This window comes from Daphnia pulicaria, chromosome 1, assembly GCF_021234035.1.
Source record: "Daphnia pulicaria isolate SC F1-1A chromosome 1, SC_F0-13Bv2, whole genome shotgun sequence".
Taxonomy (NCBI): Eukaryota; Metazoa; Arthropoda; class Branchiopoda; order Diplostraca; family Daphniidae; genus Daphnia; species Daphnia pulicaria.
The window spans coordinates 29512596-29583778 of record NC_060913.1 but is presented as its reverse complement, the minus strand read 5'-3'; the positions used below and the strand labels follow the sequence as shown (position 1 = coordinate 29583778).

The 71183-nt window shown below is 44.4% G+C and overlaps 1 protein-coding gene, 1 long non-coding RNA gene and 1 pseudogene across 6 annotated transcripts; 2 read left to right on the top strand and 1 right to left on the bottom strand.

Moving 5' to 3' along the window:
- The first annotated feature begins 19381 nt into the window (after window positions 1-19381).
- LOC124321783 lies at window positions 19382-19500 on the top strand (annotated as a pseudogene).
- Window positions 19501-34471: 14971 nt separating this feature from the next.
- On the bottom strand, window positions 34472-35359 carry LOC124329201. Its single transcript, XR_006916591.1, has 3 exons — window positions 35248-35359; window positions 34944-35179; window positions 34472-34833 (listed from the first exon to the last, which is right to left on the bottom strand). It is a non-coding gene; the product is annotated as an uncharacterized LOC124329201 (long non-coding RNA).
- Window positions 35360-41068: 5709 nt separating this feature from the next.
- LOC124320861 (trafficking protein particle complex subunit 9-like) lies at window positions 41069-47168 on the top strand. 5 transcript variants are annotated; one of them, XM_046783768.1, is made up of 19 exons: window positions 41069-41215; window positions 41386-41565; window positions 41623-41826; window positions 41883-42036; window positions 42132-42430; window positions 42496-42613; window positions 42671-42821; window positions 42882-43013; window positions 43235-43451; window positions 43508-43582; window positions 43651-43852; window positions 43912-44364; window positions 44428-44616; window positions 44687-44861; window positions 44940-45122; window positions 45214-45374; window positions 45439-45813; window positions 46220-46800; window positions 46874-47168. In XM_046783768.1, exons 2-19 carry the CDS (start codon window positions 41491-41493, stop codon window positions 47066-47068), a joined length of 3939 nt encoding a protein of 1312 aa, XP_046639724.1. In that variant the 5' UTR covers window positions 41069-41215; window positions 41386-41490; the 3' UTR covers window positions 47069-47168. The 5 variants fall into 5 exon arrangements, with proteins under 5 accessions (XP_046639724.1, XP_046639723.1, XP_046639722.1 ...); XM_046783767.1 differs by having other exon boundaries at window positions 41069-41301; XM_046783766.1 differs by having other exon boundaries at window positions 41069-41325.
- The last annotated feature ends 24015 nt before the right edge of the window (window positions 47169-71183 follow it).

Genomic DNA, 71183 nt, shown 5'->3' with positions numbered 1-71183 from the left:
TGGAACTTCGATGGATGCGCTTGAAGCTTGTTGGTTGACCAGACAACAGCGCCACAGTGGTCTCAATTGTTGTCTACTGCAAATTTCAATTGATTAATACAATTATCACCAGATATTCAAAAAATCCCCAAAAATTACCAGAAATCCGACAAAAAATTCGAAAATCCTGCAAAATCTTGCGTGCCAATGTCATGCAAGCACTTCGAAAATCCTGCAAAAACGGACAAATCCGACATAGTAGCAGCACTGACAGCAGAACATATATTGGGAACATGGAGCCCTAACAACAATGTTGCGCGATTTAAAAAATCGAATATTCATTCGTGCAAGCAGAGCAGAGCCATAGATGCCTGGTCGGTTCACGGCTGTGTTGGCTTCCCTATCCCGGTTTCAGGGTAAACGTAAGCCGATTTGGAAACTGGAATGAGCGCCTCTAGTGAGTGTGTCAGCTACTACGTGAAGCCAGCCAATCAGGAAGGTTCTATGAAAAACTCATTGGCCAATCACAGCTTACTTTTCTACAAGAAGTGAACAATAATAAAAAGGTAGAAGTATCCAACTGTCAAACCTCTAAGTCTTATCTAAGTGTCCTATCTTTCTAAGTGTCCTCACATTCTTACATTTTATTGTTTGGTTGTGTAAAAAAAATTATGTAATGACATGGTACGTTTTATTCTTAGTTACTTTGAATTTTATTCTCTTTCGTATTACTAGTGTAGTTACAAATGGGTATGTATTTACACGAATCATTTCCTTGCATACAATGTTTCATAAATACAGAGGTACCTATGCAAGTTTTGCCAATTTTTTTTTTTTTTTTTTTTTTTTTTTACATTTGCTGAATCGATCGTTGAAATCCTTTATCAATTGCGTTATATCTTCAATCGTTGTGAAATGGTTTGACAAAGCAGTAGTGCTTGATGGAATGTTCTTTCCGTTGACATAATACATTACTTCTTGTTTGTTTTGAAACCGTACACTTTTTACATTAAAATTTCCATTTGGTAGTTGATCCATCGAAATGCAAAAAATCATTTGTTTGATTTGATCAAAAGACCACATCCAATTCTTTAGTACTTTTGATAAATATACTAGTGACTGAAAAGTCAAAAAATTAGACTCGAAATTAGTAGAACTTGCTTCCATAGAAGGTGATGTAACTGTCGTATCTTCAATGACAACAGCAAGATTTTCGGTCAGGTCTATTGCACCGTCGGGCTGACGGTGCTCGAATGAGGTTTTGCGCTATTGCACCGTCAGGCTGACGGAGCTTGAATGAGGTTTTGCACTATTGCACCGTCAGGCCGCTAGGGGCGCTCTGACGGCTGACGGCTGGGGTACCCTCCCTCTTTCTGACGGCTGGAGCGAAGCTACCCCCTTCCTGACGGCTGGAGCAACCCTCCCCCTTTCTGACGGCTGGGTGTACCTCCTTTCCAGGCCGCTAGGGGCGCTGTGACGACTGACGGTTGGGCCTCTCTACACAGTCTACAGTTGACGCTTACCCTCCCCCTTTCTGACGGCTGGGTGTACGTGTACCAACCGTCAGGCCGCTAGGGGCGCTGTGACGGCTGACTGTAACCACCATGCACCATTCATAATGTGTAATTTTAAATATTTTCATATTCCTTGTTTTGCATGCTGTATATAAATATTTTTTGGCTTGCTTTAATGTTCAAATACAAAGTGTTTTGTAATTTATTACTTCATTCAATTAATAATAAAAATACTGAGTCAGTTATTCATACTGTTACGCCGCTAGGGGCGCTTGATATTAAAAGTTACCGCGAAATTATGAAAACGAGCTAATGAATTCATCCCGCGGCTATCTCGTGAATTACTCAATGAAAATAGGCTTACTGTTTAGACTTAATTAATTTTTCGCGCCAGATTGACATGACACTGCACTGCTGACTGACCACCAAATTTCACCTCCAAGTTTGAATTTGAATTTTCTTTGAATTTTACTTTTCATCGTTTGACTTTTCCTTTACTTTAAGTTTGTGTATTACCAGTTTAAGTTGGATTACCAGTTTTACTTTTAGTTTTTGTTTAAGTTGTAAGTTTTTGTAGTTATTGTTCTTTCTTTTGTTTGTTTCTTACTTTGTTTGTTTTTTACTTTGTATTAAGTTTGTGTTAGCTCTAAGTTTCTCTTCTTGTTCTTGTTTTACTACTTATAATTAGTCTTAGTTTGTTAAGTTCCTGTTTTGACAATGTCTTTGTTAGACAGTTTAGTTGTTGGTAAGAATTTTGACAGTTACGATGATGTATTGGAATTTGCTGACGCTCTTGCAAAAGAGAATAATTTCCCTTTAAAAATTAATGACACTGTAAGTATTGAAGCTTACAACGCTAAAGTTAAGAATCAGTTAGACCCTAAGTGGAAATTTAAGTTTGTGTTTATCACGTGTTCCCACTATGGGCAACACAAAACAAGAGCAACTGGTTTGGGGCCAAATCAATGTGTGTACGCCGCCAATTGCAAGTTTGGATTTCGCGCTGTATGCATCCCTGTTCTTGGCAAATTTCAAATTGCACCGGAGAAGTTTTGTAAGGCACACGCCAACCATGCCATATCCGAGAACCACATCAAGCTTTATCGCCGAAAAGAGTGATTTCAATTATTACCGATAATACCAATAAAGACTAATCTATTACTCTTTATTTCAGAAATCTTTGAAAAACCCAGAGCTCCATAAGTTTGTTATGTCCGCTTTGTCGGTGGGGGGAAATCCCACTTTGACAAGGAAGGAAATTCATAATAAATGGGGACACTTCATGAAGAGCAAAGACATCCAGAACATGTAGCAAGCAATGTCAGGCTTGTGTCATAAAACTAAAATTGACGATTGGAGGGGGGGGGGGGGTCTAAAAAACATGAATAACTTACAGAAAAATCGGTCCCGCCTTCAAAAAACAAATATAAACTTGAAGTAGAAGAAACAATGAATTAAAGGATTCTAAGATTGTATTTTTAGGTCGTTTATGTTACATATGGGAGAGATTTTAAAACTTTTCGTTTCCCCATAAGCTTCATGTTAAAACGCACAAAGAAATTTTCGACGGCTCACCGATTTTTCAATAGATTTTAATTTTTTTAAAATACTACATTACATTGAAATTAAACAAAAATTGGAACTTAAGTTAATCTTGCAATTTTCTTTAACCCCGTATTTTTAAAATAATTTTTTTTAAATAAAGACACCATTTAGCAAAAAGTTAATTTTTAAACACATTTTAAAGTATGATCCATTAATTTTTTCTTTCTCGGGTTTTACACAGAGTAAGAAAATACTGAGTTTCCCCGTGTGGTGTGACGAAGCCTTATGGAAAATTCCAACGGGGTAGTTTCACCATAGTCTCTATCACTCTGCTTATAGGAGTGATGCAATCAAACATACTATGAATGATATTGTAATTAATTACAGGTTATAATAAGTTAAAACAAACTTTATAATGTAGGAAATTAGTTTTTTTTAACAAAGCTCATTTATTGGTTTTCATAAAAAACTAGAAATATTTCCACAATAAATCAAATGAAAATTTGATTTTTCATCCTATCGTTTTTTATAAATTTAAATATCTTCCTTACCAAATTTCTCGGGAGCTTTGAACTGCAGATTCTCCTAAAATGATCTTTTTTATATGAGAAAATCGAAATTAACACGTAGTTTCAAATTTGATGCTTTTTTTGTCAGATTGACTGTACTAGTATGGAGAGGTGGTTACCAATGCAACTTGATCTCGGTCGTCTGGGTGAACCCTACCGACTTTCATGGGTACGACGGTTAGGCGGTAGTGTCACGGATCAGGTCCGTGGGAATAAAAAGCGGTGTATTGATGACGGGAGCGGCTCCTTTTATTATAATTCACTCTCGTTTACAGTTCAGAGAAGGGCAAAATCAAAAACTTGTCTAGCGTTCGGTGTCTTCTTCTTGCCTATCACGCTCTCTCTCCCCTCTTTTTCTACTCCCTTCTCCTCAGCGTTGCCAGCGCCACTAAAAATCAATCCATATGGCGCTGGTGCGCCGCAGTCCGGCGGCCGGTGACGATGTAATTCTGCTGGCCAGCTGCAATAGAACAGAGTTTAACAACAGGACGGGTTACTATAGAGCGAGGGGTTTTGACAGTGACTCTCCGAACTACTCCATCACTACTGGGATGAACGATAGTGACCGTCCCTGTAAGCCATTCCCCACGCTTAGCATTCTCGTCCATAATGAGAACTTGGTCACCAATTTGAAGAGGACGGGCAGACTGATCCCATTTTTCTCTCCCTATTAGACTCGGGACATATTCCTGCATCCAGCGACGCCAACATTGATTGAGAATGAACTGAGATTGCTTCCATCTTCTTCTTCTCAGACCGTCGAACGCGGTACGCGGTGGGGATGGGCGCCACCGAGTATAAAGTGGTTTGGCGTCAAAGGCTCAGGCTTTGCTGGGTCGGTGTGTACATGAGTGAGAGGCTGACTGTTTAACATTGATGCAACTTCCGCAAATACCATACGAAGCACCTCGTCAGGGACAGATCTAGAGTGGAGAATAGCGCGCATTGCGGCCTTCCTTGACCCGATAATTCGTTTCTACACACTACCAAAGTGGTATCCAGAAGATGATGACTTGCGCCAGTCGATGCCTCGGTTGATGACCTCTTCCGTGACTCGTGCAGAATTTAAATTCGCAATTCCTTGCGCGAGCTCCTTCTTTCCGGCCATCAGATTAGTCCCATTATCGGAGTAGATCACCTTCGGGATTAAACGGCGGAGGGCCATAATAAACGAGTCGGCATCCATAGTGTCGATAACTTCTAGGTGAATGGCGCGGGAGGAAAGACACGTGATCAGGAGGCCGTACCTCTCACTCGATCGCCTACCAATCACGACACTCAATGGGCCAAAGCAGTCTAAGCCAACATTAGTAAAAACACGAATAAACGCCTCGAGATGCTCTTTTGGGAGGTTCGCCATACTATGGCGAACCTCTCAAAAGAGCGGTCCCAAAAGGTTTCGGCAAAGAACGTTGAATTTTGAAAGGCTCGCACCTTGCGAAGGTGCGTTGGATCGCCCTGTGTCCCTTGGGGAGATAGAGTTGTTCACGAACGACACTAAGAGTGTGCTCAACACCCGCCTGATGAATTTTTAGATGACGATCATTGATGATGAGCTTGGTCAGCGGGTGATCAGTGGCAATAATTATTGGGTGTCGAGTGCGTGCCGGAAGCTCAGCATGTTCCTATCGTCCATCAACTTTGAGTAAACCGTTGTTCTCGCAAATGTATGGCCCGACACGCCGTAAAGTCGAGTCGCGGGGAATCACTGTGCCTTTAAGGAGTGCCTTGCGCTCTCGCAGAAACGATTCTTCTTGGGAAACAATCACACACATGCGGAAGGCCTGATCAAGGTGGTCGGCAGTCAGATTTGGGTGTGTTGGTGAGCCGGGCCAGATCAACTGGGCGACATCACGTTTCAACTCGTTCAGCTGCGTTGCACGAGAGATGAGGTTGGAGAAAGTGGGCGCCAACGGATGGGAATAAAATGTTGTCAGGTGTAGCTGTTCAATGTTGATGATTGGTTCTATTTGGTCGTTTTCTGGCGTCGTAGTATGGGATATGAATGGTGCTGGAACGTATTCAGGATCCATTAGAAAAGACGGTTCACCTACAGTTTGGTCCAAAATTTTTTGGTGGAGAAGCGCGAGTGCAATCGTCGGCCGGGTTATCTTCACTACGTACGAAGTACCAGTGATTTAATGCAGAATGGGAAAGAATTTCGTCACGCCTTTTACACACGAACGACGGACGATTGGGCTGGTCAGAACGCAGCTGATGCAATACAATCTGTGAATCGGTGTAATAGTCAACAGCGTAGATAAGAATCCGGAGCTCCTGTCTTATCAGAAGTGACAAGCGGACCGCTAGCACCGCCGCTTCCAACTCGAAACGCAGCACGTCATTGGTTTAAGAGATGCGATCCGGCCCTTAGCCATCACGAAACTGAGATTAACTGATCCATTACACTCGGCCCGCAAATATGCCACCGCTCCAAACGCTACCGAAGACGCGTCCGCAAATATGACAAGACGAAAGATTGACGCTTTCAACGGAAAATTCGACTGGGCGAAAACAGCGGTTTACATAGGGAAAGGACGTATTTTCCAAGCTAGCGACCCAAGTCTTCCACTTTGCCAGTATATCAACGAGCAAAGGTTTATTTCAGCACCGCGACGAAGGTTGGTCGAACACTTGCGATTGTTGAAATAACAATTTTGTGGCTGTAATGACTGGGAGACTAATACCTAATTGGTCGAAAATGAGCGATATGGCCGATAAAAGTTCTCTCTTGGTTGCAACATTCGGCATTGAACGGACTCGGATGCCATAGGTGTCAGTTGCCAAGTCCCATTTCATGCCAAGCTGGTATTCGACAGGAAGAGCACTAAGATAAATGTCTAGTACTTGGGGTGACCTGTCTTGCAGGGGCATCGTTTCTAGTACTCGGTGGGATAATGAGGCAAGTGCTGTCAGCCGAAATCCCCCTGCTTCGAGGGTCTTAGTGACTGCTTTGGCGAAATCGACCGTTTCGCTTTCTGTTTCGAATGAATTAACCAAATTATCAGAGTAGAAGTTATCCTGAATTTTTGCGTCCACTTGTGGAAAGGCATTATTGTTCTTGGCGGCATTATGAATGGTTTGGACTACGACAGAAGACGAACAAACAGCGCCAAAAATCAGCGTCGTGAATTGAAAAGTCCGTACGGGTTCGCTGCTACCAAAGGGTCGAAAGACGAAGCGCTGCAAAGATAGATCCTGCTTCTCAACTCCTATACGGTGGTAGAATGCTTCAATGTCTGCGGAGACCGCGAAACGATACTGCAGGGCACGAAGGAGGACACCTTCTAGGCTAGGAATAGAAGGTTGGCCTCGCAATAGAAGGTCGTTGTAACATAGACCATGGAAGCGGGCAGCGACGTCAAATACCACTCTAATCTTGTCCGGCTTGTTGTGATTCACGACGAAGGCGGTAAGTACCAAACCTTGCCGGCAGGTTCGCTGATCTCTGAACTTTTCACGTGAACGGCTGTTCCTGACGCGATCAACTTCTCTCTAGGCGCTCCGGTATTTTATTGCAATGTCGCACATATCAGGTTGCATGACGTTGTGTTCGATAATGTAAAACCGAGATAGGGCCTGATTATTCGGAATCATCGTGAAATTAAGACGAAGGGAGAGCGCAATCTGAAAGCCGCAACCAACGAAGGTTATCGAACGGTGAAGGATGCCTACCATCTGAAGGTCTTCGTCGTCTTGAGCTTTGGTTGAATTAGGTTTGAGCACTATGCCGAACGTTTCAAGAGAGCGGAATTGGTCAACCACACTAGAAAGCGATGGTAAAAGGCACGCGGACTGAAGGTTGACGCTTTTCTTGTTGCTGGGTCCCACAACGAGTCTTTGAGGGATATTTCCGGCCACGGCCCAGCCGAAACGCGTTCGATGCGCTGCAGGCCCATCTTCGCCCTCCATGGGCCCAATTATATGGGTCGCTTGATGGGTTGTCGATAAATCCATGCCGATTAATAATTCGACTTGATCGGAATCGATTGGGGGTAGCTCTTAACCGGCCAAGTGGGACCAGCGATGCTTAATTTCGGGCCAGTTAATTTTTTGATAGGACAAATTAATTTCCGGACTACTAATGCGTTCGTAGTTTCTGTCGTGTGCGTGCCGTCGATCGATTTGAACTTAAAACACCTTTTTGGATTCGATCAGCACTGAGCTACTGAAGGAACCGAATTGAACTGACATGGAAGGCCCTTGAAGGTGAAGTAGATTAGCTAACGAGCGCGTGATAAGGGTGGCCTCACTACCTGAGTCGAGGACTGCGGATGTTATGCAAGACAAACCATTGGCTTCTTTCACGACTCGAACTATCGCCAGGAGAAAAGGGCGAATACTTTGTTGTGGTGCAGGCACCATAAGAATGATGGTCTGGTTACCTTGGTTATCTTGAGAAGGTGGAAATCGGCGCTCGGCCCCATGGAGCAGGGTATGATGTGGTCCGTTGCATTCGGTGCAGTTGGCGCTCTGTCTCCGACATTTGCTGCTATAGTGTCCTCGGATAAGACATTTGAAACAGTGGTTGTTCACTGCGCATAGGGTCGCAAGAGCGTTGACGAGCATTCGGATGAATACATTACAAAGCTCTAGTCTATGCTTCGCTTTTTCTTTGCAAGCTGGACATTCAATGTCGGTAGATGTTAGGAGTGACTGGTTAAGAATTGAAGGATTGCGACCACCATAATTGCTGCTGCCTGGTGACTGGTTATTCGATTGGCGATTGGCGTTGTATTGAGTCGCCGGAGTCTTAAAACCGCTGTTATTGGTGTTTGAAGCTGACAGCTTGATTCCACGTAATTCCTCTGCACCCACGACTGTGTTGATCCATTGGTCGAAATATTGAAGGGTTGGCAATCTATTCAGTCCATACGCCAGTTTGCCCCAATCCGACAGTAAATGGATGGGCAACTTGACACACAACGACGTCACGACTGATGTAAACATAACGATGTGCTCCTGGTTGACGCTTAATACAGCATCACGAACTGCAACAGTCATGTTGAAAAGTCCATTGAAGTCGTTGTGCTTGAAAAGAGGCAACTGTTGAAGGTGCTGGTTGTGCGCTTGAATGATGAGACCAGGGCTACCATATTTACTCTCGAGGACAGCCCATGCTGATTGAAATGATTTAATACTGGTGGAGATGTGGGCGACACGCTTCTGAATTTCGTCTTTCAGGTTATCTTGTAGGGCCAACAATTTCAAAGAATCGGGCATATTCGTGTCTTGAAGAGTTGCGTTAATGCCGTGAGCGAATTTGGTCCAACCACGAGGGTCGCCGTCAAACTTAGCAACAACAAGTTTCGGCCAATTGCGAGACGAAGCAAGTTGAGGCTGCCCAGTGTAAACCACCGGCTCTTGAGGTTGAGGCAGTGTAGTGTTCACCTGGCAGACGGGAGTCGAAGCGATCTGCGGGACTTGGTAGAGCATAGGACTATCGTTCAGCTGTGATTTCTGGTGGATATGCCGGATATCGAGTAGCATATCTTCTTGCTCATGTGCGTATTTAAGTTCCAAGTCCTTCATTTCACGTTCCTTCTGCAACTGCTTCTGACGAAGTTTAAATTCCAGATCAAATTTTAGCTTTTTTGCTGCAGCTGGGTCGGACTCAGGTTTGTTTGATGTTGGGCTGCCTCGATCATTGGTTTGACCATTGCTAGAATTCGCGTCGACATTTTGATTATCGTGATTTTCAACGAGGGGCGTTGGCAACAACTTTGGATTGTGCTGGTGATTTTCTTGCCAGTTAATCTGATTCGGGACGGTGTTCTTGAGCGGCGCGTTTGGTACGTCTCTCGGCACATTTGGTGGAATTGGTTCGGTTCGATTTCTTGACGCATTGTCGTGGTTCGATACATTTAATGATCGACGACGTTCGGACCTATTCGCCATAACGACGGCGATCGTTCGTAAGCAGGTCCGCTGCTTATTGTTAATAGCTTGGAGGTAAAGTTTGGCTGTATGTTGTTCAGCCTCGCTGAGATCGGTGAGCTGGGCGTATCGTTGATGAATGCTAACTAGCCGAGAATGGACCTGGTTCAGTTTAGATGTAAAGGCTGCGAACTCTTGCTGGAAGGCATTTTTGTTCAACATAGCCCTGGCTCAGTTGAGCAACGTGGTGTGAGTACGTTTCGCTGTAATTCAAAGTACAAAGAGGTTACGAGGGTCGTCTTCGTTCATATAGTCGTCCTCCATTGTTCTTTAAGGAGATCGACGGCGTTGATCCTCCAGTTGCTGTTCGAGTGCTCAACGGAATTTATGGTGCCAGGTAATAGTTGACGGGTAAGGGATGATGAACTATCGCAGGGGTTCGATATGTGACTTGTCGAACATATAGACAAACCAAGAAATGGATGCCTAGAAGAAAAACGATTATAATCGAGGTATTTTTTTAAAATTTAAACTGGGCGCAACTCTTGACAGAGTAATGCCCGAATGTATTGATAGGTGTTCACGGGGAAATACATTATATACAAAGTAGACGTAGAGCAACAGCTCCGAGTAAAATTAACACGATATATGTACACGATAGTAAAAATGTTTCTTCGTTCCCGTGGCGCCACTCGCGGATGTTGTTGGAACCAGAGGTATATGGGAGGTATTAGAGGCAAGGATAAGGGCAAATAACGGGGAACATTGTGCTTGGCGAAAATAATACACGAATAGAACAACACGAATAAGACAACACGAAAAGGGAAACTGGGCCTATTTACCCCACACTGGGCGGGCGCCACCTCCGCGAGCTCCGGATGGTTTTGATTGAGTCTGCCCGGCTTGGTAAAACCTTCAAGGCCGTCAGCCGACGGCCGCCGGTATAGCCTCAGACCATCGCGGAGAGCGGAGAGCGCAGTTGCAGTGGGCATAGCGCTCCGACCCGAAGCGTTGGCACCCAGTGTCACTGGCACTGGTCAACGGCACTGGCAACCACCCAACCCGTACTTTTTCTATGGGTGTGGTTCGAAAATGAAATCGTCTTGGCAGGTTTGACTCGGGTCGACCCGTACCCATTCCCTTACACTGTAAACAAAAAAAAACAAAGACGCGGGAGGGAATTTTTTTTTCGTTGTGTAATTCCAATAGTTGAAAACTTTGTCATGCATCAAATCCAGACTGAAGCCAGGATTTAAGACACATAAGAGCAGTTAATTTTTCTGATGAGAGAGAGCCTCGGAGGTGACTGCAAATTAATCGACCTCCCGAAAAAGCTCTTTCTGATGGGGTACTAGTTGCGCATACACTTAAGTGTTTCATGGCCATGACATACAGACAAGGGAAGGCTTCCTTTTTTTCTTTCCAATACAAAAGGGGATCTGATGTTTTACAGATTGTTGGTTCAGAGAAATAAAGTTTTACTTCTTCGTGTACGTTTGATAATTTTGATTTTTTGAACAGTCGGTCAATCCACGTCAAGTTATTTTCTTGGGGTGGTTCAGCAGTACTTTTTTCACTATGCTTTGCATAGGATTCAGCATCTTGATAAAACCGCCTTTTAACTGAAGCACAATCTTGCCTGCCTCTGAAATATTCGGCTTTAAATCTAGGATCAAGAATAGTAGCCGTAGCATAAACTTTTTTCCTTAAAGCCGCCTGGTAGTATTCGTCCAGTTTTTTCTCAATGGCCATTTGGGCACTTGTAAACGAGCTGTTATCAATGGCGATTGATTGAATTTGCTCGATACAACCTGAGTAGCATGGGATAACAGCACTTAAAGATGGATATTTAGATGACGACAGAAAGTTGGTGACGTCATCGAGTGGTTTGAGGACGGAAAGAATATGATCTAAAAATTTCCATTCCTCACTCAACAGGCTACAATTTTTTAAGGTGGAATCTGACGCAATGAACATATCGATGGGTACCCTTAGTTTTTGAGACCTTGATAGCATGTGATAAGTTGAATTCCAACGCGTAGCAACGTCTTGAATTACAGTCAGATTGGGTGGTTCTATCTTGGCCGCTGACACCATAGCCAAAAAATCTTGTTCTTTTTGAGGTGAACTCCTGATAGTAGTGACTACTTTGTGAATACGAGAAACGATTGTACCGGGTACAATTGATGATAGGTCATTTTCGTTTCCATTTTCATCTAATATTTCCACTATCCAGTCATCCGGTGTTTCCTACATGTCGAAATTTTAAAATCAATGATCATAGAGAAGGGGAAATATTTATAAAAGATTCTAACCTCAAATGCAGATTCAAATTCATTAAGTTTTTCTAATTCGAGAACTTTTAAAGCGGCCTTAGCTGCCAGGTTTATGAGATGACCAATGCATCCAAGAAGATTTTGGTCTGCTTGAAATTGAGCCAAACTTATTTCTAAACATTTAGCCATAGTGTAGTTGTTGGAAGCATTGTCAGCTGTTACGCAGAATAACTTTTCTTCTATTCCAAATGAGCGTAACACATTGAGAACATAGTTAGCCAAATTTTCTCCGGTGTGTTTGCCGTAGATCTCTTTAACACCCAACGTAATATCCTAAAAACAAGTGTGTGAAAAGATGTTTGATAAAATCAAAGGGTTAAACTTAATTACTTTGAGTTCAGCGTCTTTTCCACTAGACCAATGAACAGTAAGAGCTAATATTGGTTCATTATTTGGTGATGTCCATACGTCACATGTGCAATTTAAAGACACTGAATCATCAGCCAAACATGTCTTGACCTCATCTCTAATTTTAAAATACATTTTCATGACGTGGTCAGTAATAGAGTCTGCCATAACCATCATGTTCAATGCGGCGGGATTCAAAAGCTTCACCAAATTGAGAAGCGCTTCAGACTCAACAAGCGTGAATGGCAAATTATTTGAAATGATTAGTTTTGCCATAGCATTCTTCAGTGAATCGACAGAAAGAGTCTAATAAAAAATCCAGTTAGATAATTTCTTAATATCTTAAAAATATATTGCATACCCCAGTTACACCACAAACGTTTTTCTTTTCACCCTCGTTTATCGAATGCTTATTTCTGAGATGGCGGAGTAAATTACTGGTACCGTGGTTTGATTCGTTCACATACGCTGCGAGACAAGGTGTCTCATTTTGAGAAGCTTTCATCAACTTACAAACGTAATACATTCTACGTTTTTTTCTCCCGTATCGGGTTGCACAAAGTCTCGCTCTTCTATAGAAAAATAACGCGATTTCCAAGATTCACTAGACGAATCAATTGAATTTACTTCTTCAGTCATTGAAAAATAGTTGAAAAACTTTGCAAACTGTAACTGAAGTTGATCTAAACGTGAGCACTAGACAAGTAGCAGACTAGCATGCGATTTGTATATAATCTGTCGCTCAAAAATGCTGCACGTATTATAATCCAAAAGCGCATTCATGTTGGATTTATGGATTTATACAATCAATCAATCAAACACGGTAAAGACAAAAAACAAAAAAATAGAGAAAACAAAACCGCGCGTTTCACTTCCTCTAGACACAGAAGAGCGAAGACCCGTAGACCCGGGGGTTTAACCCATGGGTTGGGCAAAAAAAAAAGACAAAAACGATTCGCGCTCCAACCCAAGACTTTGGGTAAGTGTCAGTTCCAGTTTCATTTTAGATCCTTTTCGACCCAGTGCCAGTCGGTCGGAGCGCTAAGTGGGCAAACTTAGACTTACTGAGGAGGGGAGATCAGAATACATACAATTTTGTAGAAATGGAGATACAGATTCTCATGCTCTGCTGCCCACGAGTGAGCAGAAGGAGAGAAAACATTATCCCAAGCTGCTCTGGGAGCTACTCGTTCCATTCTGGGATCCTAAGAAGGTCTTAGGGTCCAGAAAGACAGCCGAGGAAACCAGCGAAAATATTTGATGTGCAGAAACAGGCCTATCAAAACAAGAGGAGAGAAGATCTCAATTTGTGCAGTGCGTGGGGCAACTCTAGGAGGAGCACCAGCGGAGACGTCTCGTTGATGATGAAAAGGCACATGGCTTCCCTTACGGCGCGACTTGCCGGGATCGACGAGAGAGTAGGCGGCCAACTGATACTGCAGCTACTGCAGGCAGCACGGAAAAGAGAACGGGGGAGCGACTTCAGCCAGTTCCCATCCTAATCGGAACAAATCCAGGCTTTAGTTGCCATCTTGAAAATGGGTAAAAAATATTTAAAATCTCCTTTCCCTTTTCAATATCTGACTCATCAAAATGACGTGAGAAAACATGAGACGATTTGTTCAAAAAGGGGATTGCATCTTTCTATTTCTCTACATTATTTTTGGGTACAACAAACAATGTAATTCCATTTTCTTTATCACTTGACTTTTCATGTTTAACACGGCACTGACAAACAATACACTTATTTCTGGACATTTCAAAAATTTAGAGCATTTTTAAAAAGTTAAAAAACGTGAGCGAAATTATGAATCGGAAACCAGTTTAACGTGTAGATAAAAAAATGGCGTCCGGAATACGAAAAATGAAAATTAACACAATTTTAGTAGATGGCCGCTGTTGGCGCTGAAAATTAGGTCCAATATATCAATACTTAAGCACATTTTCCCACTTTCGATTCGCGATATTGATGGCTGCAAATTCAGGAAAAGTTCTCCATGCCCATGGTATGGAGAGGTGGTTCCCAATGACCCAAATGACAGTGTTGAATTTCCCGTAAGGGTTCGTCCGCTCATTTTACTAAAATAGTACAGTCAATCTGACCAAAAATCTGAAACTACGTGTTAATTTCGATTTTCGTGGTGGAAAAAGAAGAGAGAGTAGGCAGAGAGAAAGAAAGAGACTAAACAGCAACTTGATGAATAGAAAAGAGAGGCCGACTATTCGGGACTTGCGCCATCTTTCAATCGTTCCTCTCACTGAGAAGTAATGTATGCTCCAACACAACCTTGCACAGACACAAGTAACACTACCAATATGATTTACGAACTTGATTCTATAACGACTATATATTACCATTCCAGATTCCAACTCGATCAGTGGCCTTAACTGAAACACGAACAATCTGATATCGAACTCCATACAAAGAAATTATTTCCACAACAAGTATATACCCTCATTACGCAACGAACAATACCTCGATTATTTTTAAAATCTTCTTATCAACGCGAGGTTCGGCGTGCAAAGCAGTCAAGCTGGAAGAAATTATGTGATTCTCACCCTAACAGTAGCGACCTTTTCTCTGCCTTGAAAACTGCATCTGGCAAGTCGTCCAGCATTAGCCTACCGTCCACTTTCACTTTCGACGGCTCCGCAACATCCGATGCATCTGTCATTCTTAATAAATGCGCAGAACACTTCTTCCCGTCTCCTATCCCATCAAATGCGTCACATGCTCCCGCCAAAAAGCTCTCAGCTTCCTATTCATCTCCTTCCCCACATCTTGAGCCTTTGCCCCCCCCCCCACTGATCACAATCACCGAGCTGACTGACGCTGTCTCATCACTAAATTCCAAGTCGGCCCCAGGGGTTGATGGCCTCTCTACTGCCCTTATCAACGCTTGTTTTAGTAAAATTTCCGTTGTCTTCTTACTGATCATGATTGCTTGTTTTTCGCTCTCGTACTTTCCTAATTGTTGGAAAGTCGCCAAAGTGACAATTATTGGTAAACCAAACAAGTCGTCGTACGACACTCTAAACAGCTTCCGTCCAATCAGTTTGGTCAATACCTTCTCTAAAATTCTTGAAAAACTTATTTTGAAAAGAATCTTGTGGTCTGCATCCATCTCTAATTGGTTAAGTCCCAATCAACACGGATTCTCTCAAGGCAAATCAACCGAGACGGCTGCCCACTCCTTTGTATCTTTTTGTGAAACTGCTAAGGCAAACAATTGTGTGACGGCATGCGCGTTTCTCGACATTACGAGTGCCTTTGATGCTGCCTGGCATCCAGCAATTATTTCGGCTCTAGACAGTCGGAAATGTCCGCGCTATCTGACTCAACTTATCCTTGGGTTTCTTTCCAACCGCACTGCAATTCTCTTTCTTGACATTACTGTATCCTCCGTATGCGTTTATCTCGGCTGTCTTCAAGGCGGCGTGCTCTCGCCAATTCTGTGGTCTGTCGTGATTGACGACGTTCTACGTCTTAAATTTCCATTTCCCTTGCTGTCGGTTGGCTTCGCCGATGATCTCACTATGGCCACCTACCACAAAGACCCACTAATTGCTACTAAAAACCTGCAGATTATGTGCAATAGTGTCAGCGACTGGTGTTTGATCAACAAAATGACCCTGAACGCTTTAAAAAAGGTCTTCATGATTGTTTGTAAAAAAACTTTTTGACTGGTCTCAACTCGCTGATAAATGGGGTGGTAATTACTCCTTCCACTGATACCACTTTTCTCGGTTTCATTGTTGACTGTCACTTGAAGTGGGACTTGCACGTTACCAACAAAATTGCCGCTGCTAAACGCGCGTTTTTTTTCGGTTAGGTCAAGCCTAAAATCTACTTCGGGTTACGACAAGAAGACTTAAATTTCTCTTTCATTCTGCGGTTGAACCAATTTTATTGTATGGGTGCTCTGTTTGGGCCCCTTTTCTAGCCACCAAGAAAGGAGTGAAGCAATTAAGATCCTTCCAGCGAATCATCACCCTGCCCCTAATCAATGCGTCAAAACTGTCTCTTCTGAAGGATGCTTAATCATTTCTAACATCCTTCCAATCGACCTACGCGTGCGTGAGATCACCTACCGTTGCTATTGCACGGCATCCACTGGGCATTTCTCAGCTGCCTCTTTGAACTGGCTTAATAGGCTTCTGCCTTGCTCCACCCCCCTCCGAAGTGCGACTCAAACAGGCGGCATTTCTGCCACTCTTGGCTCTTCAACCTTCATTCCTACGGGATGGCTGCACCTTGTTACCACTCGATTGCTCTGTCCAGCGTATCTTTGTCGCTTCTACTTCCTCTTCGTCAGCACACCAATGCTGCCTCGTAACAGCTAGCCATTCCCAAATTCTTGATTTCACTAGTGGCCCACTACCAGCTGACACTGCATTTTTTGCTATGCAGCTGTCCGTCCTGCACGCAATTACTAGGGCCTGCCGTGTGGTGAGAGAAGGGGGGTCCGCTGAGATTGTAGCCTTCCATCCTTCCGCTTTCAAGTTCTTTCGATACAACTCAAAGCTTTCTGAGGTTGCCCGTCTTTGTCTGGACCGTTTGGCACCATATCGTGGCAAAATCTTACTATGCATCTGCCAGCCTTCTAAAGCAGAGGGTGTTCAGCTTGCCATTGCGGGTTGCTCCCTCCCTGGCGATAGACTTTAAGTCCTACCCCCACTTTTATCATCTATAAATTATTGTAATAGTACCATAAAAAAACCTGACCCAGGGTGTGTGGCAGTCCGAATGGCGGGCATCTCCAAACGGCCACTCAGTCAGAGAATTTTTTCCAACGGTCAAGTCAGCCTCTGCAATTCCCCTCCACCAACTCTGTGCCGAAGTCACCCAAATCCTTACTGGCCACTCGCTCCTTCACGCACATTAACATCGGTTCAACTTCGTTGCCTCCCCATGCTGCCAGTGCGGCAGCTTGTCCGAATCAGTCGAGCACTTTTTATTCTTCTGCCCCTCCTTCTCTAACCATCGTCTTTTATTCTCATCTTCCTGCCGTTCTACTGAAGGCCTTTGGCCTAGACCACTTTCGTCCATCCCGTCTAACCCTTTATCGACGTGAGCCGATAAAAGTTTTTAGTTTCTAGACCCCACGTATACAAGGGTTAAGAGAGGATTCCCTATAGGGATTTGTCCCGAAAGGCAATAGAGAGATCCAAAGGATCTTGCCACGGATGTCCCTACGGCCGAAAAAGGGCTAATACAGTTGTTTGGAATGTTTTTATTCGCTTTATTCTATCAACCAAGCGTCTGCGTTGGAACGATGGCTTGTGACGCCGAAGGCGTCACGACATCTGTCGTGGCAATAAAGAGAAAATTGTCCATTGCCACGATACGCCTATACTTCCTCTCTGATCTCTAATATCGTGGCAATAACACGAATTTTTTCTATTGCCACGAAATGCGTTTTCGTACTAAGTTCCACAGAAGATGTTTAGGAAAACTACTAACTAGGGTAAAACTACATGTGCATAATTCCCGCATCATTTTTCTTGTCAATTATACCGTGAAACTGAACCTTTGATGTAATCTTCAAATAAAAAATTTCCTTTACAACGGAGAATCGAACGCCATGCTAACGCATGTTAGCACCAATCGCTATCCATTTGACTATTACTGCAATAATACAATCGAAAAAACTTGACATACATAACCTAACCTAACCTAACCTAACCTAACCTAACCTAACCTAACCTAACCTAACATGCGTGAATGTCGAATTTAAAAAAAAAATTTCGTGGCAATAGACAAATTTCGTGTTATTGCCGGGAAATTAGGGACTAGAGAGGAAGTATAGGCGTATCGTGGCGTGTCGCAGCAATAGACAATTTTCGACCGTCAGTTTCGACCGTATTGCTTGATTTAACCAAAAATTATCAGAAATAAAAAAAAACTTGTTCGGAAGGAAGAGTGTCAATTTTACCTTACCGAGATTATGATGAATTTAAGTATGATGACACTTGTATGTTTGATTGCCACCCGCTTGTATTTCTGACTAAAATGTACAGAGGTATAATAACGATTAACGGCCCGGCAACCCACCAATATGTTAAGTTAACACAGGGAGGGAAGGGCACAAAGAGATGGGAACAATCAAGCGGGTGTGACAAGGGGCCTCCTATCGGGGGCTCCGAAGATCATACTCCTGTAGGAGAGCCGGAATTCTGGCCGTGCGGCCGGATCTCGTTGTCGGCTGTTGGGGAAGAGTTTCGTTCCCAATAAAAATTTTCAATTACCTTACAGTTATTTTGCAATATTTTGATGTTGACTGGCTTACAAAATGTATCGTTTACTTTGAATTCTTTCTGATTTTTCCTAATGCAGACGAAAAAGCAAGATTTTTCTGAGAACTTTGGGACTTTGAAAAAAAAAGAAAAAAAAAACTGCGTGTCTCAACACACCCGCTGTGGCTCTGTAACTAAGGGCCAGCCAGAACCAGAGTCATCAAACCTATGGTTACTGCAGCCATATGACGGGGAATTCTCTCATAGACGATGACTTTTTAAGGGAGTAAAAGAAAGTACGAAAAGAAGGGGGGCCCATACTTTCCTCTTCTCCCTATTCTTCCTTCGGCGGATTTAAATTTGACGTATTTTCATTAAAATACTCACAACAATTAGTACTATTATAAAGCTTAATCCCTTAACTATCGATTAAAATTATTCCCGAGATCCTAGTGCAAACTGTTCACTAACAATTAATGGTTTCGCGAGACACAATTTTTCCCCAATTAAATTCCGCAAGAGTACGTTCGCAAATGGTGTCCGCCAGTTTAGGCACTTTTTTTCGGCCCAGCAGTATTGTCGAGTTCGGCGCCCTAAATAAATACACATTCCTCCCATATTAATTAAAGCGTCAGTTTCAGCACTAACTTTATCCCTTTTCGGCATCATTACAAAGACTCTGAGATCCTTATGCAACGTAAGCTAAGTAAGGGAAGCAATCGTTAGCCTTATGAAACTTGGATTGTTGGCTCATTGATCGGACATCCCCGGAACGGGAAAATTAAAAATGACAGCTAGCCAAAAATAGTGGCGTTTGGAAATATTATCAAATTTTCTATTCGGTTGTCCATTGACAATTGACTTATATGTCCTCGATTGTTTGGCTAAGGTTGGCGTGTATTTCGAACAGAAAATAAGCAAACACTAGAATTAGATTTAAAGGCGAATATGTTTGGATAATTGCGACTGAATTCATGTCAACGGTCATACTACATAGAACTCACCCGGTCTCGTCAGCTCCTGGAAGTTAAGCTATGTCGGGTCCCGTTAGTACTTAGATGGGTGATCGCTTGAGAATACGGGATGCTGTTGGCATGGAATTATTTCATTTTTGTCAATCTAATTGTATTGAAGTGCTTCCCGAGATGAGTGATACTACATGGACTACAATGTATTCTTTTGGCATTAGTTGAAAATGGAAGGAACGTATGTTTTACTGGGTATTGCCTACTAGACGTCCTCCAACCTCTTTCTTGCTGAAAGCTATTGGAAACGCCGTGAGGCTTGTACGTTGGCGGTATCTTCGGGCAGCCTCAGGAATACCTATACAAGATCCTAAGAAAAAAGACAGCAATCGAAATATTTCGAATATTTGAAATATCGAATATTTGTTTTTTAAGGCTTTTATTATGTTAAGCAATTTTAATTTCTTTTATTATTGCAGGCATTATCACTTTAGTCGCCGCTTTCTGTTTTTTTGTTGGTTTTTTCGTGGTTTACTCGTGGACGTTTTTTTTTATTTTATACTTTGTTGCTTTATACTTTCAATAATATTTTTTACATTTAAAACATTTAAAATTACGATAAATTTGTAAAAACAATTCAGTCCAAGGGTGAAGGAAGGTCCTGCTTAAACTGAACGCCAATCTTACGTCTAGTTTAAGAAGAATTAAAAAAGGTCGAGCCGACCTCATAACCTTCCTGTAATTCAAACGTTGGTGTAATGTTAATTCACAACGTATTGCAAAGCCATTGACAATTTCTCACACTTGTTGATGCGTTTACCATACGCATCTTCTTAATTGCACAGGCATGGCTACTATCAGACAAGCCATCGCCCGTCGCCCCGTATATAAACCGAACATTCGATCTATTTGGGGTCTCGCTTGTACGGTCACTTGCTTGTTGCTTGTAATCGTGTTACAATTGTCTTGGTTGTTCCGACTCTCAATATACCTGTAACCGCACCTCTCGTATTGACTCCTTTGACTCATCATCACAAATTGGTGAACGTGCCAGTTTTGGACTTCAAGACCTGCCGCGAGTCAACGAGAAGGAACATCGCCCACAGCTGCCACACCGCCTAGGACCAGACGACCAGACAACCCACAACGAGATCATCTACATCGAGGAAGGAAACAGCAATTTTCTCAAAACTGTAAGTGAATGACGAATCCTCAAACAAAAATTAGCGACACTAGCGGCGGATCGTGGGGATGGTGCTGCATTTCTTCTTTTGGATCTTAGCGCTGCGTTCGACACCATCGATCATACCATCTTGATGCAGAGACTTTCATCTCACTGTGGAGTATCGGGAGTTGCCCTGGATTGGTTTTCCTCCTATCTTGACGGCCGTTCTCAGTCTGTTGTTGTGAATGCTCTGCCATCTGACAGCGTCACTCTAACTTCGGGGGTCCCACAGGGCTCTGTACTTGGCCCGCTTCTTTACCTCGCCTACGCGAATCCTCTTTCGTCGGTGCTAGAAGGTACCAATCTTAACAACGGTGGCCTAAACGTTCGGGGTCAGTTCTCTGATGACACTCAGCTCCGGATTGGTTTTCGACTCCGTCCCGCTCCATCTCAACAGCTATCGGCCCTAAGCATGATGGCAAGTTGTGCAGCGCGCTCGGAAACTTGGTTTACTGCAAATCGGGTGAAGCTTAACGTGTGTAAGAGCGAACTTCTCTACACATCGACTCAAAACCGATCCAAGCTGATTGAAAATCTACCTCTTCAAGTTGGAGATGACTTGGTTCAACCTTCTCTAGTGGTGAAAAATCTTGGAGTGATCTTCGACAGCAATTTGACCATGATCCCGCATATCAACAGCGTGTGCAAGTCAGCATTTTTTCACATTCGCACATTGGGAAAAATCAGGAAATACCTGTCACCACATGCGGCGAAAACCTTGGTTCAAGCTATGGTTCTATCCCGACTGGACTACGCCAACTCGCTGTTTGCTGGTCTTCCAAAGGAACAGATCCTGAGACTGTAGAGAGTCCAAAACGCTGCTGCCAGATTGATTGTCGGAGCGAGGAGGTTTGATCCTGTTTCCAACCATCTCAAAACCCTGCGTTGGCTGCCAGTCAACGAGCGCATCAGCTTTAAGTGTTTGGTTTTGGCCTTTAAGTGTCTGCATGGATATGCCCCTCCATATTTGTCATCCCTGATTTAGCGTTACAACCCACCACGGACCCTCAGATCGTCGTTTTCTAGTGATCTAGCTGTCCCACCAGGAAAACCTGGGCTCTATGGCTCGCGCACATTCTCAAGAATGGGTCCGAGGCTGTGGAACGACCTGCCGGATAACATCAAGAAAATGACGGAGCTGAAGAATTTTAAAACTCTGTTGAAATCCTATTTGTTCAGTAAATGTTATAAATGACCCAAATTGTACATATTTTCTTGAGTGACTCTACCTAAAGCGTCATTTGATCATGTAGTTGTAAAGTGCGCTATAGAAATTGAATAAAATAAAAATAAATAAAGACACTTCGTTTACAGCTATAATGAGTCTTTCATTGATGAGATAGACATTGAAGAAGACGCGCACGTAAATTCCTTAGCTGATAGTGTACTGAAAGTTAGAAACAATTTTTTTACCCATTGGTCAAATTTAATAAGTCTTTGTAAAAGTAATATAGATGAAACCTCAGATAAACGCTTAACACGAAGTAGTTATATTGCAAAAAGAAAGGAAGTCACAGTTCAAGTTTATCATTTTTTGAAACAGTATACATTTGAATTGCATAAGAAGGAGTTTCAAAGTTCAGTTTATCTTATCGGTGAGGCTAAAGAAAAAGTAGGAACATATTTCGTAGAATTAAAAGCAGACCCCAATAAATTTAACCCTTTTTGCTACAAAATGTTAGAGAGGCTCATAATCGAGAAGTAGATTTTTGGAATAAAGCATTTAAAATATTTAAGAGGGAACTTCTTTTCAAACAATTAGCACTAGATGAGTATGCAAAGAATCTTTAACAAGACGTAGCGAACGAAACCAAAAAGACTGAAAAAGAAGTAGATAAAGTAAGAAGGGAATTTTCGAAGAGAGTAGCCGATTCTTACCTAGAGAACATCCGTTTAACAGCAGAAGTAGAAACATTAACCCGAAAAAATTTTAAACAAGCAACTTTAATAGCAGATTTTAATAATAGACCCAAAGAAAGTCAGACAAGCGATGAGAGTTAAACATTTTTGACAAAATACGAGACAGCTAAAACCGATCTAGAAAAAGCTAAGAGGGAAATCATAGGACAGAACGACTGCATAAATGATTTAAGGGATTCCCTATCAAAATTAAAGGAAGACACTGAAGATAAAATAAAACAACTAAACCATAGCTACAATTTATTAGACGACGCACACGAAGCTTTGAAGAACGCAAGTAAATTAACAGAAGACGACGTAACAACACTTACAAATAAAAACCAAGAACTATCTCAGAAGCTAGACACATTGCAAATTAAAGCCAACTCCAAAGAAGCAAGCATAAAACTTTTGAAGACAACCAAACGAGACTTGTCCAATAAAATCTCTGACCTCCAACAAGAACTTAAAGCTAAAGATTTATACATTCAAAAACATTCGAAATCAACTCTAGTATCAGATACACAATTCCATTCAAAGCCCACCCAAACAACTAATATTATAACCATGATATTAGGCAATGGAAACGAAGATGAACCAATAAATAAAAGTCATTTGCGTGAATTATATTCACAGGACGAACGGAAATCTATCCCCATTTTCAAAGGCAAAAGAGGAGAGCAGTTAGTTAATAATTGGTTAAAAGAAGCGGAAAGAGTCGCACAAAGCGCAGGGTGGGAGAAGAAAGATAAAATGAAATACTTTTCAGATAGACTAAGAGGAGATTCTGCGGATGGGCACAGTGATTATATGGAGAGAGCACAAGATGAGGAAGATTACGATGCATGGGAAAAAGCTTTAATAAAAAGATTTCTTACAGAAACAGAGCTAGAAAATTTAAGGAAACAATTAAACGAGCTTCGGCAGACCCCCGATCAAAGCACACACACTTTCGTTAGTAGAATTAATCAGTTATATGACATCATCCATGGAAAAGAAATTACATTAGGTGACAAAGCGACGAACAAAGCTAAGGCATTAGCAATATCTCTGAGTCAAATGAGAGGTGAAGTTAAACAAAAATTCTTTTAAAGGGTCTCTTGCCTAAAATATGGAAAGTAGTTTGGAGCCGCATGGACGTTGATAGTGCTTACGAAGACGTATGCGAAATCGCCTACGCCGCAGAAACTTTAGTTAATAGAATGGAACAGAATGAAGATATGAGTTTAAAGGCCACTATAGCAGGTATCTCTGCACACGATAACGAGCAACATATAGAGATCTTACGGAAGAAAACAAAGATTGTTCATTTAGAGAAACAGTTAGCCGGTCTAACTATCGGAAAAAATGCTCCACAGGAAAACAACGAGATTGATTTTCCCTCAATAGCAGTTGCCGACGCCTTTAACAGACGCAGATCACCTTCCAGCGATCGTAGACGGTCCAATTCGGAAAATCGGATCCGTTTTCAGCACCCCCCCAAGCCGCCAACACAGCGCGGATAGAAATATTCCTCGATCTCGGTACGAATAATCAACACCGTAGATCACGTAGTTCTAGTGGTAACAGATATAATGATACACTAGATAACCGTCCGAGAAGAGAGCCAACTCCACCACCACAAAATTATTCAAACAGGTCACAAGACAATTTTAGCGTCCCCAAAATTTTAATCCTATGTTTAATCCTCGTCGTAGATTTCAGAATTTCAGTGAATTTCCCCAGCATTTTCGAAACCAAACGTTTCGTGCCCATCAGGTACCGCGCCAGAATAACTTCGTTACCTCAGGTCCCCCTGGAGCTAGGCCACAGCATAACGCTTGGTATAACCCAGCCCAAGGATTTAGAAATAAGAGACATATAGAGTGTTATGCTTGTGGAAAGCGAGGCCACTACGCGCGAGAATGTCGCAGCGTGCCCCGCCCTAGTCACCGGAACAGCAGTAGGCTTATCGAGTAACAGTGTTGTAAATATAAATATAACCGTAATATGTAGCGTAACGCAGTTAATGCGTATACCAGTGAGTTTTTCTGGTCTAAGGACACAAGGTTTAGTAGATACAGGTGCCTCAGCTAGTTTCCTTGCACATCGACTACTTATAAATGTACCCTATGGAAAAGTTAAAGAAATAAATACCGCCAACAATAGCACACAGCTTTTTAGAACAGTATCAGGAGAGTTAGTCAAACCACGAGAATGCTACGAGCTCAATATTAAACTAGCTCGTAGACACTCGTTTAAACATCCATTTTGTGTAATTTCAGAGTTAGAAGAAAAATGCATTTTAGGTTACGATTTTTTAGCAGCTAACGAAATAATAATAAACCCTAGCGAACGATCGATTAACTATAAACAAGACAATGAGTTAAAGAAACTAATAATACCTCCATTACAGATCAACTCAATTAGCATAGTTGATCCACCCCAATTTAATTTAGAAGGCATACCAAAAACACACAAGGAAAATTTAAAGAACCTTTTAATTTCAAATTTTTCGCTTTTTACTGAGAATTTAAATGAGCTAGGAAAAGCAAAATCAGTCAAGCACTTTATACGTACGACAGCTTTAATTTTCAATTTTTAATTTTTAAAAAGTGTTAAGGTTGGCGGCATGGCCTTAGGATATAGCAGACAAAGGATTCCTCCCCGCCATACCCTAAGGCCATGCCGCGGGTAGGGACAGGCCATGCGATAAATTTTTAGGGTGATCCAATATTTATGAACGGTTAATTTAAATACAGAACCTTAACACTTTTTAAAAATTAAAAATCAGAAAGATGAAGAATATTTCTTTATCTTTCTGCAAAAAAAAAAATAAACCTCGTACGACCAATCTAAGTATTTTTTAAAAAATCCAGCACGAGACACCGTTAGGCCTATCTCGCGCGGGTTAAAACGCCTGTTTTGGACCGGGGTGATCCAATACCTGTGGTGGGTACTGTATACGGAAGAAGTTTTAAAGTATACACAGATCACAAACCATTAGAATCATTAATGAAGAAAAAAGATCCACATGGCAGATTAGCTCGTTGGTCGTATGAAATGCAATCATACACATATGATAGTCCTACATCGTCCTGGCCAGAAAAATCAAAATAAAGATGCATTAAGTAGGACTCCATTACCATCAATAGGATCGATAATATTAGTAAAAGAAGAGAAGGTACAAAACGATATAATATTAGCACAGAAAAATGATAATTTTTGTAAAGAAATAATACGGAGACTAGAAGAAAACAATAAGAAAGATTATAATGAATTCTGTTTCAATAATGAAGGTATTTTAATAACAAATGAAGGAAAAATAGTTGTGCCTAGAGAAAATTAATGAAATTTTAGAATTGAATCATGATCATATTTTAGCAGGGCATTTAGGAATAGCAAAGACGCTAGCGCGAGTAAAACGCCAATTCGTTTGGCCCGGACTAGGCAAAGACGTTCCTGAATATGTAAACAATTGTATTGCATGTGCAAAACGCAAAGCCTATGGGTCGACTAAAGCCCCACTTAAGCCATTGCCTTTAGTAGCAAACATTTGGGAACAAGTCGCGATGGACATAGTAGGGCCAGTTACGGAAAGTAGTAAAGAAAACAAATACATTTTAGTTTTGTGTGATTACGCAAGTAGATATGTAATGACCATACCAATGAAAGACCAGAAAGCTCATACGATAGCAGAACATTTAGTGAAAAAAGTCTATACAAAATTCGGTCCTCCAGCACGAGTATTGACAGATAAAGGAACTCATTTTCTTTCAAAACTCATTTCAAAGATATGCATTCTTTTTAAAATTAAGCAAATTAAAACTACAAGTTACCACCCGCAGACGGATGTACTAGTGGAAAGATTCAACAGGACTCTGTGCGATATGCTCGCATGTTATGTGAACGATGAACCAGAGTCATGGGATAAATATCTCGACTTTGCAACTTTCGCTGCATGCTACTTGTCGATTGTCTTTACGCCTATTTTGACGCTTAATATTCAAATTTGCGACTGCTCGAAACCAGTCACGAGAGGTCTGCTTGACCTTACAGACCCAGATTATTGTTTCAAAAATCACACTGATAAAGAGGACGAACAGAAAGTTATGAGCAAATTAGTAACCTATTATGTGGCTACTAAAATACAAACAGACCTGCGAGTAGAAGGACTCGTATGTTCGCAATGGATAGAAACGAAAAAGATCACATGATCATTTTGGGTAGGATTATAAGACACGGAGCATTTTCACACGACGAAAGAAGTCAGTCCCCAAGAATGCTGGGAAATGAAATCGCTATTAAACTGCGCAGGGAATAAGAATATATTTAACGGCAAAACATATAGTTAGAAACAAAAACCAGTAGGTGAAGGAAAATGGATATCAATAAAAGAATATTCTGTAGTGAATTGTTTAGCCCAAGACATTGAGATTAGACAAGAGTCCACTGATGGACCACTTCTATCACCATTTGGATCGCATAACGTATCGTTGAAAAACAAACACCTTATCGTTAACCACAATACTATTGTGTGGCGCATACCAAATGTTCCTACAGACGAGGTATAATGTCAAGAAAAGCAACAATTTAAAGGAACAGGTAAAATATCTCTTATTAAAATAGACAGAAACCCAAGATTAAAACAGATAAAAACAGGTAAAATATTAGATACCGAAAAACAAGTTGAAATTTTATTCGGTCCCGAAAAAGTCAACCTTTGCGCCGGTATGTCGAATTCTTACAAAATAATTGGCATACCGGATACCCACATAGGTTTTGAAGACGAGATAGAAAAATTCTTCTTAACAAACCAAACGTCAAAAACTCGACACACAAAACAGCTTTAACGAATTAACAACGAAAATAGCCACGTGTTTGCATGGGGACACCTTAATCCCCTTGCATCATTTCCACCCATCGAGTTCGACGAGAAATATGAAGACAAGAATTACGTGGTAACAACTTCTGACATCGAAAATCATCTGTTCCTGATGCCACGGGTTCCAATCAACAAAACTACATGGAGCGAGTTAGGAATTTGGCCGAAAACGCAGCAGCTCTTCGAATTTTCCACGGACTTTTCAATTCGTTTTAGAACAAATGGAACCAGTTACTGTCTAACAGTAAACAACCCAAACCACCTGCTCTTCAAAGATTGTTCGATTCCCCACTCGACTTGGATCTATGATGACTACCGAATGTACATCATGGAAACGCAATCGAAAGGATGCCTTACAGCAGTCAAGAACCACCCAGGTAGCACACAGAGCTGTTACAGACTCCTGTAACCGATCTGTTTCACATACTTGTGAAACAGATCCGTATCAGGCTTGTTACATCTCTATTTTACAGGAAATTTGTCTGGAATTGCTCTGTTTTACAGGATTTGGTAAAAGTTTGTTTCACAGATCTGGAACAGATCTGTTATTTTTCTGTAATACATAAATCTGGTTTTAACTGTACTACAGACCTGTTACAGATCTGTTTTTTACTTGAGAAAATTGTTTCTGATTTAGCTCTGTTTCCCATGTTTGTCACTTGTCTGTTTTTACTCTGTAGAAAGACATTCTGTTTTTCTTCTGTATTACAGGTATGTCACATGCATGTTTTTACTCTGTATTACCGAGTACAATATGTTTCTGTTCTGTGTCTGTACTCCAGGTCTGGTACGGGTCTGTATTTTCCTTGTAAGACATAAGTCAGTAATCATCTGTTCTGAGTCTGTACCCCAGGTATGGTACAGGTCTGTATTTTCTATGTAAAACTGAGTTCAATGATTATCTGTTCTGTGTGTGTACCCCAGGTATGGTACAGGTCTGTATTTTCTATGTAAAACTTAGTTCAGTGATTATCTGTTCTGTGTTTGTGCCCCAGGTATGTACGGAACTGTATTTCCCTTGTAACACCTATAAGTCAGTAATCATCTTATCTGTGTCTGTATCCCAATTATGGTACATGTTTGGATTCCCAATGGAAAACTGAATTAAACGTTTTCTTATATGTGTAATATCACTGCAATACCATGCAGTAAGAAGTTACACTCTAATAGTCCATGCGGGGCTAATGGCCATGAGATTAGTTCAGAAGGCCTAATTTATCCACCGGACGGAGAAGTATCACCTAAATAGGTATAATAAAGACTTGTAATTGGTGTGGGGCCAATCTTGGTCTTGTTACTATCGGAAGAGACCAGTGGTAGTCATATGTAGCAATGAGTTTCTTGAGAGAGACATGTCAGACTGTTTGTTGAATGTACAAGTGTAAAACTGTGAAATATAGATCATTATGAAATATATCTATACATAAATATCGAATTATGGTGTAGTGACTAGCGTACTGGTTTGTAAACTCAGAGATTGATGGTGCGATACCAGAGAGAGGCAATTATTTTTTTTCTTGAAAATCTGTTTTTGGTCTGTAAATGGTGATCCCGTTTTACGGATCTGTCACAGACCTGCATGACAGTCTGTAAAAGTGTTTCACTCCAAACAATTTACAGACTCTCAAAAACAGATCTGTAACAGACCTGAAACAAGTCTGTGTACTACCTGGGCAGGTGTCACTTGAACCTTGTGAAATGGAGCCCCACTCAATCAAGCAGATGTGGAGATTTGATCAACGTAATACGAACTACAACCTACGTCAAGCATATCCAAACATCACGTAAAATAATGCGAATTCGTCCACGAAGAATTCAGAAGCAACCCTGCAGAAAACCTATTAAATATAGACCATATATTTAATTGGGGACAACTTATGAACAAAAACAAAAATGGAAAAACGCCGATGTGTATGAACAATATACACGGAATAATAAACATCTCTATGGAGCCATGTCAATCACCAGGAGACCCGATGCAGTTTCCAGATCAGCTATTTGAATACGACATCGACTATACCATCAGGAAGTTCGATACCAATCATTGCTTAAGAATAAACGAAAAGAACGCAGTTCTCGAGCAATGCAACCCGGAAAGCATGAGATGGGCCAACGAGATAACTGGACAATTAATGGATGTGAACTCAATCAAATGCATTGAAATTCACAAAGGAAAGTTAAGATTAGGATTATGCAACGACGACCAGAAACCCAGACATCAGAAATGGAAATTCGAAGCATACAACCCTAATCTAATAAATTCCGAAGAGCATCGCAGCTTAATACCTTCTAGGATTCTCGAGTGGCATAAAAACTTTTCCATTCATGATATGCCATTCCCAACGATACCGCCAATCTTCCAGAAACGAAATAACATGAGCCTCATTGAAGATAAAACGATACCAGAGACAACGCCAGTTCCAGACACAACAACAGAGACCAACAAAGAAGAAACAACGCCAGTTCCAGATACAACAACAGAGACCAACAAAGAAGAGTACCCTGAAATATTGGAGATAAAAGCCGTAGAAACACCGATCATAAATGAAACTAAAGTTGCAGCAGCGTCACATATCAAACAACAAAATCTAGGGAATAATCAACAGTAAAATATAACAACAGTTTTCGCAGGCGAAATAGCAAGGCCTCACGCAGGAATCAATAATAATTCAAGCAACCCGCCAACGATGAACCCAACAAGACCTATAAAGATCCTCCAGTAACTGCACCGACAAAACCTGCACCAAAATTGACATCAACAATAACAACCACCACAACGACCACAACAACAACGACATCGAAAACAACGTCAACTTCAAAACCAATACCCTTAACCGAACCGACAAAACCACCCGTAATTCCCACGTAATTCTACACAAAGCAACACTCCACCCCAAACAAAAACCACAAGTCCCAACCAAAAAGTTACAAAACAACCCTTACCCTTACCTCATCCCACCAGAACCATCATACCTCACCAAAACGATTCCAAAACTATCCCTATACCAACAAAAGCTACATTACCTTACCTGAACGACTCAACTGACAAAAGCAAAAACACCACATAAAATAAACCAACAACAGCAAACAAAGAAGAAATCAGCGAGATCATCAAGTCCATCATCCAATCCTTCCACGAGCAATATAAGCAGAACATCGAGATTCAACACGAAAATGAGCTGGCAAGAGAGATACGACAAATATACTGCCAGGTGTCTGTATTAAGAAGATTGCAAGCCATGACCTGTCTCAAACAAATGGAATTCTAGCCGCAGCAGCATTGGAACTACCAATTTGTTCACGACTTCAAGGACTCGGACAATCTCTACTTCTACAGGAATGTGAGAAGAAACAAGTTACAGTCGGAGCAATAGAAACGAAATGTTGATTCCAGCCATAGACGGTTTACAAAAATAACAACTATACAACTTGAACAGATGGATGGTTAATCCACCCATTTTCCAATTGTTTTTGGAAAACAAACCTTGTCAATCTAAACGGAAAAACATTTCACTGGGAACACAATACAACCCACACCGATTGGACAGTGCAAACGCCGAATATACACACACCAAATTTAAATCTTGTATCGCAGTTTGAAGAGCTATCCCTTAACGATTTTTACTACTCTTTAAAAGGACATCCAGCTCATTCAGTAACAAACTTAGAAAGACTCAACGTTTTAAACGAATTAATAGGTAGGATAGAGGAAACGCATGACAATTCGCTAGCTGGAATGATAATGTCAGAGAAACAGGATACGAAAATTGGAGACATGTCTTCTTGGACAGATTACCTAAAAATTATCGTCTTTACTACAATAGGATTTATAATGTTTATCCTAATTACGTATATTTTTGCACGAGTCAACCCTATACCAGCCATGATTGATTCGTTTCAACAACGCCGAAATCGCCGTACAGCAGTATAAATACCAATAGAGCAGAGACATCACATGGCATATGCCACAAACCATCCAGTTATAATGCCAGGAAATATGTATCCATACGTTATGCCACCAATTGCGCCTGTCGAATCAAAAAGTCGAGCAAATAGTTTCCTTAATCTAATTCATCTGTAACTGCTGACAATTGACAACATACTTATCACCGCATGGAGTAGAGTAGAAATGCTTTGAAAACTATATACAAAAATATATTGAAAAAAAAACACCTTCTAATATCCAAAACACCATATCATCATAGACAAGAAAAAAAATGAACCAAGAGGATTTGGCAACGACCCCATCTGAACGTCAACGGATTTGGACCTTTAGCACTACCCGCATGAGTAGGAGAAATGCTTTCCCTCCCAACCGGAAACATGGAATATAAAAAATCACCCCGAAGATTCACGAATTAGTTTTGATGGACAGCACACCGAGTATAAGTATTGGCTAACGCGACACCCAGAGGACACTGAGAACACCTATCGACAAAAAACACCTCTTCTGGTAGCTATCAAACATAATTCGTATAAATATTTCAAGATTCTCCTAGAACACGATGATGCAGACGTCGAAAAAAGTAACTCGAAGAATGAAACGGCGCTAGTGACCGCGGTACGATTACACCGAATTAACATGATCGAAGACTTGATCTACAAGGGCGCCACAATCTACAGCGGAGATCGATTGGCTAGAACCATCACAGAAATACTCATCTCACGGGATGACGTAAATAGTATACGGTTCTTCCATATTTACAAGAAAAACCTGTTAGAACACGATCTGGTTAATCAGGAATTTCCTTTGACTTGGGCAATAAGCCATCAAGCTAGGAATTGTATCGATTACCTCCTCAGCAAAAACCCAAAAGTCGAGTCATTTCTAATCAACAGAAAATACAGCTGCCCCATTTCAGTGGCTATAAGGAGAAACGACATCGACACCATAAGGGCTCTAGTAGAGCTAGACAGATTTCAGCACATTGTCAACACAAAAGTGCATAAATCTCTCTCTTATATCCATTTAGCAGAGGAAAAAAACCGACATGAAATTGCCGACATTCTACTATACAACGGAGCACAAGTAAATCTACAGAACAATAACGGAAACACGCCCGCGGATTTCGTAAACGATATAGCTACGTTAAGGGTATTTATTTCTCACGGAGCCCGCCTGGAACTTGGAAATCGGAACCACGAAACTCCAATCATGGCTGCGAAAAAAGATGGCGGTAATGCCGTCTACCATTATTTACGCTTCTACAATCATGAAAATAGGAAAAAGATCTATAATACACTCGACACTAGATTTTATTACAATAATTCTGACAGAGTCGAGAAAGTGATCGCAGCCATGAACATAATGTCGGACGAGACCTCCCAAAAAGGAAACTACGATGATATGCCAGACTTAGAAGAAGGACCACCAATTAAGCACATCCCTATTCCGCCACGAAAGGTCAACGAGAATATCTACCCTGCAAGAACCGAAAAATCACGCCTAGACGACGGTGCACCAAGTCTCAAATTACGGCATTTTAGGCAAAGCGAAATTGAAACTACCCCCACCACCTGGATACCGACGGGACTATTCTTTTATAACAAGGGATTCAGACAGCGACATCGAGAAAAACATTATTGCCGACAACAAAATAACGCCTTCCGAGGATGAAGATGGTGTTCATCTTAATGAATTACAATAAAGAAATTAAAAAAAAAATGGAGAAAAACATAATAATCACCAGTAGCATTGACCATTTGGCTTTATGCAGATCTTGCCATTCTTGTCTGTTTAGTGATTATTGCTATTCTTGCCTGTTTAGTGATTTTGCCATTCTTGTCTGTTTAGTGATTTTTGCCATTCTTGCCTGTTTAGTGATTTCGCCATTCTTTTCTGTTTAGTGATTTTTGCCATTCTTGCCTGTTTAGTGATTTTTGCCATTCTTGCCTGTTTAGTGATTTAGACCATTCTTGCCTGTTCAGCGATCTTATATGTAGTAATGTTGTTCTTTTAATCTTACATGTAGTGATGTTGTGCTTTGCCAATGTTTAAAGATCACGCCCCTTCCCAGTTTGGAACATCTCCAAGCGGGGGAGGAGTGTAATGTTTATTCACAACATATCGCAAAGCCATTGACAAGTTCTCACACTTGTTGATGCGTTTACCATACGCATCTTCTTAATTGCTTTAACAGGCATGGCTACCATCAGACAAGCCATCGCCCGTCGCCCCGTATATAAACCGAACATTCGATTCATTTGGGGTCTCGCTTGTACGGTCACTTGCTTGTTGCTTGTAATCGTGTTACAGTTGTCTTGGTTGTTCCGACTCTCAATACACCTTTAACCGCATCTCTCGTATTGACTTCTTTGACTCATCATCACATTGGTATGATGTTGCTCTAAAAAAGAGAAAAGAAGAGAGTCCATTTTTAGTCAGTCGTATTTGGGCTCTTCGAAAAACTTGTCCGGAGAACTACCTTGGCTGACTTGGAGCGCGTCTTTGTGTGATCCTTTTCTTATTGTTGAACCTAACCGTTTTGTGTTGTGTTAAATCTTTGACTAGTTCTTTCCCCTTTGGTCCCGTGGGTGACAAGGTGCGGCGTGTGAGCGTTCACCCGCGGGACTGGTACTGGGAGTTTGGCTTATTTAACTAATTAAGCAACCTTCAAGCCTCAGTACTGTTGGTGACCAAATCATCTTGGATGAGTAAGAAGACCGCCAAGCAGGGCCATCGTTCCGGTGTTCTCTGTATTCCCATTGCCCTCTTCTGCCAAGTTTTTATAAAATTCATAAAAAATATATTTCACGCAAAATGAACGTTTTTACAAACAAATTAAGCAATTCTAAAACCAACTTGAAATAAGCAATTCTTTTGCTTTAATCGCCAGTACTTAAAAATAAATATTTCCAAGTTAAAGCAAACAAAGAAAATCAAATCGTGAAAGTAAAATGGCCATGCCGCTGACCAGTCAATTTTAAAATATTGTACTAATTTTAAAATGTGAGAATACTTGCTGCATGAAAACTGAACAAACATTATGAGGCCAAAGCAAGCTGTCAATATGGCAGCGGTGCCCAAACAGACAAATACAGTGCTGAAACTGAAAAAAGTGGTGCCGAACTCGACGGAACTGCTGGGCCGAAAAAAAGTGCCGAAACTGGTGGGAACCTCGCAAACAGGAGGGGGTACGCGTCAGTCACTTTCTCTATGGAACCCCTTTCCATATAAATGGTTCTACCATGCCATGACTGTTGTCAGTGTAGTGGCCTTTATTCATAAGGGAAAGGGGGTCACACAATTTTTTTTTTAAATCCACCTGAACTTTAAAGTAAAATTAAGAAATAATTCACGGCACACGGAGAAGGGCTATAGAAAATTATGATGTTGACAGATCCAGCAGAGGCTTCTCTACACCCTGGCCTTGCCCTTACTCCCAAGTCGACTTTGTCCCTGATGTCACGAGCAGAACTCTCTCTTGTAGCTGTACGGGTACTGACACAGTCGTTAATACACCCAAGTAAAGAACCTAACAGATGTAAAGTCGAAAAATTATTGCATATACCCGAAAATACGTGTGTGTGAACTGTGAAGCACGTAAAGTCGTAAACAGTAGGGAAACGTGAAAATGTCGATCACCTTCCACTGGCGGACGACCTGACCCCTACCGGCAAGCAGGAACATCGATTCAGACGATTCTTCTCAGGCTTATGGAATTGAGTGTCGTCAGGGGTTCGTTAAGTGACAAAGCGAAAAAGCACGGCGTTATGCCCAATAAGCATTGTCGAATGTCATGTGACCATCCCTTTTCACCAATGAGGGGTTATAAGGCGCGCGCAAAATCGTGCTACCTTTCACGTCAGTGCCTTGAATGCCTGCGATGAAAGGGGAAGAAAGTGTTATTTTTTCAAATTAAAAAAAATTAAAAAAATGGCAACTCCACCTCCCATGTGTGATGAAGGTGCCATACACTGCCGTAGGCCTACTCTAACAAAGGAGAATGAAAGTCTTTCCCACTTTTTTGTTAGTCTTACACCAGAGCTATAGACTCCTGGTCGCTTCACGGCTGTGTTGGCTTCCCTATCCCGGTTTCAGGGTAAAAGTAAGCCGATTTGGAAACTTTAAAAAGCGCCTCTAGTGAGTGTGTCAGCTACTACGCTCAGCTACTTTTGTGAGCCTAGATGGCTCTTTTTAACGTTTCCACTTCACTATTCTGACAGGCTCCGCCCTAAAATCTCTTAAAATCGGCTTACTTTTACCCTTATAGAGTAGTCCATGGACAACGACTTGGTAACTAGAACTAGAACTTAAGTTGGTCGCTAGGGAATGGAAGCCCAAAACCGCCACTTTTTCAATATAATAATGATTTTCAAAATATCATTACATAAAACAGAAAAGAATATATAAAAAACAAATTCAATATAAAACTGAAAAAAGTATTATATAAAAACCAAAAAGAGTGTAATATAAAAAACAAAAAGTTGATATAAAAAGCAAAAAAAGTCAATATAAAACCCAAAAAAAAGTCAATATATATAAAAAAAATTCAATATAAAAACTGAAAATGTATTATATTAAAACCAAAAAGAATATAATATAAAAAAACAAAAAGTTGATATAAAAAGCAAAAAAAAGTCAATATAAAACCCAAAAAAAGTTCAATATATAATCCAAAAAAGGTCTATATAAAAACAGCAGCCACCTAGCGGTCAAAAGAATCACTTCATGCCACATCTCCACCCCCTTTATAACCAGTTTGAATCCAGTAGTACAAACGGGGATTCTTGCGCGATAAACGCGTATTTGAGCATTTATTTAATCACATACAGTGGGTACCTAAAGTATCCGTACGGCTGAGAGGAGCAGTACGAAAACGCGTTTTTCAAAACGCCCCAAAATCTCTTTCTTCCCTTGGACGGAAGAGGGAGAAAGAGAAAGGGTAAATATTTTTTGATATGACAACACTGGTGATGGGGAATCGAGGGGAAGAAAACGGAAAACTTATAATTCGTGTTTTCATTTTTGATTTCATTACTATAAATGAAACTTAAAAAATGTGATCTTATGACCACATATAGAGCTAATGCAGCTCTTTTTTTAAGAACTTTCCCACCCTTTAATGTTACTTATTTACCGAATAAGAGGCCTCCAAAGTAAGCCCATTTCCCTACTAGGCCTCTCGGCCGTACGGATACTTTCGCAACGCGATAAAAACCACATATCGCGTTGTTGAAAAATTCCCAAAAAAAATCAGATGAAACCCCACCCTAATCTTAACCTTACAAAAAAATTTTATTGCATTCCAACGAGAATTCAATTTATGGGAGCGTTTTGAAAAACGCGTTTTCCGTACTGCTCCTCTCAGCCGTACGGATACTTTAGGTACCCACTGTAATTAAAAACGAGCAATCGCTTAACTAACGCTACTTAATGCGCGTCGCTCTAAATTATTATTTTTTTAAATGTAATTCGAAGTAAAACGACTGTGGCTGACTGCGGCGACTGGTCAGACGAGTAACGCGAGCCCGTCCGTTTTTTCCAGCGGTTATCGCTGGTCCGTTTGCTATTTTAGCGCTGCCGCCCGTCCGCTGTTTTCGGTGGCTCATTATAAGCGAAAAATAATCCATTCAAATGTTTTGCGCTAAGCGCGCGTTGCGCTAGCGATTGGTTTGCAATAAACTTGCGCGCGATGCGCTATATTTAGCGCAATTCATTGCATCTCATTTTTTACGAAACGCGCAAGCGCTTCGTTAATTAAAGTAAATGGTTCCGGAAAAGAAAACCATTGCGCGACTGGACGAGTAGCGCGTGCCCGTCCATTATTTCAGCGCTTATCACGAGTCAGTTTACTTGTCGTAGCGCTTATCGTCGCCCGTCCGCTGTTTAATAAGGCGACTCGCTGTGCACGGGTTATGCGCGTTTTGTAAATAATACGCATCTTGCGCGCGACACGCTAAATTTTGAGCATTTTATTTAATCTTTAATTAAAAAACGCACAAGCGCTTAAATAATTTGAGCGCTTATTTCTGGTTCTTCAAGCTGTGTTAGCGCTATCGCCCGTCCGCTGTTTTCAGCGGCTCATTATGCGAAAAATAATTAAAACACATTTTCATTCTAGATCTAGCGCTAAATAAACGCGCATGGCGCTAGTGATCTATTTGCGATTTACTTGCGCGCGATGCGCTAAATTATTTAGCGCAATTCATTCAATCGTAGCATTTTATGAAACGCGTAAGCGTTTCGTTAATTTAACTAAATGGTTCAGGAAAAGAAAACCATTGCGTGACTGGCTCCATTATTTCAGCGCTTATCACGAGTAAGTTCGCTTGTCGTAGCGCTTATCGTCGTCCGTCCGCTGTTTAAGGCGGCTCGCTGCGCAAAACAATGTCAAAGTTCTAGCGCTGCGAAATCGTAAACTCGCTTATGATAAACTTAAGATTAACTTGCGCTCAATGCGCTAAATAGTCGGATTAAGTTCATCACATAAATTACGAAGCGCGCATATAATTTGCTAAAATAAATATTTAGCGCTAGATCTAGCGCAAAATATATTGACTTCATTATTTTTCGCGCTAAATATTTATTTTTGCTAGTTATTTGCGTTTGTAAATTATTTAATGAATTTAAATGCGCTTAATTTGACGCATTGCCTGCAAGTAAATCTTTAGTTAATTATTAGCGCAATGGGCGCTTAAGAAAGAAAGCGCTACATCTAGCGCGAACTATTTAAAATGTTTGGCCCAGCGAGCCGTGTAAAACTTTGGACGGGCGACGATTAGCGCTAATAAGGTAGCGAACGGACTCGCGACAAACGCTAATATGATGTACGGGCGCACGCTTCTCGTCCCGTCTCGTCCATTTGCGGTAATCGTTTACCCTTTCGCAACATTTTATTAAAATTAACGAAACGCTTGCGCGTTTCCTAAATAATGCAATGAAATAAATTGCCCTAAATATAGCGAATCACGCGCAAGTTTATCGCAAACACATAGCTAGTCCCACGATCGCTTCGATAGCGCTAGATCTAGCGCGAAACATTTCAATTAATTATTTTTCACGCAATGATCCGCCGAAAACAGCGGAAGGAGCAGCGGAAATAGCGGACGGGCTCGCATTACTCGTCTAACCAGTCAGCGCAGTGGTTTCCCTTTGCATTCAATACAAACAAATAATTTAGAGCCATTCGCATTAAGTAGCGTTATTTAAGCGCTTTCGCTTTTTTAAATATAGGATTAAATAATACGCTCAAATTGAGCACATATCGCGCAATAAGCGTTAAACATTTATTTTATCGCTTGCGTGTTTCGTAAGTTATAAACGGACTCGAGACAAGCGCTAAAATTATCAACGGGTGTGCGCAACTTGTCCAGTCGCCGCAATCGTTTTACCTGTCGCATTTATTACTTTTATTAACGAAGCGCTTGGGCGTTTCGTAAATAATACAATGAAATAAATTGCGCTAAATATATATTTAGCGCATCGCGCGCAAGTTTATCGCAAACCAATTGCTAGCGCAACGCGCGCTTATTGCAAATCATTTGAATGGCTTATTTTTCGCAAGCTTATAATGAGCCGCCGAAAACAGCGAACGGGCGACAGCGCTAAAATAGCAAACGGACCAGCGATAAGCGCTTTTAAAAAATCGGACGGGCTCACGTTACTCGTCTGACCAGTCGCCGCAGTCAGCCGCAGTCGTTTTACTTCGCTTGACATTTAAAAAAATAAAAATTTAGAGCGACGCGCATTAGGTAGCGTTATTTAAGCGCTTGCTCGTTTTTTTATTTTGTGATTAAATGCCCGTTTGTACTACTGGATTCAAACTGGCTATAAAGGGGGTGGAGATGTGGCATGAAGTAATTATTTTGACCGCTAGGTGGCTGCCGTTTTTATATTGAACTTTTTTGGGATTATATATTGAACTTTTTGGGGGTTTTATCATAGATAAAGACCACTGGTTGATGCTGTGCTATCCTTTTAGCCCTATCCCTACTGACCCCGAGTTCTTGGAGTGCTTGTAGTGCCTCTAGCGGATAAAGTACTGTACTGCACCGAGGCTACGAAGGGTTTTGCAGACGAAGATTGTTTTCCCTCTGTTTTGGTAAAATTCTTTGCCGGCGTTTAAAAGTCCTAGGTAATTTTTTCATAAACATTTTTATTAAGAATTCATATTGTATTTAATTTTGACGTTTGCCAATTGAAAAAGCAGAGAAATCAATTAAATCATTGCAATTGAATAGAATTAAGCAGAGTGTAGAGATGAAAACGTACACTAGAGGGCAGGACAAGTAGTCCAAGATTGGAGAAATCGGAGGAAGGGTAGCAAGAATATTGGCGACAGTTGGCCATGTTAATTCTCTTATGGAGAGCTTCAACCAGTGGTCTTTATCTGTGGTTTTATATTGACTTTTTTTTGCTTTTTATATCAACTTTTTGTTTTTTATATTACACTCTTCTTGGTTTTTATATAATACTTTTTTCAGTTTTATATTGAATTTGTTTTTTATATATTCTTTTCTGTTTTATATAATGATATTTTGAAAATCATTATTATATTGAAAAAGTGGCGGTTTTGGGCTTCCTTAGTGAAATTAACCCTAAAGTCTATTGCACCGTCGGGCTGACGGTGCTCGAATGGAGTTTTGCGCTATCGCACCGTCAGGCCGCTAGGGGTGCTCTGACGGCTGACGGTTGGGGGTACCCCTCTAGTCTCTACATCTGACGGCTGGAGCTACCCAGCTACCCTACCCTTTTCTGACGACTGGGTGTTGTACGGACCCTTTCCCCCTTTCCTGAACCGTCAGGCCGCTAAAGGCGCTGTGAAGGCTGACGGTTGGGGGTGCCCTCTCTACGGCTGGGTATACCCTACCCCTTTCTGACGGCTGGAATAACCCTTCCCCTTTCTGACGGCTGGGTGTACCGTACCGTGTACCAGAACCGCCAGGCCGCTAGAGGCGCTGTGACATTTAATCGGGGATCTATTACCTTATTCATAATTTTTTTTTAAGATTTGCATTGTACAATTTCAGTCTGCACAGAATGTGGTTAAAGTTGGAGTGTAGAAATGAAAATCTTTCAGTAAGGTCGAGGGAAGAATATAGTGTGGGTGTTTGGGCAAATCGTACTTTAAAAATTTATATGCTTAATGAAACTTTAATTACTTTACTTTCTATCATTTACACACGAGGACCTCACAGTGTAAGTACTTTGCTCAGCGTTAAAGGTAATAAAAAAATAATTGGTTCTAATCGTAAGTATTGAACAGGAGTTATGTAAATTTAAGTACGTTAAATTAAATTTTATGATGAGTATGTTGCTGAGAGTACTTATTGTGTAAACATATTCAATTTCATTTTATTTTTTCTAAAAATTACGTAACGCTGAGCAAAGTACTTCTGGATAGGTAACTGGAACATACAAATATTAGTTTAAAAAAACAACATTTTGAATAAGGTATCCCCGATTAAATGTCACAGCGCCTCTAGCGGCCTGACGGTTCTGGAAAGGTGGGTACACCCAGCCGTCAGAAAGAGGGAGGGCACACCCAGCCGTCAGATAGGGGGAGGGCACACCCGGCCGTCACAGCGCCCCTAACGGCCTGACGGTTCTGGAAAGGGGGGATAGGGTCCGTATACCCAGCCGTCAGATGTAGAGACTAGAGAGGGGTACCCCCAACCGTCAGAGCGCCTCTAGCGGCCTGACGGTGCAATAGCGCAAAACCCCATTCGAGCACCGTCAGCCTGACGGTGCAATAGAATTTTCGACCCGACAGGCTTTAACACGGCGAGGGAAAGAGTCCCGTCCTCTTAAATAGAGTAGTCCATGGCCTGGTTATAAACTGTATGTGGTTTTGCTGTTTCGACTTCACGATTGTTTTCAATTTTCTAGACAAGAACAGTAACTAGTCATTTCAGGTTAGATTTACTGGTGTCGATGCTTGATGGTGTCATGGGAAAGGAGCAGAATTAATTTTTGAATTAATTTTAATGACACAGTTTGAGTATTGACACACTTGAAAATTGAAGTAAAAATCTTCATTATTATTTAACATATTCATTACGGTTTCATATTTGTTTCATAACAGGTTTTAAGAAGAAGAATTCTGGAAGTGATTGATAATAACGTTATCATTTCTGTGTTGTTCAGTTCAACGCAAACAAGGAAGAAAACTATAACAACTTATATCCTCATGCGATCCGCTGTTAGTGCAATTTTGTCATCTCCAGCTCCTGAGTCAAATATGTCTCACCCAGATTATAGACAAGTAAACAATTATGTTAAAAAATATGAAAATACATCTCATTTCCAATTTTAATTCCAGACAGCCCATGATCATGCTTCCTTATTAATTATGGTGAGGCATCTTGGGTCAAAGCTCAACACCAGAAACTTTTCTAGACTCTATGAACGAATATCAAGGCAAAACAGTTTTAGGATTAAAGATAGCTCAGGAAGTGTGAGAAATATTTCAGCCCGCTATGTAAGATCCTATCCTATTGAAAACAACGAATGGGGAGATTTCCAGGTGAGTTATATTTTGGAACATAAATTTTCACAATTTTTATAGACCTTGGAATTTAGACCCATCGTAGAGTTCTTGGCCTTATTTGTGTTGGTGAATGCTCAAACACACAGGAAGTGAGTGAACTGAGCAAAATTCATGAATCTTTAAGATCAAAATTCAGTGGAACTTTGTATGATTCATGCTGCCTTTTTCTGGGGCTACAACATGATGGTAAGTGATAGAATTTGGTTTTCAAATTATGTTATCTTGAGATAAGTTATAAAGGTTAAGTGTTTCCTATTTAATTTTGTTCTGTCTGTTGAAAGGTACACCTTATGTGTCGTCAGTTTCAGAAGCTTCTCCAAACGAGAAACAGCAGCTAGAGCTCTCCAAAGATCCTGAGCATTCAACCTTGCCAATGAAAAATCACAACACACAGATAGAAATACCTTCTTTAACTGATAAAGAAAGGGCAATTACTTGTGACATCAGTCACCAAGATAGTTTTAATGAAACATCAACATCTACAAACTATGATAACATCAGTAAAGTTGTATCTCATCCATCTCGTACTCTCTATTATCCTAGTCTTGACAAATGTGTCACTCTAGAAGCAGATTTACAGGTACTATAACTTGAAGTGCTAAAGCTTTTGATTTCAGTTCATTCTAATTTAGTTTGTTGTGTCAGGATTTTGTTTCTTCCCTTTTTTGGGTATTGGAATCGAAAAGGCTTGTATCGATCAGCAACATCGACAAGGAAAAGCAGCCGTTTTTGTGCGCACCATTCGAACGAAAGGATTTAATTGGTATTAAAAACATTTTTAGGATAACCCAGGTGACATATTGTGTTATCCCTCTCTCAGGAATGGATTTAGAATCTCGAACTCATCGAAAACGTTGTGTTGGTCGATGGAGAAAGCAAGTAGGAGATTTATCTCTTCAGGCAGGTTTGTTATCCGAAGCACTTGAACAGTATCAGGCGGCAGCGGATGTCCTTAGACCTGCGAATGATTGGTACTGAAAGGAATTTAATTTTCTACCAAGTTAGTAGATGATTCGTTTAATGTTCAATAGGCTTTGGCTGGCTGGATCTTTTGAAGGACTTTGCGCTGCATCGATCATACTCTTATATCCTCATCTACGGAGGCCCGTCGCCATCCAGAGAAACGGGTCGTTAACGGGGGAAGGATTTAATAGTCGAATCAGGTATAAACAACATCGCATATGAGTGTATTTTAAATAATAAGGGAAATTCCCAAGCTAAGCAATTGTATTACGTAAGAAATGGTGGCAAAAAACCACAAAAAAATATTAAAATAAAAAACAAAACAAAAAACCTTTCCTTTGTTTACGTTTCGGCGTGATATACCTTGTACACATTAATTTCCTTTGAGTTTGCTAAAATTTATCAATACGATTTCCTTCAGGTCAAATTCTTCCGGAGTAGGAGTGCGTTCTCTTCCTCCTGATATTGATTCTAATCACCATTTTTTGAAGAATCGGTTGAAATTCAAACATTCCCTTGGACCGGATGAAGTGATTGAAAAGTACCATGAAGCCGTTGTTCATTACTCCAAGTATCGCAATGCAGGAGTTATAGAAACAGAAGCGTCCATAAAAGCTGTCCATGTACTTATTGAACAGGTTCGATTTTTTTTTTTCTAGTTCTTTTCAAAAAGCTGACTTTTCTGTTTTGGCAGAGGAAATACCTTTCGGCTGCTGAATTTTTACAAAATGTTGTTTTTATCAACTTACACCTATCTGATGAAGAAAAGGTTTCATAACTTTCATGTACCATAATTTATCGATTGAATTGCTTTAAAAATATCAGTTCACATTCTAGATTCAGAGATTTACTGCCCTTTCAGAACTCTACAGTCAATTAGGATTTAAACGGAAAAGCTCATTTTTCCGCCGCGTGTCCGCAATGCGTTGTGTTGCCCCAATGACAACAATTCAACCCAACTGGACACTTTGTTATCAGCTTCTTCTTGAGTCTATTGACGGATATAAACTCTCACTGGATCCTGCATTGCTATCTCATGGTTAACAAATTTTAATACATTTTCTTCATGTGAATATTATCCTTTTTAAATGCTAACAGAACACGCATGTGGGTGGCACGCGCTTCAAGTTCAAATTTTACAAGAACTTACCGGGACTGCAAGGCGATTAGGAAATGTTCCATTGGCCATTCGTCATGCTTCTTTGCTTGTTCACTTGCTTTTGATCCAGCAGCAACAAGTTGGTGCTATTCCAATATTGTCAAGCCAAGAGCAAGCCGAAATGGCTAAGCAGCTTGATCAGCTAGCACAACGCTCAGAAATGCCATTGCATCCTGGGCCACTTGCTCTAGAAAATGGCACCATTATTCCACCGGTGTCCTTAACTCTTTTACCCAAAATTGTTCATTTCAAACTGCAACCACCTGGAGCTGTATTGGCTGCTCAGAGGCTAATGCTCGAAGACGAAATCAACAATGGCCCCTTTTTGTTTACTCCTATTCAGTTTGGGTCTTTCAGAAAGCAACCAACAAGAAAAACTCTAGTTGAAATGGGTCTGTGATTTTATTATTTTTTAAATAAAAAATAATTTGCCAATAATTTTTTTCGAGTTTTAGATTTTCAATGGGTAGAAGGTGATCATTGCGAAGTATTAATACAAGTTATTAATCCTTCTTCTTATGAATTACGCATTACGAATATGCAATTGTTGACGGAGGATGTAGAGTTCGAGTCAGAATCCAGCTGTATCATTCTCCCTCCAGCTGTTGATCAAAAAACAACTCCCACAGTTATAACTTTGAGTGGTAATGTTGGTTTTTCTTCATCCTGCTATTGTCGTCTTTTCTTCGTGCTAAATAAACCTTTTTTTTTCAGGCATTCCACGCAGACCCGGACTTCTCAAAATTGTAGGCTATTCAATGACTGTGCTTGGTTTGAGAAACCACTGCAAATTGAAAAGTGCTATGCCATTAATGGGCAGTGCTTTTTTTTCTATTCATGTGGTCCCTGCTTTACCACGATTATCTGTTGAAATCGCATCGCCAAATCAGTAACTTTTTTACATACCGCTGCGCAATTATTTATTATTTCTAAACTAAATACTAATTGTTTCCATAAATTTTTGTAGTACTTTAATGACCATATCTGAATCTCAATCTGTAGCAACGACTAGTTCAGTACAGTTGTATGCTGGCCAGAGTACGGAGTGTAATCTAACTTTGGTTAATACGAGCAGCGTATCGGTCGAATCTTTTGATTTGGAATTAGTTCATGGTAACAAGTTATCTTCCAGTCAAGTCTTCAGTGTAAGGTAAGCTTTGTAAAATATAACTTTCTTTTTCTTTTTTTTAAGTTGTTTGAATACCTGCCCAATTATTTTATTCTTCATTTACGGTCTTCAGTGTAGATAATTTAAAGGCTCAGCTTCCATGGCAATCTGGTACAGCCGTAAGTGTCACTGTTTACGTCCAAGGCGCGAGTGATTTTATTTTACCAGCTATCACTGATTATCTCTCAAATCTTCATTCGGGGGATGACTCTAACAGTCTCCCAAGCTTATCAGGTATCATTCGTATTCATTATAGATAGCAAAAATAGGGTTGACTATCGTATTTTATGTGATCTAGGTCCACCATCAATATTTTCGCGATTAAGTAATCATACCACAGTTACTTGTTCCCCAAGGAATAAAGCTAAGCGAGCTGAATCACTAGTATCAGTTCGTTCAGGAACATCTAGTGTCAGATCCGGAGGAAGTAGCAACCTTCGTATTATTGAATGTCAGGGCAACAACCATGTTGTTCCTCGCACCGTTGCAGTTCTACTTAAGCTTCAGTATTCTGGAGGACCTGGATATATTGCAGGATTCTGCCGATCAAATGGCGTCGGTTTAACGGTTGAAATTTTGCCATCAGTCATTATTACAAAGTGGGATGTGCTGCCTGCAGAAACTCCTTCGCACTGTTACCTAGTACTCGACATTCTGAACGCAACCCAACACGGTAACGCAATATTCTTTTCTTTGCTAGGTATTAATATAGTTTAAACATTTCAAGAATAATAGATTGACTGCCCGCGATGAAAGTAAAACACATGCTATTATCATTCTGTCCGCCGTAGTTGGACGATAAGTAAATTTATTTGATCTTCGCTTTTATTTCAACGATACACACGCTGGTTGAAATTTCACCGCCGTTTCGATACACCATATTTAAAATAGTTTTTCTGGATGGCGTTGCATCGTCTCGGATGCACGAGTTTATTTTTTATAGCATCTGTGTAATAAATTCTTGGAATGCATATGAGAATGAGAGTAGTAATGATTTTTTTAAAACATTATTTCTCTCATCAGCTTAACATTAAGTAGCATAGATTAAAATTTAACGTTACAAATTCTTATACTTGCAGAAATGGAGCTACAGTATAGCAGTTGCAAACACATTGCCATAGAAGCGCTTGATACGTGTCGTATTCCAGTACCTGTTGAACGATGTCCATTGGTCAAGCTAACCCATGTTTACACTGAAAAGGACCTGAGTCCAGAACAGCAACTTGAAAAGATTGCCAGGATTTGCAGCGAACATATTTCCTCCTTAGTTGAGCTAAAGTGGAGCTTATCTGGCGTCAATCAAACTTGTACTTCTATCAATGAAAACATTGAACAAAACTCGACTAAAGTAATAAAAGGCAAAGCTTCGTTGAGTGGCCTGCGCATAGCTCCATCTATGCTGGATCTTCTACATATTCCTCCAATTCAGCTGGAGGTGGAACTAAACAATGAAATATGGTCAGCTGAAAGAACCGAATTTATATGTGTAGTGGGAGATGTATTAAATGTAACAGTCGGTTTATTCAATGCATTAAGTAAATTTTTGGGTCCGCTGAATCTTCAAATATCGGTATATCAAGATCTGCAAAATGGCACGTTTCATCGGCGATTAGACACACGCCTGCTTACAATTGGATCAGATCATGCTGTGCTAGAAAAGGTATTTATTTTCCTTATATGCTCCTTTAGTATCAAAATGTCTTATCTGTTTCTGTTTTGCTTTCTTTAAAAAGATGGAGCCAAACAGTAACTACAAACATTGTTGTGGCATAATTTTTTTTACACCGGGGACTTACAAGCTGGATGTTGTCTGCTCACTCAAAATTTCGACTCAAAATAGAGAATCGAAATCTAATCTTCCGTATGATTCAACTAATGAACAACATGTTTGGAAATTTGTCCCCTCGATCGAAATTATCGTGTCCTAACCATTATGATTCGAAAAATGATACAGGCAAATTTTACATGTAGTTTTTCATGTCTCATTTCATTAGTTGGCTTGTCCGAAATACAAAAAAATTTAAACCATTTACTGCTTCTAGAATAATAAAGGCTCTTTCCTAGCCCATAATAAATATTTTTTTTAAATGCACCCTTATTACCTGTGCTAAATATTCTGTCACGCTGCGACTAATGCGCGTTTTGGTTACTTTTTATGATTTGTTTCGCATGATGTTAATAAATGGATATACGCATGCTTGATGTGAAATAAATTGCCAATACAAATTTTGTCTCGATATTTCGAGGAACAGAAGACAAAGAGGTACGTATTATGTTTTAATCTAATGTTCCTGTCTACGACAGAGTTTCGGCCTTCATAAACGTGAACTCTAGTTTCTACATAATATGGTGGTTTAGATGAAGCTTAAGATAAATTTATCTGACAACATTTGATGGATTAAAAAAAGTACTAATAAAATTGAAAAAAAAGCGTTGTCTCAAGATAAATGTAGCGGGGAAAGAAAAAAAAGCCAAAAAGATAGGTATAATAGAAAAATATGATGTGGTAGAAAAATATAAAATAAAAAAAAATGAAAATTTCAATTACAAAAAATACAACATTCTTGAGAAAACCCTTTGTCTGATTGAGTGACCCCTAACTAAGACAAAGGTTTGTCTCAAGATGTGGAGGATAGAAGTTCTTTCAAAATAGTTCTTTTGCCAAAGTCGAAGTTTTGCCACAGTAGAACTTTTGTCAAAGTAGAAGCTTTGCCAAAGTTGAACTTCTTTCAAAGTAGAACTTTTGTCAAAGTAGAAGTTTTGCAACAGTAGAACTTTTGTCAAAGTAGAAGCTTTGCCAAAGTAGAACTTCTTTCAAAGTAGAACTTTTTTCAAAGTAGAAGTTATGTCACAGTAGAACTTTTGTCAAAGTAGAAGCTATGCCAAAGTGAAGTTTTACCACAGTAGAACTTTTGTCAAAGTAGAAGCTTTGCAAAAGCTGAACTTCTTTCAAAGTAGAACTTCTGTTAAAGTAGAAGTTATGCCACAGTAGAACTTTTGTCAAAGTAGAAGCTATGCCATAGTAGAAGTTTTGCCACAGTAGAAATTTTGTCAAAGTAGAAGCTTTGCCAAAGTAGAACTTCTTTCAAAGTAGAACTTTTGTCAAAGTATAAGTTATGCCAAGGTAGAACTTTATTCAAAGTAGAAGCTTTGCCAAAGTAGAAGTTTTGCCACAGTAGAACTTTTGTCAAAGTAGAAGCTTTACCAAAATGGAACTTCTTTCAAAGTAGAACTTTTGTCAAAGTAGAAGTTATGTCACAGTAGAACTTTTGTCAAAGTAGAAGCTATGCCAAAGTCGAAGTTTTGCCACAGTAGAACTTTTGTCAAAGTAGAAGCTTTGCCAAAGTAGAACTTCTTTCAAAGTAGAACTTTTGTCAAAGTAGAAGCTTTGCCAAAGTAGAACTTCTTTCAAAGTAGAACTTTTGTCAAAGTAGAAGTTTTGCCATTGTGGAACTTTTGTCAAAGTAGAAGCTTTGCCAAAGTAGAACTTTGCCAAAGTAGAAGTTTTGCCACAGTAGAACTTTTGTCAAAGTAGACGCTTTGCCAAAGTAGAACTTTTTTCAAAGAAGAACTTTTGTCACAGAAGAAGTTATGCCACCGTAGAGCTTTTGTCAAAATAGAAGCTATGCCAAAGTAGAAGTTTTGCAACGGTGGAACTTTCGTAAAAGTAGAAGCTTTGGCAAAGTAGAACTTCTTTCAAAGTAGAACTTTTGTCAAAGTAGAAGTTATGCCGCAGTAGAACTTTTGTCAAAGTAGAAGCATTGCCAAAGTAGAACATCTCTCAAAGTAGAACTTTTGTCAAAGAAGAAGTTTCGTCACAGTAGAACATTTATCAAAGTAGAAGATATGCCAAAGTAGAAGTTTTGCCACAGTAGAACTTTTGTCAAAGTAGAAGTTTTGCCACGGTAGAAATTTTGTCAAAGTAGAATTTTTGCCACAGTAGAACTTTTGTCAAAGTAGAAGCTTTGCCAAAGTAGAACTTCTTTCAAAGTAGAACTTTTGTCAAAGTAGAAGTTTTGCGTTTTTAGAACATTTGTCAAAGTAGAAGCTTTGCCAAAGTAGGACTTCTTTTAAAGTAGAACTTTTGTCAAAGTAGAAGTTTTGCCACAGTAGAACTTTTGTCAAAGTAGAAGCTTTGCCAAAGTAGAACTTCTTTCAAAGTAGAACTTTGCCAAAGTAGAAGTTTTGCCACAGTAGAACTTTTGTCAAAGTAGACGCTTTGCCAAAGTAGAACCTTTTTCAAAGTAGAACTTTTTTCAAAGTAGAACTTATGTCAAAGAAGATGTTATGCCACCGTAGAGCTTTTGTCAAAATAGAAGCTATGCCAAAGTAGAAGTTTTGCAACGGTGGAATTTTCGTAAAAGTAGAAGCTTTGGCAAAGTAGAACTTCTTTCAAAGTAGAACTTTTGTCAAAGTAGAAGTTATGCCGCAGTAGAACTTTTGTCAAAGTAGAAGCATTGCCAAAGTAGAACTTCTCTCAAAGTAGAACTTTTGTCAAAGTAGAAGTTTCGTCACAGTAGAACTTTTGTCAAAGTAGAACCTTTGCCAAAGTAGAACTTCTTTCAAAGTAGAACTTTTGTCAAAGTAGAAGTTTTGCTACAGTAGAACTTTTGTCAAAGTAGACGCTTTGCCAAAGTAGAACTTTTGTCAAAGTAGACGCTTTGCCAAAGTAGAACTTTTTTCAAAGTAGAACTTTTGTCGAAGAAGAAGTTATGCCACCGTAGAGCTTTTGTCAAAATAGAAGCTATGCCAAAGTAGAAGTTTTGCAACGTCGGAACTTTCGTAAAAGTAGAAGCTTTGACAAAGTAGAACTTCTTTCAAAGTAAAACTTTTGTCAAAGTAGAAGTTATGCCGCAGTAGAATTTTTGTCAAAGTAGAAGCATTGCCAAAGTAGAACTTCTCTCAAAGTAGAAATTTTGTCAAAGTAGAAGTTTCGTCACAGTATAATTTTTGTCAAAGTAGAAGCTTTGCCAAAGTAGAACTTTTTTCAAAGTAGAACTTTTGTCAAAGTAGAAGTTTTGCCACAGTAGAATTTTTGTCAAAGTAGAAGATTTGCCAAAGTAGAACTTCTTTCAAAGAAGAACTTTTTTCAAAGTTGAAGTTTTGCCACAGTAGAGCTTTTGTCAAAGTAGAAGCTTTGCCAAAGTTGTACTTTTTTCAAAGTAGAACTTTTGTCAAAGTAGAAGTTTTGCCACAGTAGAACTTTTGTCAAAGTAGAAGCTTTGCCAAAGTAGAACTTCTCTCAAAGTAGAACTTTTGTCAAAGTAGAAGTTTCGTAACAGTAGAACTTTTGTCAAAGTAGAAGCAATGCTAAAGTATTACTTCTTTAAAAGTAGAACTTTTGTCAAAGAAGAAGTTTTGCCACAGTAGAACTTTATTCAAAGGAGAAGCTTTGCTAAAGTAGAAGTTTTGCCACAGTAGAACTTTTGTCAAAGTAGAAGCTTTGCCAAAGTAGAACTTCTTTCAAAGTTTAACTTTTGTCAAAGTAGAAGTTTTACCAAAGTAGAACTTCTTTCAAACTAGAACTTTTGTCAAAGTAGAAGTTATGTAACAGTAGAACATTTGTCAAAGTAGAAGATATGCCACGGTAGAAGTTTTGTCAAAGTAGAAGTTTTGCCACAGTAGAACTTTTGTCAAAGTAGAAGCTTTGCCAAAGTTGAACTTCTTTCAAAGTAGAACTTTTGTCAAAGTAGAAGCTTTGCCAAAGTAGAAGTTTTTCCACAATAGAACTTTTGCCAAAAGAGATGCTTTGCCAAAGTAGAACTTCTTTCAAAGTAGAACTTTTGTCAAAGTAGAAGTTTTGCCACAGTAGAACTTTTGTCATAGTAGAAGCTTTTCCAAAGTAGAATTTCTTTCAAAGTAGAACTTTTGTCAAAGTAGAAGTTTTGCAACAGTAGAACTTTTGTCAAAGTAGAAGCTTTGCCAAAGTAGAACTTCTTTCAAAGTAGAACTTTTGTCAAAGTAGAAGTTATGTCACAGAAGAACTTTTGTCAAAGTAGAAGCTATGCCAAAGTCGAAGTTTTGCCACAGTAGAACTTTTGTCAAAGTAGAAGCTTTGCAAAAGCTGAACTTCTTTCAAAGTAGAACTTCTGTTAAAGTAGAAGTTATGCCACATTAGAACTTTTTTCAAAGTAGAAGCTATGCCATAGTAGAAGTTTTGCCACAGTAGAAATTTTGTCAAAGTAGAAGCTTTGCCAAAGTAGAACTTCTTTCAAAGTAGAACTTTTGTCAAAGTAGAAGTTATGCCACAGTAGAACTTTATTCAAAGTAGAAGCTTTGCCAAAGTAGAATTTTTGCCACAGTAGAACTTTTGTCAAAGTAGAAGCTTTGCAAAGTAGAACTTTTGTCAAAGTAGAAGTTATGCCACAGTAGAACTTTTGTCAATGTGGAAGCTTTGCCAAAGTAGGACTTCTTTTAAAGTAGAACTTTTGTCAAAGTAGAAGTTTTGCCACAGTAGAACATTTGTCAAAGTAGAAGTTTTGCCAAAGTAGAACTTTTGTCAGAGTAGAAGTTATGCCGCAGTAAAACTTTTGTCAAAGTAGAAGCATTGCCAAAGTAGAACTTTTGTCAAAGTAGCAGTTTCGTCACAGTAGAACTTTTGTCAAAGAAGAAGTTTTGCCACAGTAGAACTTTATTCAAAGTAGAAGCTTTACTAAAGTAGAAGTTTTGCCACAGTAGAACTTTTGTCAAAGTAGAAGCTTTGCCAAAGTAGAACTTCTTTCAAAGTAGAACTTTGCCAAAGTAGAACTTTTCCAAAGTAGAACTTTGCCAAAGTAGAAGTTTTGCCACAGTAGAACTTTTGTCAAAGTAGAAGTCATGCCGCAGTAGAACTTTTGTCAAAGTAGAAGCATTGCCAAAGTAGAACTTCTCTCAAAGTAGAACTTTAGTCAAAGTAGAAGTTTCGTCACAGTAGAACTTTTGTCAAAGTAGAAGCAATGCTAAAGTAGAACTTCTTTCAAAGTAGAACTTTTGTCAAAGAAGAAGTTTTGCCACAGTAGAACTTTATTCAAAGTAGAAGCTTTGCTAAAGTAGAAGTTTTGCCACAGTAGAACTTTTGTCAAAGTAGAAGCTTTGCCAAAGTAGAACTTCTTTCAAAGTTTAACTTTTGTCAAAGTAGAAGTTTTGCCACAGTAGAACTTTTGTCAAAGCAGAAGCTTTGCCAAAGTAGAACTTATTCTTTCAAAGTAGAACTTTTGTCAAAGTATAAGTTTTGCCACATTAGATTTATTGTCAAAGTAGAAGTTTGTCAAAGTAGAACTTCTTTCAAAGTAGAACTTTTCTCAAAGTAGAAGCTTTACCAAAGTAGAACTTCTTTCAAAGTAGAACTTTTGTCAAAGTAGGAGTTATATAACAGTAGAACATTTGTCAAAGTAGAAGATATGCCAAAGTAGAAGTTTTGCCACAGTAGAACTTTTGTCAAAGTAGAAGTTTTGCCACGGTAGAAGTTTTGTCAAAGTAGAAGTTTTGCCACAGTAGAACTTTTGTCAAAGTAGAAGCTTTGTCTAAGTAGAAGCTTTGCAAAAGCTGAACTTCTTTCAAAGTAGAACTTCTGTTAAAGTAGAAGTTATGCCACAGTAGAACTTTTGTCAAAGTAGAAGTTTGGCGTGCTCTGGCGTGCATTGGCGTGCTCTGGCGTGCACTAGCATGCTCTGGCGTGCATTGACGTGCTCGTGTGTGCACTGGCGTGCTCTGGCGTGCACTGGCGTGATCTGGCGTGATCTGGCGTGCTCTGGCGTGCTCTTCTATGCAGAACTCAAGTGCTTGACAATAGAAATCCACTACCCGACAATAGAACTCAAATAACTTGAATAATTTTAAAAAATTCAAGTGCTGTGATGTGCGTTTTTCTCAAACTTTTTGTTCATGATTTGCTCTATAAATTTATTGATTAAATAGACTTGAAATGGTGTATTGGACATTGATTTACACATCCTGTAATTAAAAAATGGTTTTAACAAGTGAAAAAAATATTATAGCAACTTCAAGTGCTGAGCTGTTCTCTGCTGTGCTCTACCGTGCTCTGGCGTGCACTGGCGTGCTCTGGCGTGCTCTGGCGTGCTCTGGCTTGCTCTGGCGTGCATTGACGTGCTCTGGCGTGCACTGGCGTGCACTGGCGTGCTCTGTCGTGCACTGGCGTGCTCTGGCGTGCACTGGCTTGCTCTGGTGTGAATTGGCGTGCACTGGCGTGCACTTGCGTGCACTTGCGTGCACTGGCGTGCACTGGCGTGCTCTGGCGTGCTCTGGCGTGCACTGGCGTGCTCTGGCGTGCACTGGCGTGCTCTGGCGTGCATTGACGTGCTCTTGCGTGCACTGGCGTGCTCTGGCGTGCATTGACGTGCTCTTGCGTGCACTGGCGTTCTCTGTCGTGCTCTGGCGTGCTGTGCTATGCAGAACTCAAGTGCTTGACAATAGAAATCCACTACCCGACAATAGAACTAAAATAACTTGAATAATTTCCAAAAATTCGAGTGCTGTGATTGATGATTGCTGTGCACTGGCGTGCACTGGCGTGCTCTGGCGTGCACTGGCGTGCTTTGGCGTGTGCTTGCGTGCGCTTGCGTGCTCTTGCGTACACTGGCGTGCTCTGGCGTGCATTGAATTGCTCTGGCGTGAACTGGCGTGCTCTGGCGTGCAGTTGCGTGCTCTGGCGTGCACTGGCGTGCTTGCGTGCATTGACGTGCTCTGGTGTGAATTGGCGTGCTCTGGCGTGCACTGGCAAGCTTTGGCGTGCATTGACATGCTCGTGCGTGCACTGGCGTGCTCTGGCGTGCACTGGCGTGCTCTGGCGTGCACTGGCGTGCTCTGGCGTGCACTGGCGTGCTCTGGCGTGCACTGGCGTGCTCTGGCGTGCACTGGCGTACTCTGGTGTGAATTGGCGTGCTCTGGCGTGCACTGGCGTGCTCTGGCGTGCACTGGCGTGCTCTGGCGTGCACTGGCATGCTTTGGCGTGCTCTGGCGTGCACTGGCGTGCTCTGGTGTGAATTGGCGTGCACTGGCGTGCTCTGGCGTGCACTGGCGTGCACTAGCGTGCTCTGGCGTGCTCTGGCGTGCACTGGCGTGCTCTGGTGTGAATTGGCGTGCACTGGCGTGCACTGGCGTGCACTGGCGTGCTCTGGCGTGCATTGACGTGCTCTTACGTGCACTGGCGTGCTCTGGCGTGCATTGACGTGCTCTTGCGTGCACTGGCGTTCTCTGTCGTGCTCTGGCGTGCTCTGCTATGCAGAACTCAAGTGCTTGACAATAGAAATCCACTACCCGACAATAGAACTAAAATAACTTGAATAATTTTTAAAAATTCAAGTGCTGTGATTGATGATTGCTGTGCACTGGCGTGCTTTGGCGTGCGCTTGCGTGCTCTTTCGTGCACTGGCTTGCTCTGGCTTGCACTGGCGTGCTCTGGCGTGCACTTGCGTGCTCTGGCGTGCTTGCGTGCATTGACGTGCTTTGGTGTGAATTGGCGTGCTCTGGCGTGCACTGGCGTACTCTGGTGTGAATTGGCGTGCTCTGGCGTGCACTGGCGTGCTCTGGCGTGCACTGGCATGCTCTGGCGTGCTCTGGCTTGCACTGGCGTGCTCTGGCGTGCACTGGCGTGCTCTGGCGTGCTCTGGCGTGCTCTGGCGTGCACTGGCGTGCTCTGGTGTGAATTGGCGTGCACTGGCGTGCTCTGGCGTGCTCTGGCGTGCACTGGCGTACACTGGCGTGCACTGGCGTGCTCTGGTGTGAATTGGCGTGCACTGGCGCGCACTGGCGTGCTCTGGCGTGCACTGGCGTGCTCTGGCGTGTATTGACGTGCTCTTACGTGCACTGGCGTGCACTGGCGTGCTCTGGCGTGCATTGACGTGCTCTTGCGTGCTCTGGCGTTCTCTGTCGTGCTCTGGCGTGCTCTGCTATGCAGAACTCAAGTGCTTGACAATAGAAATCCACTACCCGACAATAGAACTAAAATAACTTGAATAATTTTTAAAAATTCAAGTGCTGTGATTGATGATTGCTGTGCACTGGCGTGCTTTGGCGTGCGCTTGCGTGCTCTTTCGTGCACTGGCGTGCTCTGGCGTGCACTGGCGTGCTCTGGCGTGCATTGAATTGCTCTGGCGTGCACTGGCGTGCTCTGGTGTGCACTGGCGTGCTCTGGCGTGCATTGACGTGCTCTGGTGTGAATTGGCGTGCTCTGGCGTGCACTGGCATGCTCTGGCGTGCATTGACGTGCTCGTGCGTGCACTGGTGTGAATTGGAGTGCTCTGGCGTGCACTGGCGTGCTCGTGCGTGCACTGGTGTGAATTGGAGTGCTCTGGCGTGCACTGGCGTGCACTGGCGTGCTCTGGCGTGCTCTGGCGTGCTCTGGCGTGCACCGGCGTGCTCTGGCGTGCATTGACGTGCTCTGGTGTGAATTGGCGTGCTCTGGCGTGCACTGGCGTGCTCTGGCGTGCACTGGCGTGCTCTGGCGTGCACTGGCGTGCTCTGGTGTGAATTGGCGTGCTCTGGCGTGCACTGGCGAGCTCTGTCGTGCTCTGGCGTGCATTGACGTGCTCTGGCGTGCTCTGGTGTGAATTGGCGTGCTCTGGTGTGCACTGGCGTGCTCTGGCGTGCATTGACGTGCTCTGGCGTGCTCTGGCGAGCTCTGGCGTGCACTGGCGTGCATTGACGTGCTCTGGCGTGCATGGACGTGCTCTGCTGTGAATTGGCGTGCTCTGGCGTGCACTGGCGTGCTCTGGCGTGCACTGGCGTGCTCTGGCGTGCACTGGCGTGCTCTGGCGTGCACTGGCGTGCTCTGGCGTGCACTGGCGTGCTCTGGCGTGCACTGGCGTGCTCTGGCGTGCACTGGCGTGCACTGGCGTGCTCTGGCGTGCACTGGCGTGCTCTGGCGTGCTCTGTCGTGCTCTGGTGTACTCTGCTATGCAGAACTCAAGTGCTTGACAATAGAAATCCACTACCCGACAATAGAACTCAAAAAACTTGAATAATTTTTAAAAATTCAAGTGCTGTGATGTGCGTTTTTCTCAAACTTTTTGTTCATGATTTGATCTATAAATTTATTGATTAAATAGATTTGAAATGGTGTATTGGACATTGATTTACACATCCTGTAATTAAAAAATGATTTTAACAAGTGAAAAAAATATTATAGCAACTTCAAGTGCTGAGCTGTTCTCTGCTGTGCTCTACCGTGCTCTGGCGTGCACTGGCGTGCTCTGGCGTGCTCTGGCGTGCTCTGGCTTTCTCTGGCGCGCATTGACGTGCTCTGGCGTGCACTGGCGTGCACTGGCGTGCTCTGGCGTGCACTGGCGTGCTCTGGCGTGCATTGACGTGCTCTTGCGTGCATTGACGTGCTCTGGCGTGCACTGGCGTGCTCTGGCGTGCTCTGGCGTGCACTGGCGTGCTCTGGTGTGAATTGGAGTGCACTGGCGTGCACTGGCGTGCTCTGGCGTGCACTGGCGTGCTCTGGCGTGCACTGGCGTGCTCTGGCATGCTCTGGCGTGCATTGACGTGCTCGTGCGTGCACTGGCGTGCTCTGGCGTGCACTGGCGTGCTCTGGCGTGCTCTGGTGTGAATTGGTGTGCTCTGGCGTGCACTGGCGTGCTCTGGTGTGAATTGGCGTGCTCTGGCATTCACTGGCGTGCACTGGCGTGCTCTGGCGTGCTCTGGCGTGCACTGGCGTGCTCTGGCGTGCATTGACGTGCTCGTGCGTGCACTGGCGTGCTCTGGCGTGCATTGACGTGCTCGTGCGTGCACTGGCGTGCTCTTGCGTGCACTGGCGTTCTCTGGCGTGCACTGGAGTGCTCTGGCGTGCATTGGCGTGCTCTGGCGTTCTCTGTCGTGCTCTGTCGTGCTCTGCTATGCAGAACTCAAGTGCTTGAGAATAGAAATCCACTACCCGACAATAGAACTAAAAAAACTTGAATAATTTTTTAAAATTCAAGTGCTGTGATGTGCGTTTTTTTCAAACTTTTTGTTCATGATTTGCTCTATAAATTTATTGATTAAATAGACTTGAAATGGTGTATTGGACATTGATTTACACATCCTGTAATTAAAAAATTGTTTTAACAAGTGAAAAAAAATATTATAGCAACTTCAAGTGCTGAGCTGTTCTCTGCTGTGCTCTACCGTGCTCTGGCGTGCTCTGGCGTGCTCTGGCGTGCTCTGGCGTGCATTGACGTGCTCTGGCGTGCACTGGCGTGCTCTGGCGTGCATTGGCGTGCTCTGGCGTGCACTGGCGTGCTCTGGTGTGAATTGGCGTGCTCTGGCGTGCACTGGCGTGCTCTGGCGTGCACTGGCTTGCTCTGGCGTGCACTGGCGTGCTCTTGGGTGAATTGGCGTGCTCTGGCGTGCACTGGCGTGCTCTGGCGTGCATTGACGTGCTCTGGCGTGCTCTGGCGTGCACTGGCGTGCTCTGGCGTGCATTGACGTGCTCTGGGGTGAATTGGCGTGCTCTGGCGTGCACTGGCATGCTCTGGAGTGCACTGCGTGCTCTGGTGTGAATTGGCGTGCACCGGCGTGCACTGGCGTGCACTGGCGTGCTCTGGCGTGCACTGGCGTGCTCTGGCGTGCTCTGGCGTGCTCTTCTATGCAGAACTCAAGTGCTTGACAATAGAAATCCACTACCCGACAATAGAACTCAAATAACTTGAATAATTTTTAAAAATTCTAGTGCTGTGATGTGCGTTTTTCTAAAACTTTGTGTTCATGATTTGCTCTATAAATTTATTGATTCAATAGACTTGAAATGGTGTATTGGACATTGATTTACACATCCTGTAATTAAAAAAAGGTTTTAACAAGTGAAAAAAATATTATAGTTACTTCAAGTGCTGAGCTGTTCTCTGCTGTGCTCTACCGTGCTCTGGCGTGCACTGGCGTGCTCTGGCGTGCTCTGGTGTGCATTGACGTGCTCTGGCGTGCTCTGGCGTGCACTGGCGTGCTCTGGCGTGCACTGGCGTGCTCTGGCGTGAACTGGCGTGCTCTGGTGTGAATTGGAGTGCTCTGGCGTACACTGGCATGCTCTGGCGTGCTCTGGTTTGCATTTGCATACTCTGGCGTGAACTGGCGTGCTCTGGCGTGCACTGGCGTGCTCTGGCGTGCATTGACGTGCTCTTGCGTACACTGGCGTGCTCTTGCGTGCACTGGCGTGCTCTGGCGTGCATTGACGTGCTCTTACGTGCACTGGCGTGCTCTGGCGTGCATTGAATTGCTCTGGCGTGAACTGGCGTGCTCTGGCGTGCACTTGCGTGCTCTGGCGTGCACTGGCGTGCTTGCGTGCATTGACGTGCTCTGGTGTGAATTGGCGTGCTCTGGCGTGCACTGGCAAGCTTTGGCGTGCATTGACATGCTCGTGCGTGCACTGGCGTGCTCTGGCGTGCACTGGCGTGCTCTGGCGTGCACTGGCGTGCTCTGGCTGCACTGGCGTGCTCTGGCGTGCACTGGCGTACTCTGGTGTGAATTGGCGTGCTCTGGCGTGCACTGGCGTGCTCTGGCGTGCACTGGCATGCTCTGGCGTGCTCTGGCGTGCACTGGCGTGCTCTGGTGTGAATTGGCGTGCACTGGCGTGCTCTGGCGTGCACTGGCGTGCACTAGCGTGCTCTGGCGTGCTCTGGCGTGCACTGGCGTGCTCTGGTGTGAATTGGCGTGCACTGGCGTGCACTGGCGTGCTCTGGCGTGCATTGACGTGCTCTTACGTGCACTGGCGTGCTCTGGCGTGCATTGACGTGCTCTTGCGTGCACTGGCGTTCTCTGTCGTGCTCTGGCGTGCTCTGCTATGCAGAACTCAAGTGCTTGACAATAGAAATCCACTACCCGACAATAGAACTAAAATAACTTGAATAATTTTTAAAAATTCAAGTGCTGTGATTGATGATTGCTGTGCACTGGCGTGCTTTGGCGTGCGCTTGCGTGCTCTTTCGTGCACTGGCTTGCTCTGGCTTGCACTGGCGTGCTCTGGCGTGCACTTGCGTGCTCTGGCGTGCTTGCGTGCATTGACGTGCTTTGGTGTGAATTGGCGTGCTCTGGCGTGCACTGGCGTGCACTGGCGTACTCTGGTGTGAATTGGCGTGCTCTGGCGTGCACTGGCGTGCTCTGGCGTGCACTGGCATGCTCTGGCGTGCTCTGGCTTGCACTGGCGTGCTCTGGCGTGCACTGGCGTGCTCTGGCGTGCTCTGGCGTGCTCTGGCGTGCACTGGCGTGCTCTGGTGTGAATTGGCGTGCACTGGCGTGCTCTGGCGTGCTCTGGCGTGCACTGGCGTACACTGGCGTGCACTGGCGTGCTCTGGTGTGAATTGGCGTGCACTGGCGCGCACTGGCGTGCTCTGGCGTGCACTGGCGTGCTCTGGCGTGTATTGACGTGCTCTTACGTGCACTTGCGTGCACTGGCGTGCTCTGGCGTGCATTGACGTGCTCTTGCGTGCTCTGGCGTTCTCTGTCGTGCTCTGGCGTGCTCTGCTATGCAGAACTCAAGTGCTTGACAATAGAAATCCACTACCCGACAATAGAACTAAAATAACTTGAATAATTTTTAAAAATTCAAGTGCTGTGATTGATGATTGCTGTGCACTGGCGTGCTTTGGCGTGCGCTTGCGTGCTCTTTCGTGCACTGGCGTGCTCTGGCGTGCACTGGCGTGCTCTGGCGTGCATTGAATTGCTCTGGCGTGCACTGGCGTGCTTTGGTGTGCACTGGCGTGCTCTGGCGTGCATTGACGTGCTCTGGTGTGAATTGGCGTGCTCTGGCGTGCACTGGCATGCTCTGGCGTGCATTGACGTGCTCGTGCGTGCACTGGTGTGAATTGGAGTGCTCTGGCGTGCATTGGCGTGCTCGTGCGTGCACTGGTGTGAATTGGAGTGCTCTGGCGTGCACTGGCGTGCACTGGCGTGCTCTGGCGTGCTCTGGCGTGCTCTGGCGTGCACCGGCGTGCTCTGGCGTGCATTGACGTGCTCTGGTGTGAATTGGCGTGCTCTGGCGTGCACTGGCGTGCTCTGGCGTGCACTGGCGTGCTCTGGCGTGCACTGGCGTGCTCTGGTGTGAATTGGCGTGCTCTGGCGTGCACTGGCGAGCTCTGTCGTGCTCTGGAGTGCATTGACGTGCTCTGGCGTGCTCTGGTGTGAATTGGCGTGCTCTGGTGTACACTGGCGTGCTCTGGCGTGCATTGACGTGCTCTGGCGTGCTTTGGCGAGCTCTGGCGTGCACTGGCGTGCATTGACGTGCTCTGGCGTGCATGGACGTGCTCTGCTGTGAATTGGCGTGCTCTGGCGTGCACTGGCGTGCTCTGGCGTGCACTGGCGTGCTCTCGCGTGCACTGGCGTGCTCTGGCGTGCACTGGCGTGCTCTGGCGTGCACTGGCGTGCTCTGGCGTGCACTGGCGTGCTCTGGCGTGCACTGGCGTGCTCTGGCGTGCACTGGCGTGCACTGGCGTGCTCTGGCGTGCACTGGCGTGCTCTGGCGTGCTCTGTCGTGCTCTGGTGTACTCTGCTATGCAGAACTCAAGTGCTTGACAATAGAAATCCACTACCCGACAATAGAACTCAAAAAACTTGAATAATTTTTAAAAATTCAAGTGCTGTGATGTGCGTTTTTCTCAAACTTTTTGTTCATGATTTGATCTATAAATTTATTGATTAAATAGATTTGAAATGGTGTATTGGACATTGATTTACACATCCTGTAATTAAAAAATGATTTTAACAAGTGAAAAAAATATTATAGCAACTTCAAGTGCTGAGCTGTTCTCTGCTGTGCTCTACCGTGCTCTGGCGTGCACTGGCGTGCTCTGGCGTGCTCTGGCGTGCTCTGGCTTTCTCTGGCGTGCATTGACGTGCTCTGGCGTGCACTGGCGTGCACTGGCGTGCTCTGGCGTGCACTGGCGTGCTCTGGCGTGCATTGACGTGCTCTTGCGTGCATTGACGTGCTCTGGCGTGCACTGGCGTGCTCTGGCGTGCTCTGGCGTGCACTGGCGTGCTCTGGTGTGAATTGGAGTGCACTGGCGTGCACTGGCGTGCTCTAGCGTGCACTGGCGTGCTCTGGCATGCTCTGGCGTGCATTGACGTGCTCGTGCGTGCACTGGCGTGCTCTGGCGTGCACTGGCGTGCTCTGCGTGCTCTGGTGTGAATTGGTGTGCTCTGGCGTGCACTGGCGTGCTCTGGTGTGAATTGGCGTGCTCTGGCATTCACTGGCGTGCACTGGCGTGCTCTGGCGTGCTCTGGCGTGCACTGGCGTGCTCTGGCGTGCATTGACGTGCTCGTGCGTGCACTGGCGTGCTCTGTCGTGCATTGACGTGCTCGTGCGTGCACTGGCGTGCTCTTGCGTGCACTGGCGTTCTCTGGCGTGCACTGGAGTGCTCTGGCGTGCACTGGCGTGCTCTGGCGTGCTCTGTCGTGCTCTGTCGTGCTCTGCTATGCAGAACTCAAGTGCTTGACAATAGAAATCCACTACCCGACAATAGAACTAAAAAAACTTGAATAATTTTTTAAAATTCAAGTGCTGTGATGTGCGTTTTTTTCAAACTTTTTGTTCATGATTTGCTCTATAAATTTATTGATTAAATAGACTTGAAATGGTGTATTGGACATTGATTTACACATCCTGTAATTAAAAAATTGTTTTAACAAGTGAAAAAAAATATTATAGCAACTTCAAGTGCTGAGCTGTTCTCTGCTGTGCTCTACCGTGCTCTGGCGTGCTCTGGCGTGCTCTGGCGTGCTCTGGCGTGCATTGACGTGCTCTGGCGTGCACTGGCGTGCTCTGGCGTGCATTGGCGTGCTCTGGCGTGCACTGGCGTGCTCTGGTGTAAATTGGCGTGCTCTGGCGTGCACTGGCGTGCTCTGGCGTGCACTGGCTTGCTCTGGCGTGCACTGGCGTGCTCTTGGGTGAATTGGCGTGCTCTGGCGTGCACTGGCGTGCTCTGGCGTGCATTGACGTGCTCTGGCATGCTCTGGCGTGCACTGGCGTGCTCTGGCGTGCATTGACGTGCTCTGGGGTGAATTGGCGTGCTCTGGCGTGCACTGGCATGCTCTGGAGTGCACTGCGTGCTCTGGTGTGAATTGGCGTGCACCGGCGTGCACTGGCGTGCACTGGCGTGCTCTGGCGTGCACTGGCGTGCTCTGGCGTGCTCTGGCGTGCACTGGCGTGCTCTTCTATGCAGAACTCAAGTGCTTGACAATAGAAATCCACTACCCGACAATAGAACTCAAATAACTTGAATAATTTTTAAAAATTCTAGTGCTGTGATGTGCGTTTTTCTAAAACTTTGTGTTCATGATTTGCTCTATAAATTTATTGATTCAATAGACTTGAAATGGTGTATTGGACATTGATTTACATATCCTGTAATTAAAAAAAGGTTTTAACAAGTGAAAAAAATGTTATAGTTACTTCAAGTGCTGAGCTGTTCTCTGCTGTGCTCTACCGTGCTCTGGCGTGCACTGGCGTGCTCTGGCGTGCTCTGGTGTGCATTGACGTGCTCTGGCGTGCACTGGCGTGCTCTGGCGTGCACTGGCGTGCTCTGGCGTGCACTGGCGTGCTCTGGCGTGAACTGGCGTGCTCTGGTGTGAATTGGAGTGCTCTGGCGTACACTGGCATGCTCTGGCGTGCTCTGGTTTGCATTTGCATACTCTGGCGTGAACTGGCGTGCTCTGGCGTGCACTGGCGTGCTCTGGTGTGAATTGGCGTGCTCTAACGTGCACTGGCGTGCTCTGGCGTGCATTGACGTGCTCTGGCGTGCATTGACGTGCTCTGGCGTGCATTGACGTGCTCTGGCGTGCACTGGGGTGCTCTGGCGTGCACTGGCATGCTTTTGCGTGCACTGGCGTGCTCTGGCGTGCATTGCCGTGCTATGGCGTGCACTGGCGTGCTCTGGCGTGCACTGGCGTGCTCTGGCGTGCACTGGCGTGCTCTGGCGTGCACTGGCGTGCTCTGGCGTGCACTGGTGTGCTCTGGGGTGCACTGGCTTGCTGTGGCGTGCACTGCGTGCTTTGGCGTGCACTGGCGTGCTCTGTTATCCAGAACTCAAGTGCTTGACAATAGAAATCCACTACCCGACAATAGAACTCAAATAACTTGAATAATTATTAAAAATTCAAGTGCTGTGATGTGCGTTTTTCTAAAACTTTTTGTTCATGATTTGCTCTATAAATTTATTGATTCAATAGACTTGAAATGCTGTATTTGACATTGATATACACATCCTGTAATTAAAAAATGGTTTTAACAAGTGAAAAAATATTATAGCAACTTCAAGTGCTGAGCTGTTCTCTGCTGTGCTCTACCGTGCTCTGGCGTGCACTGGCGTGCTCTGGCGTGAACTAGCGTGCTCTGGCGTGCACTGGCGTGCTCTGGCGTGCTCTGGTTTGAATTGGCGTACTCTGGCGTGCACTGGCGTGCATTGACGTTCTCTGGCTAGCATTGACGTGCTCCGGCGTGCACTGGCGTGCTTTGGCGTGAACTGGCGTGCTCTGTCGTGCACTGGCGTACTCTGGCGTGCTCTGGCGTGTACTGGCGTGCACTGGCGTGCTCTGGCGTGCACTGGCGTGCTCTGGCGTGCATTGACGTGCTCTGGGGTGAATTGGCGTGCTCTGGCGTGCACTGGCATGCTCTGGAGTGCACTGCGTGCTCTGGTGTGAATTGGCGTGCACTGGCGTGCACAGGCGTGCACTGGCGTGCTCTGGCGTGCACTGGCGTGCACAGGCGTGCACTGGCGTGCTCTGGCGTGCACTGGCGTGCTCTGGCGTGCTCTGGCGTGCACTAGCGTGCTCTGGCGTGCACTGGCGTGCTCTGGCGTGCACTGGCGTGCTCTGGCGTGCACTGGCATGCTCTGGCGTGCACTGGCGTGCTCTGGCGGGCACTGGCATACTCTAGCGTGCACTGGCGTGCTCTGGCGTGCACCGGCGTGCTCTGGCGTGCACTGGCGTTCTCTGGCGTGCTCTGCTATGCAGAACTCAAGTGCTTGACAATAGAAATCCACTACCCGACAATAGAACTCAAATAACTTGAATAATTTTTAAAAATTCAAGTGCTGTGATGTGCGTTTTTCTAAAACTTTTTGTTCATAATTTGCTCTTTAAATTTATTGATTCAATAGACTTGAAATGGTGTATTGGACATTGATTTACACATCCTGTAATTAAAAAATGGTTTTAACAAGTGAAAAAAATATTATAGCAACTTCAAGTGCTGAGCTGTTCTCTGCTGTGCTCTACTGTGCTCTGGCGTGCACTGGCGTAGTCTGGCGTACTCTGGCGTGCATTGACGTGCTCTGGCGTGCACTGGCGTGCTCTGGCGTGCATTGACGTGCTCTGGCGTGCACTGGCGTGCTCTGGTGTGAATTGGCGTGCTCTGGTGTGAATTGGCGTGCTCTGGCGTGTACTGGCGTGCTCTGGCGTGCACTGGCGTGCTCTGGTGTGAATTGGAGGTCTCTGGCGTGCACTGGCGTGCTCTGGCGTGCTCTGGTTTGAATTGGCGTACTCTGGCGTGCACTGGCGTGCTCTGGCGTGCATTGACGTGCTCTGGGGTGAATTGGCGTGCTCTGGCGTGCACTGGCGTGCTCTGGCGTGCACTGGCTTGCTCTGGAGTGCACTGCGTGCTCTGGTGTGAATTGGCGTGCTCTGGCGTGCACTGGCGTGCTCTGGCGTGCTCTGGCGTGCACTGACGTGCTCTGGTGTGAATTGGCGTGCTCTGGCGTGTACTGGCTTGCAATGGAGTGCCCTGGCGTGCTCTGGCGTGCATTGAAGTTCTCTGGCGTGCACTGGCGTGCTCTGGTGTGAATTGGCGTGCTCTGGTGTGAATTGGCGTGCTCTGGGGTGCACTGGCGTGCTCTGGCGTGCATTGACGTGCTCTGGCGTGCACTGGCGTGCTCTGGCGTGAACTGGCGTGCTCTGGCGTGAACTGGCGTAATCTGGTGTGAATTGGAGTGCTCTGGCGTGCTCTGGCTTGCACTGGCGTGCTCTGGCGTGCTCTGGTTTGAATTGGCGTACTCTGGCGTGCACTGGCGTGCTCTGGCGTGCATTGACGTGCTCTGGCGTGCACTGGCTTGCTCTGGCGTGCATTGACGTGCTCTGGCGTGCACTGGCGTGCTCTGCCGTGCACTGGCGTGCTCTGGCGTGCACTGGCGTGCTCTGGCGTGCACTGGCGTGCTCTGGCGTGCACTGGCGTGCTCTGGCGTGCACTGGCGTGCTCTGGCGTGCACTGGCGTGCTCTGGCGTTCACTGGCGTGCGCTGGCGTGCATTGACGTGTTCTGGCGTGCACTGGCGTGCTCTGGTGTGAATTGGCGTGCTGTGGTGTGAATTGGCGTGCTCTGGCGTGTATTGGGGTTCAATGGAGTGCACTGGCGTGCTCTGACGTGCATTGACGTGCTTTGGCGTGCACTGGCATGCTCTGGCGTGAACTGGCGTGCTCTGGCGTGCACTGGCGTGCTCTGGTGTGAATTGGAGTGCTCTGGCGTGCACTGGCGTGCTCTGGCGTGCTCTAGTTTGAATTGGGGTACTCTGGCGTGCACTGGCGTGCTCTGTCGTGCACTGGCGTGCTCTGGCGTGCATTACCGTGCTCTGGCGTGCATTGACGTGCTCTGACGTGCTCTGGAATGCACTGGCGTGCTTTTGCGTTCACTGGCGTGCTCTGGCGTGCACTGGCGTGCACTGGCGTGCTCTGGCGTGCATTGACGTGCTCCGGCGTGCACTGGCGTGCTCTGGTGTGAATTGGCGTGCTCTGGTGTGAATTGGCGTGCTCTGGCGTGTACTGGCGTGCTCTGGAGTGCACTGGCGTGCTCTGGCGTGCATTGACGTGCTCTGGCGTGCACTGGCGTGCTCTGGCATGAACTGGCGTGCTCTGGCGTGCACTGGCGTGCTCTGGTGTGAATTGGAGTGCTCTGGCGTGCACTGGCGTGCTCTGGCGTGCTCTGGTTTGAATTGGCGTACTCTGGCGTGCACTGGCGTGCTCTGGCATGCACTGGCGTGCTTTTGCGTGCACTGGCGTGCTCTGGTGTGCATTGACGTGCTCTGGCGTGCATTGACGTGCTCTGGCGTGCACTGGCGTGCTCTGGCGTGCACTGGCGTGCTCTGGCGTGCACTGGCCTGCTCTGGCGTGCACTGGCGTGCTCTGGCGTGCACTGGCGTGCTCTGGTGTGCACTGGCGTGCTCTGGCGTGCTCTGCTATGCAGAACTCAAGTGCTTCACAAAAGAAATCCACTACCCGAAAATAGAACTCAAATAACTTGAATAATTTTTAAAAATTCAAGTGCTGTGATGTGCGTTTTTCTAAAACTTTTTGTTCATGATTTGCTCTATAAATTTATTGATTCAATAGACTTGAAATGGTGTATTGGACATTGATTTACACATCCTGTAATTAAAAAATGGTTTTAACAAGTGAAAAAAATATTATAGCAACTTCAAGTGCTGAGCTGTTCTCTGCTGTGCTCTACTGTGCTCTGGCGTGCACTGGCGTGCTCTGGCGTACTCTGGCGTGCATTGACGTGCTCTGGCGTGCACTGGCGTGCTCTGGCGTGCATTGACGTGCTCTGGCGTGCACTGGCGTGCTCTGGTGTGAATTGGCGTGCTCTGGTGTGAATTGGCGTGCTCTGGCGTGTACTGGCGTGCTCTGGCGTGCACTGGCGTGCTCTGGTGTGAATTGGAGGTCTCTGGCGTGCACTGGCGTGCTCTGGCGTGCTCTGGTTTGAATTGGCGTACTCTGGCGTGCACTGGCGTGCTCTGGCGTGCATTGACGTGCTCTGGGGTGAATTGGCGTGCTCTGGCGTGCACTGGCGTGCTCTGGCGTGCACTGGCTTGCTCTGGAGTGCACTGCGTGCTCTGGTGTGAATTGGCGTGCTCTGGCGTGCACTGGCGTGCTCTGGCGTGCTCTGGCGTGCACTGACGTGCTCTGGTGTGAATTGGCGTGCTCTGGCGTGTACTGGCTTGCAATGGAGTGCCCTGGCGTGCTCTGGCGTGCATTGAAGTTCTCTGGCGTGCACTGGCGTGCTCTGGTGTGAATTGGCGTGCTCTGGCGTGCATTGACGTGCTCTGGCGTGCACTGGCGTGCTCTGGCGTGAATTTGCGTGCTCTGGCGTGCACTGGCGTGCTCTGGCGTGCACTGGCGTGCTCTGGCGTGCACTGGCGTGCTCTGGCGTTCACTGGCGTGCTCTGGCGTGCACTGGCGTGCACTGACGTGCTCTGGCGTGCACTGGCGTGCTCTGGCATGAATTTGCGTGCTCTGGCGTGCACTGGATGCTCTGGCGTGAACTGGCGTGCTCTGGCGTGCACTGGCGTGCTCTGGTGTGAATTGGAGTGCTGTGGCGTGCACTGGCGTGCTCTGGCGTGCTCTGGTTTGAATTGGGGTACTCTGGCGTGCACTGGCGTGCTCTGTCGTGCACTGGCGTACTCTGGCGTGCATTGACGTGCTCTGGCGTGCACTGGCGTGCTCTGGCATGCACTGGCGTGCTTTTGCGTGCACTGGCGTGCTCTGGTGTGCATTGACGTGCTCTGGCGTGCACTGGCGTGCTCTGGCGTGAATTTGCGTGCTCTGGCGTGCACTGGCGTGCTCTGGCGTGCATTGGCGTGCTCTGGCGTGCACTGGCGTTCTCTGGCGTGCACTGGCGTGCACTGGCGTGCTCTGGCGTGCTCTGGCGTGCTCTAGCGTGCTCTGGCGTTCACTGGCGTGCACTGGCGTGCTCTGGCGTGCATTGACGTGCTCTGGCGTGCACTGGCGTGCTCTGGTGTGAATTGGCGTTCTCAGCGTGCACTGGCGTGCTCTGGCGTGCTCTGGCGTGCATTGACGTGCTCTGGCGTGCACTGGCGTGCTCTGGCGTTCACTGGCGTGCTCTGGCGTGCATTGACGTGCTCTGGCGTGCACTGGCGTGCTCTGGTGTGAATTGTCGTTCTCTGGCGTGCACTGGCGTGCTCTGACGTGCACTGGCTTGCTCTGGCCTGCACTGGCGTGCTCTGGCAAGCACTGGCGTGGTCTTGGGTGAATTGGCGTGCTCTGGCGTGCTCTGGCGTGCATTGACGTGCTCTGGCGTGCACTGGCGTGCACTGGCGTGCACTGGCATGCTCTGGATTGCACTGCGTGCTCTGGCGTGCACTGGCGTGCTCTGGCGTGCTCTGCTATGCAGAACTCAAGTGCTCGACAATAGAAATCCACTACCCGACAATAGAACTCAAATAACTTGAATAATTTTTAAAAATTCAAGTGCTGTGATCTGCGTTTTTCTAAAACTTTTTGTTCATGATTAGCTCTATAAATTTATTGATTCAATAGACTTGAAGTGGTGTATTGGACATTGATCTACACATCCTGTAATTAAAAAATAGTTTTAACAAGTGAAAAAATATTATAGCAACTTCAAGTGCTGAGCTGTTCTCTGCTGTGCTCTACCGTGCTCTGGCGTGCACTGGCGTGCTCTGGCGTGCTCTGGCGTGCATTGACGTGCACTGGCGTGCACTGGCGTGCACTGGCGTGCTCTGGCGTGCATTGACGTGCTCTGGCGTGCACTGGCGTGCTCTGGTGTGAAATGGCGTGCTCTGGTGTGAATTAGCGTGCTCTGGCGTGTACTGGCGTGCAATGGAGTGCACTGGCGTGCTCTGACGTGCATTGACGTGCTCTGGCGTGCACTGGCATGCTCTGGCGTGAACTGGCGTGCTCTGGCGTGCACTGGCGTGCTCTGGTGTGAATTGGAGTGCTGTGGCGTGCACTGGCGTGCTCTGGCGTGCTCTGGTTTGAATTGGGGTACTCTGGCGTGCACTGGCGTGCTCTGTCGTGCACTGGCGTGCTCTGGCGTGCATTGACGTGCTCTGGCGTGCACTGGCGTGCTCTGGCATGCACTGGCGTGCTTTTGCGTGCACTGGCGTGCTCTGGTGTGCATTGATGTGCTCTGGCGTGCACTGGCGTGCTCTGGCGTGAATTTGCGTGCTCTGGCGTCCTCTGGCGTGCTCTGGCGTGCATTGGCGTGCTCTGGCGTGCTCTGGCGTGCACTGGCGTGCTCTGGCGTGCACTGGCGTGCTCTGGCGTGCACTGGCGTGCTCTGGCGTGCACTGGCGTGCTCTGGCGTGCACTGGCGTGCTCTGGCGTGCACTGGCGTGCTCTGGCGTGCACTGGCGTGCTCTGGCGTGCACTGGCGTGCTCTGGTGTGAATTGGCGTGCTCTGGCGTGCACTGGCGTGCTCTGGCGTGCACTGGCTTGCTCTGGTGTGCATTGACGTGCTCTGGCGTGCACTGGCGTGCTCTGGCGTGAATTTGCGTGCACTGGCTTGCTCTGGTGTGCATTGACGTGCTCTGGCGTGCACTGGCGTGCTCTGGCGTGAATTTGCGTGCACTGGCGTGCTCTGGCGTGCTCTGGCGTGCATTGGCGTGCTCTGGCGTGCACTGGTGTTCTCTGGCGTGCACTGGCGTGCACTGGCGTGCTCTGGCGTGCATTGGCGTGCTCTGGCGTGCTCTGGCGTTCACTGGCGTGCACTGGCGTGCTCTGGCGTGCATTGACGTGCTCTGGCGTGCACTGGCGTGCTCTGGTGTGAATTGGCGTTCTCTGTCGTGCACTGGCGTGCTCTGGCGTGCTCTGGCGTGCATTGACGTGCTCTGGCGTGCACTGGCGTGCTCTGTCGTTCACTGGCGTGCTCTGGCGTGCATTGACGTGCTCTGGCGTGCACTGGCGTGCTCTGGTGTGAATTGGCGTTCTCTGGCGTGCACTGGCGTGCTCTGGTGGCACTGGCTTGCTCTGGCCTGCACTGGCGTGCTCTGGCGTGCACTGGCGTGCTCTTGGGTGAATTGGCGTGCTCTGGCGTGCATTGACGTGCTCTGGCGTGCACTGGCGTGCACTGGCATGCTCTGGATTGCACTGCGTGCTTTGGCGTGCACTGGCGTGCTCTGGCGTGCTCTGCTATGCAGAGCTCAAGTGCTTGACAATATAAATCCACTACCTGACAATAGAACTTAAATAACTTGAATAATTTTTAAAAATTCAAGTGCTGTGATGTGCGTTTTTCTAAAACTTTTTGTTCATAATTTGCTCTATAAATTTATTGATTCAATAGACTTGAAATGGTGTATTGGACATTGATTTAAACATCCTGTAATTAAAAAATGGTTTTATTAAGTGAAAAAAATATTATAGCAACTTCAAGTGCTGAGCTGTTCTCTGCTGTGCTCTACCATGCTCTTGCGTGCTCTGGCGTGCACTGGCGTGCTCTGGCGTGCACTGGCGTGCTCTGGCGTGCACTGGCGTGCTCTGGCGTGCACTGGCGTGCTCTGGCGTGCACTGGCGTGCTCTGGCGTGCACTGGCGTGCTCTGGCGTGCACTGGCGTGCTCTGGCGTGCACTGGCGTGCTCTGGCGTGCACTGGCGTGCTCTGGCGTGCACTGGCGTGCTCTGGCGTGCACTGGCGTGCTCTGGCGTGCACTGGCGTGCTCTGGCGTGCACTGGCGTGCTCTGGCGTGCACTGGTCTGCTCTGGCGTGCACTGGCGTGCTCTGGCGTGCACTGGCGTGCTTTGGCGTGCACTGGCGTGCTCTGGCGTGCACTGGCGTGCTCTGGTGTGAATTGGCGTGCTCTGGCGTGCACTGGCGTGCTCTGGCGTGCACTGGCTAGCTCTGGCGTGCACTGGCGTGCACTGGCGTGCTCTGGCGTGCACTGGCGTGCTCTTGGGTGAATTGGCGTGCTCTGGCAGGCACTGGCGTGCACTGGCGTGCTCTGGCGTGCATTGACGTGCTCTGGCGTGCACTGGCGTGCTCTGGCGTGCACTGACGTGCTCTGGCGTGCACTACCGTGCTCTGGGGTGAATTGGCGTGCTCTGGCGTGCACTGGCGTGCACTGGCGTGCTCTGGCGTGCACTGGCATGCTCTGGAGTGCACTGCGTGCTCTGGCGTGCACTGGCGTGCTCTGGCGTGCTCTGCTATGCAGAACTCAAGTGCTTGACAATAGAAATCTACTACCCGACAATAGAACTCAAATAACTTGAATAATTTTTAAAAATTCAAGTGCTGTGATGTGCGTTTTTCTAAAACTTTTTGTTCATGATTTGCTCTATAAATTTATTGATTCAATAGACTTGAAATGGTGTATTGGACATTGATTTACACATCC

What these genes read in the sequence shown, in the direction of transcription:
- LOC124320861 (XM_046783768.1), top strand. Translation starts at nt 41,491, where the DNA reads ATGCGATCCGCTGTTAGTGCAATTTTGTCATCTCCAGCTCCTGAGTCA. An exon ending in CGAACGAAAGGATTTAATTG is followed by an intron (nt 42,614 to 42,670) that starts GTATTAAAAACA and finishes TCCCTCTCTCAG; the next exon opens with GAATGGATTTAGAATCTCGA. An exon ending in CTTAGACCTGCGAATGATTG is followed by an intron (nt 42,822 to 42,881) that starts GTACTGAAAGGA and finishes AATGTTCAATAG; the next exon opens with GCTTTGGCTGGCTGGATCTT.